Below are 60,948 nucleotides of genomic sequence, written 5' to 3' on the forward strand. Positions count from 1 at the left end.
GTAAACTCCAACACATGGCGGCAGAGCTGGGGAGCTATAAGCAAACCCACACCAGCCCGCCGCCTCTCACCATGGGCAACTCCAGAGTGTGAAGAGTCCATCCTCTCTCAAGGAGTGTGGTTCCAGAGCCCAAGCCGTGCGTAGAGGTGATCCGACTACCTCTAATCGGAACCTCTCAACCTCAACGCGCTAACTCAGGCTCCTTCCCCGCCAGCGAGGTGACATTCCACATCCCTAGAGCTCGTTTCCGTGTCCAGAGATCGGGTTGTCTAGGCCCCTGCCTTTGACTGCCGCCCGATCCTCTTCGCACCAGCCCCTTATGGTCCCTCCTGTGGGTGGTGAGCCCACGGGAGGGCGGCCCCACGTCGCCCGTTCGGGCTGAGCCCGGCCGGGCCCCATGGGGGAAGGCCCGGCCACCAGGCGCTCGCATACGAGCCCCAACCCCGGGCCTGGCTCCAGGGTGGGGCCCCGGCTGCGCCATACCGGGCGACGTCACGGTACTCATAATTTTATTCATCATTAAGGGGGGGTTTGAACCGCTCTTAGTCTGACCCGTCGCCTAAGACCTGTTTGCCTTGGGAGACCCTACCAGGGGCATATAGCCCCAGACAACATAGCTCCTAGGGTCACTCGGGTACTCAAACCCCTCCACCACGTTAAGGTGGCAGTTCTTGGAGGGGCTGACAATGCCTGACAATTAATGTCTTATTTAAGTTATTGTAGAAATGCTATTATGCCACGAAATTTATCTGTCATTGCATAATATCAGATAGCTTTCTATCCCTAGAAACATACACTCACCTAAAGGATTATTAGGAACACCATACTAATACTGTGTTTGACCCCCTTTCGCCTTCAGAAATGCTTTAATTCACTATGGGACAATTTAAGTAAACATTTGCTTAACTTACCCCCACTCTACACTACTAGTAAAATTCACAAAGTGAGATTGGCTGATTACATCATAAAACAAATTGTACAAGATCTACTAAGCCTGTGAATACTACAGACTTTATTTCCAGCATTTTTCAGAAAACCCAACACAAATCCCATTCATTTGCTCATAGGCTTTGGCCACGGATTAGCCTTCATTTCAAGCCAACACCATTACTAGTGTAACTACTTCTCTACAAATGAAACGATCCAAGTTGTTTACCAACTTACTATTGCCATCTAGTGGAGAAATCAAAACCCACTGTAGAAGATGGAACATTCCATTCCATACTGATGTAATCAATACATAATCATGACTCAGTGGATTTAATCTCCACCACACATCACTACAGTTTGGATTCAACAATGTAAAAACATAATTGAAATTAAATATGGAACTTGTATAAATATATTTACTTCAATCTACAAACATTCAAAACAAATACATAAATAGCACAAAAACATTTCAAGTTGAACAATTCACGTTCAGGTGACATTAAACAGTTTGAACAGTCTTTGTAAATGTGTCAGCACCAGTGCATCTGTACCATAGACGTATAACAGATTCTAGGATAAAGGCCCTGCATGATATTCCATTCACATGCTTTGTCTTATGGTCCTTGCTCCTGTCCAATGGTAATGAAGTCAACATAAGTTGAAATGAGCCCATTTATGGCCTTTAATTACACTACGCACTCATAACAATGTTTTTTGGTAGACACTTCAGCCAAGGTAGTGTCATCTCAATCACACTATCCATCATTGAATACAAATAATATGCATATGAAAAGCAGGAATTTAAATGGCACCAACTGTGCCCTCTCACAAGCATTGTCTCAAACAGCTTTCGGTATTGCTGATGCTTCCGTGCAACTGATGGAGTCATCTTTATGCACGACATCACCCTCATAGGGTGCTCTCCAGTGTGTTGTAGTTGTCCTTGAAGCTCTTAAGTTCCAGAAAGTGCTTTGGCCTCTTGCTACGCTGGCTGGTGGAGGGCAGGTAGGTGACCTGGATGGTAGAGGGGGTGCTGCGGGCTAGTGAGCCTGTCAGGTCCTTGGCTGCTGATTGGTGATGCTGGTCTAGACTGGTGGAGCTGGAGTATGCTTTCACACTGTGTGGAGAACAGAGTGGGAAAGCAAAGTATAAATAGAAAGATAATGTGATGGAAAAGATCCCCATAATCTTGAGGACCAAAGACATCAACAACCCCCTAACTTCAAATTGGTCCATCGTTTTCTTTCCCAGTAGGCAAACAAGGTAGCTACAACTTTCTAATAAACGCCAGAGAAGACTAATATGATGTCACTGAAAGAAATAGTAAGGCGTCCGATTGCTGGGGATGGTGGCCAATAATAGAGGGTTGTATTTTTTAGCTCCTTAACCAACCAGGTGAAAATACTATTTCCACTGAAATTTTTAAAATGTTATTCAATAACACACTAGCCAACATTTTAACATCACCAATAATCACAAAATATTGATGACTTAATGAAATTACAACACTGTAATATAATATAAAGATATATTTAACCAGAAAGGAAACAGGACAAGCATAGTTCAGCCAGCCCACGATTAGAAGGATGGATGCTGTTGTCCCTGGCTGGTTGAGAACCACGGTTTTCTATGTGGCAGACTGTGTCTTTAACCATTACGCCAGTGGTTCCCAACCAGGGGTACTAGGACCCCTGGGGGTACTTGGCCTTTCCACAGGGGGTACTTGAAAATACTCATGACACCATAGACTTACTAGTGAAATGAACATGAGGGGGTACTCCAAGCAGTGCAAATTATTTTTGGGGGTACAGTAACTGAAAAAGGTTGGGAGACACTGCATTACGCTATATAAACAGCGGTAATACAACCTTTACCTCAGCCATTACAGTTTTGGGTATTGTTTCCGCTTACGCGCTCCAGCAAAAACTGCCATTGGATATGCAGATAACAGCGGATTTTACGCTAACATTTTCGTGAGGCAAACTCATTTATCCTTTAATACTTACACTTCGGCTAGTTCATTCAGAGCCTCCTGATATTTCATATATTCAGCTTCCCCAAATACCTAAAACAAAAAGTAAAAAGTATCACTTCCATGGACAAACACTTGACAACAGAACAGTAGCATAGAAACAGTGAACACACACCCCTGTTCCATGGCGTGCACTTTCGTATCCCTCTAACAGATTGTCAATGAGAGTGCTGCGGCTGCTCTTGATCAGGGAGTGGGAGTTCCGCAGGTCAAGCAGCCAGTTGCGGAAACTGCGTCCAGTGATGGCATTTGGGTTGCGGCCTATCTCGTGCAGTGGGATCCCTGAGGATGGATGGAGGGTCATTATAAGAAAAACAAGAACATATTCCAGGGTTGGTCTGAGTGTGTGGACAGGTGTCTTATACAGGTAACGAGTTCAAACAGGTGCAGTTAATACAGGTAATGAGTGGAGAACAGGAGGGCTTCTTAAAGAAAAACAAACAGGTCTGTGAGAGCCGGAATTCTTACTGGTTGGTAGGTGATCAAATACTTATGTCATGCAATAAAATGCAAATTAATTACTTAAAAATTATATAATGTGATTATCTGGATTTTTGTTTTAGATTCCGTCACTCACAGTTGAAGAGTACCAATGATAAAAATTACAGATTTCTACATGCTTTGTAAGTGGGAAAAGCTGCAAAATTGGCAGCGAATCAAATAATTTTCTCCCCACTGTAGGTATGCTGCTTGTGATGATCCAGTGTCTTCATGTTCATGTATTTATATTATTAGTGACTTAAATATGTAATTGTAAATTTTTAGTGTGTGTTGCATATATAATGTATTTTCAGACAGTAGATACCTCTAATCGCCTTTTCACTAGTCATCTTCGTTTGTCTCTTGCAAACTCTATTGAAAATAACATGTTATTCTACTAAACCATCTGAAATATAAAAAAGTTTACGTAGTTTAGGCGTTATTAAGTGTTACTGAAATATTTTGACATGCTTTGGTGTAACATAAAACTACAATCCACTTGTTTCTCCAACTTTACTCATCTCTATGTTGTCAGGACGAGTCTGGTCCAGTATGCAAGGTTACCAGGTCACAGACAGCAAAACAATAAACCCGCGTACCCCTAAAAAAAAACGCCCAAATGCTATTTTTTTTTCTCCACAAATCGAAATCAACATGCCCAAGCCCATTAAAAATAGCAAAATTATGGGGGAACCCTACCCATCTGGCAATACTGCTAATCTGAAAAACCTTTCCTCTTATTGTCACAATCGCTGTAGTATTTCGCTGGTATTTTACATATGAACACAAAATTATGTTTTATCATAACACAGAGGCAGTGTGAGAATTTGAGGGTGTCGCCTTTGAGTTTTATAAGCAGGAAAATCACTTTATGCCAATTGGATTGTACAGCCATGCTTAAAACAATGAATTTGATTATGAAAACACTTCAGCTCTTACCGGAGTCCCGGATGGCGTCTAGGGCCTTCATTCTGTACAGGTAGTTGAAGCAACCTAAAAAAACAGTTGATACAAAATAATTAACTGGATGTCTAGAGCTTTTCTAGATGCCGAAAGCATCATCAACTAGTACCAGTGTGTAGCACCTACGTGGGTGTTGCACGGCGACAAATTTAAAAACTCCATGAGGCAGAGAGGTGACGAGTGATGTATGCCAATTAGGAATAAGAATGATTTGGTGGGCGTGATGGGAAAAGGGCCTGGTTGTGAAATAAACCAAGACCAACTGGATTAATTTGGGATTTTGTTCTTTAGACCAAAAGGGAAGAGTCCCCTCAATTGGCCCTCCAAAAACACATCCAGCAGAATCAGTTCTCCGCCCGGGTCCAACACTGCTTAGCTTTAGAAGCAAGCCAGCAGTCTCATGCCCAGTGCTGGTTATAACACTATTTATTATTTGGCAATTGCAAAATACCAGCAGTAAGCGGTTGCCCTTGGTTCTGCTTTTAGAATTAGGACAGATTTTTTGGGATCGTAAAGACTTGGAGAAGGTGGTGCAAGGTTTCACCCAACTGGGAAATAAGGGGTTGCTTTTTTACCCCATCTGTAGTAGGTATTTAAAGCATGGGCTGTGGCCGTTCTAGAACCTAAACACCTCTCTAGATTTTGCATTAATTGAACATTTTCCCCCTGCTTATTTCTGTCATTTTACTGCATTGGAGAAGTCGGGAAATCAGCATTTCACCGCACCTGCCATCATGTCTACTACACTGTATATGCAACCAATATAGAGTGGGGAGAACAAGTATTTGATACACTGCTGAATTTGCAGGTTTTCCCACTTACAAAGCATGTACAAGTCTGTAATTTTTATCATAGGTACTCTTCAACTGTGAGTGATGGAATCTAAAACAAAAATCCTGAAAATCACATTGTATGATTTTTAAGTAATTGATTTGCATTTTAATTGCATGACATAAGTATTTGATCACCTACCAAGTATTTGATGCATCAGAAAAGCAGAACTTAATATTTGGTACAGAAACCTTTGTTTGCAATTAGAGATCATACGTTTCCTGTAGTTCTTGACCAGGTTTGCACACATTGCAGCAGGGATTTTGGCCCACTCCTCCATACAGACCTTCTCCAGAGCCTTCAGGTTTTGCGGCTGTCGCTGGGCAATACGGATTCTCAGCTCCCTCCAAAGATTTTCTATTGGGTTCAGGTCTGGAGACTGGCTAGGCCACTCCAGGACCTTGAGATGCTTCTTACAGAGCTACTCCTTAGTTGCCCTGGCTGTGTGTTTTGGGTCATTGTCTTGCTGGAAGACCCAGCCACGACCCATCTTCAATGCTCTTACTGAGGGAAGGAGGTTGTTGGCCAAGATCTCACGACACATGGCCCCATCCATCCTCCCCTCAATATGATGCAGTCGTCCTGTCCCCTTTGCAGAAAAGCATCCCCAAAGAATGATGTTTCCACTTCCATGCTTCACGGTTGGTATGGTGTTCTTGGGGTTGTACTCATCCTTCTTCTTCCTCCAAACACGGTGAGTGGAGTTTAGACCAAAAAGCTCTGGACATGCGCTGGCTTGAGCAGGGTTACGTTGCGTGCCCTGCAGGATTTTAATCCATGACGGCATAGTGTGTTACCAAGGGTTTTCTTTGAGACAGTGGTCCCAGCTCTCTTCAGGTCATTGACCAGGTCCTGCCGTGTAGTTCTGGGCTGATCCCTCACCTTCCTCATGATCATTGATGCCCCACGAGGTGAGATCTTGCATGGAGCCCCAGACCGAGGGAGATTGACCGTCATCTTGAACTTCTTCCATTTTCTAATAATTGCGCCAACAGTTGTTGCCTTCTCACCAAGCTGCTTGCCTATTGTCCTGTAGCCCATCCCAGCCTTGTACAGGTCTACAATTATAGCCCTGATGTCCTTAAACAGCTCTCTGGTCTTGGCCATTGTGGAGAGGTTGGAGTCTGTTTGATTGAGTGTGTGGACAGGTGTCTTTTATACAGGTAACGAGTTCAAACAGGTGCAGTTAATACAGGTAATGAGTGGAGAACAAGAGGGCTTCTTAAAGAAACTAACATGTCTGTGAGAGCCGGAATTCTTACTGGTTGGTAGGTGATCAAATACTTATGTCATGCAATAAAATGCTAATTAATTATAAAAAAAAAAAAATCCAGACCTCTACATAGGAAAACCTGCAAAATCGGCAGTGTATCAAATACTTGTTCTCCCCGCTGTATTTGTGAGCCGGAGAGATGCTGATGGTTAGTCAGCCTTCAGAAAAATGTCAGGCTAGTCAGTGGAAGCATTTCAATGGTAACTTACTGAACTGTGTTCCATGCGTTAACCTATCGTCATCCTCCGAGAGAAGTCGTGGCTCAAAGCAAATTTCTTGGACTTTGGAAAGACGGGCATCTATCTCTTCCCGCAGACCCTGGTAAAATACCAAGGTCAAACCGTCAACATACAAAGAACAAACACCAAGGTATTAATCACCGTCTGACGGATGACAGTACAGAATGGGTTGGTTGATTTTAGCTGAATGATTAAGATTGGAGAAATCAATGTCCATTGATAGCTGGGCTTCTTGCCTTGGGTGCATTGTGTCCAATTGGGGCATGGGGTCCTCTGCGGGATCTCATAGCAAAACGCATTATCTGCCTCTTAACAAAGATAAACAGCAGTACAAAGACCTGTCCAAATAAATAAAAAGTTAGAATGTAAAAAATATTAGCAACACAAAAAAGGTGCAATCCACACGAGCTAGTGTTATAATTTCAACCAGAATTTTGATGAGGAGGACACAATCCTTCCCTGTCCAAATACAGGTTCAGTTCAAATTTAATTGAAATACTAAAATATGGTCCTTTCTAAAGCATGTCACACAACAATATTATCAAAGATGTGACTAGGCTGTGTGGGCAGAGTAAAATCTGTAGTTCGCTAGCTCAGACTAGAGGTTTTCAAAGTGGGGTCTTGGTACCAGTTTCTTCATGCTTTAGCCTTCAGCAACTGGCCATCTATCCAACAAGGTAATATAAATCTTACTGAGATGGCTAGAAGAATTGGCATGGTGGCCAAGGGTTGTGTGTTAGCCAAAGTTTCAGGGATCCGGTAAAAAATGCAGGAAGTATGAATGTTGATAATTTTTTTATTAATTGATCATACTAAGAGACATAGCGTAGGGTAAACGCATGTAATCACTTTTTACCCACATTTTTATTTATGAAATAGCATTTACTCACCCTTACATTTACAACCACATTTACAAAAAAGTTAGGACGCTGTGTAAATGTAAATAAAAATAAATTGAAGAATGCAATGACATGCAAATCATTTAATATGTGGTCTTTGAACCATTTTCTATTGAATATAGGGTTTAAATGTTGAAACTGAGACATTCTATTGTTTCTCGAAAACTGGGACAGAGGCAAAAAAAAAAAATGAAAATGTGTGTAAAGGTCCCTGCACACGGGCCGTGGTGGTGGTGGTGAAGGTCTCATACACTTTCAATTGGAGTAGGGTGGATTTCTCTCACGGTTTAGTTGACAACTGAACCACAGGAAGAATCTGCGTACCGTGTGTACACCCATGCGGGGGTGTACACACGACAGCCACAGTGGTTGTCGTGTGTAACCAGGGGCGACTGGTCATAAGATTACTTCCTATTGTTATTTTTTTTTTTCACAAAGATTACTTCCTATAATTTTTATCTATGAATATAGCATCTTCCTGAATTGCATATCATTTGTGTTAGGATTTTATTTCATGTTCATTGGTCCCTGCCTGGCTGATTCAGACTGCATTCTGCCGATTCGAGTTTGCAGTAGTAGGCCATAGGCTAAGCGTGAATATGGGGCTAGTACGTGTGAAAATATTGATGCGCATGCTCAGAATGTTAGTGTGATCAATGTAGATCACACGGATTTGATGCCAAGTGGGGCTGACGGCCGGGTAGCCCCACTACAGCGTCATTTTGTATTTCAGACCCGACTGGCTGTCTGTCTGGCACCAACATTAGTCGGCAAGAAAAGCGAAGAGGGTAGATTATCTTAACTAGCTTGTTAGCTTCACAAACGGCAGACTTGAGAAAATGAATAAAGTGGATTTCATACTCGAGCACCGGTTTGAAACCCTTGAACTTGAAACTTGAAGTAAAGCGGCTTGGTGGCCATCAGCCACAGGATATTGTCATCACTCAAACTGCTGGTAAAAGTAACCGTGGGTTTAACGTGGAGTGGTTTTTGAAGAAAAAGTGGCTAACGGTTTGCATACAAAAGAAGGCACTATTCTGTGTTCCATGTCTGCTATTTGGTGGAGATGGTACTTGGTCGAGGACGGGTTAAAAGATTTGAAACATCTTTCTGGGAGAATTGCAAAACATGAGAGCAGCGGGAGTCATCTGGACAATGCTGTGAAATTGGGCTTACTTGGAAGGGTAAATGTCACAGCCTAAGTTGACAGTGCATACAGGCGCTCCATTGAGCAGCATAACAAACAGGTGGAGGAAAACAGGTACATTCTCAGTCACATGTATTAAACTGTGTGGAAAATGTGAAACCGCACTGCGGGGGCACAACAAGTCAGTGGACTCCCTGAATCCTGGAATATTCAGATGCATTTTCGAGACTGTGTGAGGGAGATTCAAGACTTCAGAGTCACTATGACGCTCAGCCCATCTTCAAAGGGACATCTAGCACTGTACAAAAAATAACTGTTAGACTGTATGAAGTGTACAGGGAGGAGATAGCCAAGCAAGTGGACGAGACATCATTTGTTGCCATACAGGCAGATTAGACAACTGATGTCTCCTGTAAATCACAAATGGTGGTTGTGTTGCGATATATGTTGCCTGACAATACAGTGACAGAGAGGTTTTTGGAGTTTGTGGAAGTCAAAGATAAAACTGGACTCGGCCTCTCTAATATCATCACTCGGCCTCTCTAATAGCATCAAGGGTGTGCTGGAACCACTGAAGCTGGGAGAAAAGCTTAGAATGATGATGGTGCGGCTATAATGAGTGGAAACCTCCGAAGGGTACAGACGCTAATGAAAGAGACATACCCACATGCCCTGTTTGTTCACTGTTATGCTCACCAGCTGAACCTGACCTTGCAGCAACTTTGTGTTTTTTGCAGATTTAAATGCTTTTGCCACCTTTTTCTCTGGCGCTCCAAAACATGTTGCAGCACTTGCTGAGGCAACACAGAGATGCATTCCAAGGCCACCCCCTGTCCTAAAAGTAGAACTGTTAATGCAGTTTGGGAAATCCACGCTGCGTTGCTCCTGTGTATGAAGGACATACGCACACAACCAGGATGGGATGAGGCCACCATAAGTGAGGCATACGGCCTGTCAAAAAAAAAAATTGTGCAGCTGCTGGATTTTTTTTTTCTTCCTTATTCCAGAAGTTTATGATTTATACACCACACTGCAAAAATGGAGCATCGATGCATCTGGGATTAGCAGTGCGCTCACCCGTTTCAAGGAGAATGTCCAGAATATGCAGAAGCAAACTGATGAATGGGGCCAACGAGTAACCAACACAGCGCCGGTGATGAAGGACGCACGCGACAGTCATCTCCCAGGTGGAGCAGACGTTTTCACAAAGTGACCACCTGATCGCTGCCAAGCTGGTTGACAGCTCGCTCTTCCCACAATATGTCCTGTCATTCCCTACATCTGAGCTTGACTGTGCGGTGAAACTACGGCCTCTGGGAAACAAGAAAAAGTTGAAGTCTGAGCTGACCACTCTGTACCGCCATACTGAGCTTCACACTGGTAAGACGGCCCTGTCTCTGTTAAGATCCATCCAAGAGAACAACCTAGAGGAGGCTTTTGCTGAGACCGTCACTCTGCTGAAAATTATCATAACACTTACGACGACATCCAAGTCAGAGAGGAACTTTTCCACCTTGAGGAAGGTAAAAACCTTCACTCGCAATACCATGGGACAACATGACTTCATTCCCAAAGTCATCAAAACATTTGCCCAGAGGAAGAACCGCCATGCCACCTTTCTCTTCAAGTGATCCCTCAGCCTTGGTGAATGAAAGCATATTTTATCATCCTGCCTTTGTGGTGCTGGTCTGTGCATTGGTTATATTTTTGTTGTTAAGTGTTTTGTGGAGCCACGCTGTTTGATGATGTGTTAAATAAACACATCAGTAGCAAGTGGTAGTTTTGTAGCTTTACTGGTATGTATCCTATATTTTTAAATGGTTTGTGCCCAACCAATTTTTTTACATATAAAAACACCACTGCTAGAAACAACAACAATGCTCTGGCGAAGTTAGGTTTTGGTTTTGTTGTCTAGAAGTTCACCTACAGATGTTGTACATTTTTGTAAATAAAATTAAAATGAAAGCCAAGAAAATTGTATTTTTTTCTGTGCTCATTGTAAATAGGTAATGTAATGGTCTAGGTAAGCAGATTATTTTGGAATTCTCATCTGTGTGCAATATTATAATTATAATTATTAGGCAATATTGTTATAATATAAAAACAAAATTACACATGACGATTGACATTCAATTAACAACTTCACTAGTTTTGCACGTGAGAATAGCCAGTCAAACGAGTATATACTAAGATAAAATAAATCCACTCTCCTCCTTTTGCATCCATAATATATATACAGTGGATATAAAAAGTCTACACATCCTCCTAAGTTAAAATGCCAGGTTTTTGTGATGTAAAAGAATGAGACAGATAAATCATGTCAGAACTTTATCCACTTTTAATGTGACCTATAATGTAAACAATTCAACTGAAAAACAAACTAAAAAAAAAAAAAAATCACAATAACCTGATTGCATCAATCAATCAAATTAATTTATAAAGCCCTTTTTACAACAGCATTTATCACAAAGTGCTTTTACAGAAACACCTGGCCTTAAACCCCAAGGAGCAAACAACAGTAGTGTTGAATTTCAGTGGCTAGGAATAACTACCTAAGAAGGCCGAAATTTAGGAAGAAACCTAGAGAGGATCCAGGCTCAGAGGGGTGACCAGTCCTCTTCCGGCTGTGCCGGGTGAGATATTAAAAGTCCAATTGGAATAATTAATAAATGCATGTGGGCTAAATCCAGAGTCTATTTAAATTTAGACTACGTCAGAAGTATGATCAGATGGACAAGGACAAGGTCTGGCGACACTGTGGTCCAATCCGGAGGAGGCCCCGGACAGGGCCCAACAGGCAGGAAATCAATCCACCCACATCGCCAGGCATCAACCAAAGGGACACCCACCAACTGCAACCACCCTGAATGAGGGCCGAGTATTGCCGAGTACAGTCCAATTGCACAAGTGCGCAACAGAGAGTCAACAACAAGCCAGTGACTCTTCCCCCGAAAGGCATTGGAGGGAGGGCATTCCAGTGGCAATGAGAGCCCACCTGGCAAGATAGCAAGGGTGGACAGTATCAAGCCTTCTGGTCACCTTCACGCCCCCGGGCCAGGCTACACCTAATCATAAACCGTGCTAGTTTTTAGTAGACACTTGAAAGTTTGCACTGAGTTTGCATTTCTAACCTTAATTGGCAGATCATTCCACAGTAGTGGAGCTCTATGAGAAAAGGCTCTGCCTCCGGCTGTTTGTTTAGAAATTCTAGGACAAACGGCAGTTGCATAAGTGTACACACCCTTAGACTAAGTGCTTTTATTACAGCACTCAGTCTTTTTGGGTAGGATTCTATATATCTTGACGTGGCAATATTTGCCCACTCTTCTTTGCAAAAGCACTCCAAATCTGTCAGATTGCAAGGACATCTCCTGTGCACAGCCCTCGTCAGATCACCCCACAGATGTTCAACTGGATTCAGGTCTGGGCTCTGGCTGGGCCATTACAAAACGTTAATCTTCTTCTGGTGAAGCCATGCTTTTGCGGATTTGGATGTGTGCATTGGGTCGTTGTCGCGCTGAAAGGTGAACCCTAACCCTAACCTCTTCATCTTCAGCTTTCTAATGGACGCCTGAAGGTTTTGTGCCAAAACTGCCTGGTATTAGGAACTGTTCATAATTCCCTCCACCCTGACTAAGGCCCTGGTTCCAGCTGAAGAAAAACAGCCCCAAAGCATGTTGCTGCCACCACCATGCTTCACTGTGGGTATGGTGTTCTTTGGTTGATGTGATTTTGCACCAAACATACCTTATGGAATTATGGCCAAAATGTTTCATTAGACCATAACAAATCTTCCCACGTGCTTTTGGGGGACTTGATGTTTGATTTTGCAAACTTCAGCCAGGCTTGGATGTTTTTCTTTGTAAGAAAATGCTTCCATCTTGCCACCCTACCCCATAGCCCATTCATATGATGAATACGGGAGATTGTTGTCACATGTAGCACACAGCCAGTACTTGCCAGAAATTCCTGCAGTTCCTTTAATGTTGCTGTAGGCTTCTTGGAAGCCTCCCTGACCAGTTCTCTTCTTGTCTTTTCATCAATTTGAGGGATGTCCAGGTCTTGGTAATGTCTCTGTTGTGCCATATTTTCTCCAACTTGATGATGACTGTATTCACTGTGTATTCACCATGGTATATCTAGTGCTTTGGAAATTATTTTGTTCCTTTCTCCTGACTGATATCTTTCAACAATGAGATCTCTCTGATGCCTTGGAAGCTCTCTGTGTTCCATGGCTTTTGCTCAGAGATGCAACTAAGAAAATGTCAGGGAAATCCTACTAGAACAGCTGAACTTTATTTCTGATTAATCAGAGTCACTTTAAACGATGGCAGGTGTGTAATGACTTCTATTTAACATGAGTTTGAATGCGATTGGTTAATTCTGAACACAGCCACATCCCCAGTTATAAGAGTGTGTGCACACTTATGCTACCAGTTTTTTTTTCCATTTTCCCCCCTCGAAGATTTCAGTTTGTTTTTCAATTGTTCACATTAAAAGTGGAAAGAGTTCTGACATGATTTATCTTTGACATCACAAAAACTTGGCATTTTCATATCCACTTTAGGCTAACACCCACCTGAAAAGTACAGAACTGCACCAACGTTCCTTCAGGCTGCATTTTTTGTTTATGTCACTGTAGGTCTGCAGAGAGCAAAGTGAAATTGTATAATTACAGGGAATCCGAGAGTAATATATTTATCCTCTTTTTCCTCTCATATAGCCTATTGGTGTTGTCAATGAATGAGCGTTTGATTGGTTGACAAGATGAACACTGTTCATCGGTTCAAATGAGAGGCGGGCACTCAAAAATTTGAACTTTGGGCGCCTCCACCCGCGAGCAAGCGTGTACAGAAAGTCGCACCGCTCACGGTATCGAGCACCACACCGCTTGCAAAACTGCTTGCGGTTTGTCTCTCCCTCTCCAATTGAAAGTCTATGAGACCTTCACCACCACCGCCGCAGCCCGTGTGCAGGTACCTTAATGCTAAAAAATTTAAACTGGTAGAATATCACAATGAATTAAAGGAAAAATTGTCAACAGGTCAGTAACCTGACCGGGTATTAAATATCATTCCAGAAAGGATGGGTCTGTCAGAAGTGAGGATGGGGAATGGTTTACCACACAGTGAATGACTGCACAGGCAAAAAGTGCAACAATTTAAGAATAATATAATTAAAAGATTCAGAGAATCTGGAGAAATCTCTGTATGCAAGGAACAAAGACGAAAAACAATATTGGATGGCTGTGATCTTCGGGCCCTCAGACGGCACTGCATTAAAAACAGACACGATTCTGTAACAGAAATCACTACATGGGCTCAGGAACACATCCAAAAAACATTGTCTGTGAACACAGTATGTCGCAGCATCCACAAATGCAAGTTAAGACTCTACCACGCAAAAAAGAAACCATATATAAACAAGATCCAAAACCAACACGCCCAAGCTCATTTAAGATGGACTGAACCAAAATGGAAAACTGTCCTGTGGTCTGACGAATGAACATTTGGAATCATAGATGCCGCATTCTCCAGACAAAAGAGCACAGGGACCACCAGGTTTGTTATCAGCGCAGAGTTCAATAGCCAGCATCCATGATGGTATGGGGGTGCAGTGGTGCACATGGCATGTGTGACTTGCACATCTTTGAAGGCACCATTAATGTGGAACAATATATACAGGTTTATCCAGACTATGTCTTTTTCAGGGAAGGCTTTGCTTATTTGAGCAAGATAATGCCAAACCACATTGTGCATGTATTACAACAGCATTGCTTTCTAGTAAAAGAGTCAGGTTGCTTAACTGACCTGCCTGCAGTCCAGATCTCTCACCCACTGAAAACTTTTGGCGCATTATGAAATGAAAAATAAGACAAAGGACACCCCAAACTGTTGAGCAGCTGAAATCCTATATCAAGCAGGAATGGGTATTGTTAAAAGAAGCGATGCAACACAGTAAAAAACATGCACCTGTCCCAAATTTTTTTAAATGTGTTGGCATCAAATTCAAAATGGTCACATATTTTCCAAAAACAATAGAAACCTCCAGCTACACTGGTGCACCCCCCAGACTGCGGTTCAAACTAGCGTAAACAGCAAGACCAGCGCTGTTAACTAATGCAAGATGCCGCAGAGATACAAAACTTGTAAGTGCTTTGGCACTGGCACAATGGTTGCGGTCTTCAAGCACGTCGTGACAACTGCCTGGGCCAGTAACAGGTTGATGGGGACGCCATCAGGACCAGCAGCCTGGCGTGCATCCACGCTTCTCAGTACAGACAACACATCGGCAATGGATAATCTGAGTGAAGCTCAGCTTTAATGGCTGGATCTTTGTTGTATCTGTCAAAGCGAGCATAGAACCTGATTGGTGATGGAGATATCGCTGGCTGTGGGGGTATGGTTCTTTGTGCTCCTCAACACAGTTTGTGGTAATGTTTAGCCATCTTGATGCCCCTTTTCAGGTTGGCCCGGTATGAGCTGTAGGCTTCTGCATCGCTGCATCTGCCTTTAGCAGTTGTCGAACTTCTCTGTTCATCCAAGGTTTTCTGGTTGGGGAAGGTCTTTATTAGTTTATGGATGGTCACATTGTTGGTGCAGATGTTGATGTAATCCAGAATGGAAGAAACATACAGCTCCGGAAAAAATTGAGAGACCACGGCACCTTTTTCTTTCCTTTCCAAAAAAGTTGAAAAGGAAAGTTGAGTGAGGAACAATTTTCAGTGGTCTCAGAATTTTAACCCTTCTGTTCCTCACTCAAAACCTTCCTTTTCAACATTTTTGGAAAGGAAAGAAAAAGGTGCAGTGGTCTCGTATTTTTTTCCAGAGCTGTATGTTTCAAAGTCCATATGAGAGTCAAGGGTGGCCTGAGTGGCAAACAATTTCTAGTCTGTGTGTTGAAACTGGTGCTTTAGTTGTGAGTCTGCCCCCTCTGGCCACACTGACTGTCCTCAATGATGGTTTCCCACATTTAATGAGGGGTAAGTACTTGGGGAGTAGGAACAGTGAAAGGTGATCAGACTACCCCAGGTGGGGGAGTGGAATGGCTTTGTATACATGTGGTCTAGTGCATTGTCTCCTCTGGTGGGGCAGGAGAAATTTGTGAGGAATTTTGGAAAAACTGTTTTCAGATGAGTGGTTTAAATCCCCTGCAACAATAAAAGAACCATCCTGACGTGCAGTTTGTTGTTTTCTAATAGCAGCTTGCAGATCTTTCATTGCTAGTTTAGCATTAGCACCTGCAGTTATGTAGGCTGTAGTTACAAAAATGGATGTGAACTCCTGAAGTAAAAAAGCCTGCACTTAATCATCAGGTACTTCAGATTGGTTGAGCAGTGACTCCCCGATAAAGCACTGCAAGTGTCTGTACACCACACTTTATTTACATAAATGCACAGGGCACCTCCTCTGGTCTTACTGGAGTCATCTGCCTTTCGGACTGCCCTGAAGACGACGCGCCCCTCTAGGCCAATTGCGTTATCGGGCATGTTGTTGTGTAGTTACGTTTCTGTGAAAATTATGAATCTGCAATCCATAATATTTTTTGTGAGATGATACTTAGTATTTTGTCTATTTTGTTTGCCAGTGACCGTACGTTAGCGAGGAAAAGGCTAGGTAGTGAAAGCTGATGGAGGATTAGCTTAAGCTTAGCCCAGAAGCCTCCCAGCGTCCACCCCTGAGTTTTTACGATCTCAACGCCACTTACGGGCACTTTCTGTTGGCGATGTAAATTGTGTCTCCAGGGGCATCTTCACAATCTCCAATGGAAGTTGGAAGTTGTCAAAAACTTTCTGTGCATTGTGCTCCAATATCCAGGAGTTCTTGTCGGCTACATAGAGTGTATGCCAGGCTGTACTATGTGAATAAACTACGAACTATTAAGTAAATAACTGCTAATTTACAAAAACTGGGTCGACGCTGAGCCTTGCGTAGTACACATGTCGCCATCTTGGTTTAGGGAGGTATGATAGAGTGGATACGTGCATAAGGCTGGATCTGCATTACCAATTACAAACTACATTTGAACTGTGTACTACATTTTTTATCTGTGTGCTAAATAACTTACTTGAAGTATTTGTAAACATCTGTGACTGCACAAATAGTAATGATGTCTTTACTCATATGAAAAAACAGTACCTTCTTTAAATATTATTTGTATATGCTTGCATCCTATGTTGCATCATTGAACTCTTTCTCTACATACCAATTTTTCCATTCCACTCAAGTGTCCAATTACATACATTCAAAAACATGATTGTAATCCCATGCTTTTATACATATGCAAGACAGTGAATTAGTGTGCACTTCATGAAAAAGGTAGAACATGGGATATGGAATTGTTATATCCATTGATTGTTTTTTCCACCTTTTAGGCTATTCTCAAATGACCTGAAGCACCAAGAGGGAATTCCAGAAATCCGCCATTTGTGACATTGTGAACGGTAACACAGAATACATTAAAACTATCATGTGCTCATTATCTAACACTCACTTCATTATTTATGAGAAGTTTGTTTTAGAACATTTTGAATTAAGACATTTCATAAAGAAAGGATCTCCACACTCAGGCTCAATCCATTATCAATGCAGCATCATGATGCATGGATGAAGGTCGAATGATCAAAATATTTTCATATAAAATTGCTATTGCATTTATCCTGAATGTGCGGAAATCCAATTTTATGACATTCTCCTATTCTCCATATGTGAAAAGGGCAGTATACTTTATTATTGTAGTACCATTATGTTGTACTTTAATACACTGAATACTACTTAAATACTATTTTAAAGGTAACAATTATACTTAAGTATGTTTAATGGAACTAATTTCATATTTTAGTTTACTATAATAAAGGTTTGTAAATTGCATTTTAGCACACTTGGAATATACTCAAGTTATTTCACTTATATACTATTTTTTGAAATACATCAGCAGTATCTTTTAAATGTACTGTAATTGTGTTTCCAATCATTTATTAAAAGTATACTAAAGTAAGAAATGTGTGGGCCCATTTTAGCACTTAAACTTATGTAATTAAGTATATTTATTATACATTAATACAATTTTGAAAGTATTTAGTTTACTAAATTACCTTGTTAAAAATAATAAACTTTTTAATTGGGTTGGCTCCTGCACCTCAGTTAAAGTCGAGTATGACAGAGATTTTTTAATTAAGTCCCAAAGGTATGAATTCTCCATGGATTTTTAGTCTAGGATTAATGTTAATTTGACACCCAAACTGCCCAAATTTTCAATTGGAATTGAAATGATTCCAATTGTTATTCCGATAAAAAATGGAAAATAACTTTAATTGTGAAATGCAGTGTGAGTTTGACATTTACAAATAGAAGAGCAAATTTTGATGTTCATTCATAATGTTGATTTCACAATAAAAGTTGACAAGACGTTCTTTCGTTAAAACAACGACCGTGAACTGTCGTCGTGTCAATGACCTCAAAATTACCTCTATACAACGACCTCAAATTACATCCTGAAATTAACGTGGAATCAACGTCCCACCTAGACGTCTTTTCAACGTCAAATTGTTTACTGGGTGTATTGAAGGATAATTTTCTTCTCATAATGCTAGCTGTTTTTCGTCTTCATTCGAAATTTGTATTAAAAAATATAAGATCACATCGTAATATTCTATTTCCATTTCCCTCATGATAATGTTGAAGGCGGAATAACGATGCCCTGAGTTAACTGAATAATATACCATTGCAGCTGGCTGGGGGCGCGAAAAATTACTACACTACACTGGCCTGGCCTGGCCTGGGTTTGCATCACAGACAAGTGGGGAATGAGGTGACAAATGTAAATATGTTTTTTTTAATCAAGTTTGGAAACCCTTAAGACTGAGCTAGCTAACTATTACTGTTAGCATATCAGGAGCTATTTGCATTATTTCTCACGAATTCAAATTAGCTAGTTACGCATTTAAAGATATGCTACTTACCAGACTGCCATATGCCATAACAAGCACTACGTTGACACCCGACAAAGGTGACTCGGCCATAGAGAACTGTACTTTAAAAGGGTTCTTCAGAGGTTTCTTGGTAAGTAGCTAACGTTAGCTGGCAATCAAAAGTAACAGTAGGTGTCTTGCTAAAAATCACAGAAGAAAACCTATCGTATCAAACTTTGGGCCTGTGTATAAGCAGCATCCCAACGAAACAGCTGTATTGTTTTGGCTATTCTAGATAGCATTCTAGCCTAGTATTGAATCAATTGACGAATTCGTGGACAACACATACAGTAATGTACATAGGTTAACTAGAGACGGTTATATTGTTGTGGTTTACGACACCGCGGAGTCTGCAAGTACCATAAACTACCGTAATAACGGTAATTTTCATTTAAGCGGTATATATACCAGTCAAATAACCCTGTAGCGCACATTATACCGTAAAAGCGACATCCTCTGTGTTCATTTCCTTGCTACTGTCTCTTTAACAAAACATTCTAGTTTTTTTGGGGAAAGAGAAGAGCTTAGTTTAGCCAATGATGCTTTGGCCAATGATGCTTTGGCGTGATGTAATGTTGATTAGTTGTATGTTATGGGCTGCCCTGGCATTTTATTATGAATTGAATATCATTTAAATGGACAGTTGATGGAAGCAGTGATGAAGACAGTTCAGTGAGCTTAGAGGCAGACAAGACCGGTAGCCTGTAGTCTAGTAAATAGTGTTCCATAATTATGAGGCATTTGGATAAGTTAGAGATTTGTTATTCATTGATTATAAAATGTATTGGACGTAATGTAATTTATCTATCAACACAAACAGTGCATTGTTTTGAATACTTTGTAATCCTTTCAGCAAAGATGAAGAGCTGCAGTTTGAGGCTGAAGAGGGAGTCGTGCCAGCAACAGAAGAGATACAGAAATCTACCAATATCTATTGGTATAGAGAAATTGTGTGTGTGTGTGTGTGTGTGTGTGTGTGTGTGTGTGTGTGTGTGTGTGTGTGTGTGTGTGTGTGTGTGTGTGTGTGTGTGTGTGTGTGTGTGTGTGTGTGTGTACTAGTGCATGAAATGAAGTAGAGCGAGGAGGGGTATAAGAGACAGAGTTATGGGCCAGGTAAAAGATGAGGTCTAGAAATCGAATATTTCATAGCTTCCTACATGTTTTCTACATTACATTAATGTATGTTTGCTTATGTTTCATTAGATCAAGAAGAGGTTGGATTATGGAGGGCTCATATTGTTTCACATAAAATTGCGTAGTTGAATTATTGAACTGCTGTGTTTTTGGTTTTATGTCAGTTTTTTTATGATACTTGAACAGTTTATTATTTAACTATAAGTTTGCAATTTAAATTATATTTCTTAAAAAAAAAATTATGAAATACTATAAAGCATTATTCAGCAATTTCTTTGGGGGAAAGTATGTATAAGGTGTAGTGTGTAAGTACAGTGTAAATGCTTATAATAGCACCAATTGAATCAACACAAAATCAGAGGAAACATGCTAACTATAATTAAACTTACACTTATTCTAAGTTATATCCATTACTTTATGTTGTTACCGTATGGCAACATATAAAGTACTTTAAAATTAAAGGGTCATCTAAATGCGTGCGGTAGAGGGTTAAAGGTGCATGCAGTTACATTCCAAATATTCAATCAACCATAGCTTGCAGACTAAAACACCAAATTAGAAAACAACATTTTAAGGGGTATTTGGTACCATTACTGTACTCAGAGATCTTCCTACGGGGCAGCAGCCTCCAAGAACATAAAACAATTCAGTAACACCTACTCCATTTCAAGAACCATACACTCTGCACACAGTACATTATTATACTTATCTACTAATTGCAACAATATACATTGCTCAAAGAAATTAAGGGAACACGTAATCATTACAGAATAACACCAAGTCAATTAAACTTCTGGGATATCTGTCCAGTTAAGTAGCGTAAGCAAATTAATGTCACCTGTTGTGGTGCAAATGAAAGTGACAACAGGTGCACTGGAGTGGCAACTGCAAGACAACCCCCAAAAAGGGAATGTTTTTGCAGGTGGTGGCCACAGAGGATTGCTCTCTCCTTATCCTTCCTGAATGATTTTCCTCTAGTTTTGCATTTTGCTAGTGTCATTGTCAATACTGGTTACATGAGGCGGTACCTGCAGCCCATTCAGGTTGCACAGGTAGTCCAGCTCCTCCAGGATGGCACATCCATACATGCCGTCGCAAGAAGGTTTGCTTTGGCTCCCAGTACAGTCTGAAGAGATACCCAGAGATGGGCCGTTACACAAGGAGAGCTGGTGAAGGGTGTAGAAGCATCAACCCAGCAGCAGGACTATATATCTGCTTCTTGGTGTGTGTAGGAATAGGTGGAGCACTGCCAGAGCCCTACAAAATGACCTCCAGTGGGCTATTGGTGTGCATGTTTCTGACCAAACTGTCAGAAACGGACTCCATGAGGGTGGCATGGAGGGCCTGACTTCCTCTATTGGGACCTGTGCTCACAGCCTAGCACCATGCAGCTCAATTGGCATTGGCCAGTGAACACCAGAACAAATGAGAGCAGGTTTACATTGAGTACATGTGACAGACATGAAAGTGGCCGGAGACGCCTTGGTGAACATTATGCTGCCTGCAACATCATTCAGCATGACCAGTTTGGCAGTGGGTCAGTTATGGTCTGGGGAGGCATATCCTTGGAGGGTTGCACAGACCTCCACGTGCTAGCCAACGGTACCCTGACTGCTGTCAGGTACCTGGATAAAATCCTCACCAGACCTTAAGCTGGTGCAGTGTGCCCTGGGTTCCTCCTGGTGCAGGACAATGTCCATGGCCAGAGTGTGTAGACAGTTCCTAGATGACGAAGGCATTGATGCTAATGACTGGTTTTCACATTGCCCAGACCTGAATGTTATATTTCAGTGCACCAGATTTTCATTTTTTTAAGCAGTGTTCCATGCACAATCAGGCAAGCACTTCCGCTTCTACCCCATTCCATACTTTACATCTAAACCATCTACCTTTCTCATTGTGTACAACTTGTGACCCTTGATTCCCATCTAAAAGATTTATCAGATAGTGAAATATAAAGCACTGGGATATAATTTTTTTTTTTGTAAAAGTCTATCAGGTCTCACACCATCTACTCACTGTCAGGCAATGTCTCAGACAGATTTGTGTAACAAATTCAGGGACATAAATCCCCATTTCGGTGAGGCTAATATTTCGGTCTTTAGATCATCTGTAAACATGGCCAAAATAACATAATGTATATGTTTATCATAATGTTTATCAATATAGCTGTCAATCAAACAACCCACACTACTGACCAACCCTTTCTCACTCCCAACAAGTTTAAACCCACATTGAGGGCTGGGAGTAACCATGTGACCAGTGACATCCCTTACAATTTTCAGACATAATTAAAACACTATCACGACGAAGTGGACTCTTCAACTCCAGTCGTGGAGGTCCGAAACTGTTCTGTTTCTTCTGGAGCATGCAGAGATGACTGCCAGATAAATTTAAATAGTGAAAAAAATTATATCTTTGCTTCAAAAGATCTTACAGGAATGCCAGCAAATCTGCAACCGAGATATAGACCGCATGACCGCCCATGCCCGAGCACCAAGTGTCAAAAGCCTACCACTTATACTCATAGAGGGACCTCGTAGAGGGAGCCCAATTGGCCTAAATCATTGTAATGATGTTCAGTGGGAGGCCTCTGTCCAAGAGAGCCATGAACAAACCAGGGCCTGGTGTCACCTTAAAGTAACGTAATGAGGTAGTGGATACCAAGTCACACTGAGAAAGGTAAGAAAATACTTTCTATTTACTAGGAAAGCGTTTTCCATTGGAGTTCAGGTGGTGCCTCCCTGCTCATTATGAGTGAAGAAGTCAGGAACGGTTTCCAAGCTTGATCCACTATTTTACTAGTGTTCTCGCTTGTGTGGATTCACATTAAGTGATCCCCACAAGGTGTGCCTGGAGTGTATCAGTTTATAAAATGAAACTGCAACTATGAACTGTTCAAGCCACCTATGGGTTTAGCTCCGGTGACCTAAACCCATCACGCCACCTTTATTAGTTGCTCCATGTGTCCTTCTCATGCATCATGACACTGGCCCCTTTGAGAGATCCCCATTTCTACTGGACAAAGTCTTGCATCGCAAAGTTGTAACCACAGTCGCTTCCCTTAAGGAAGCTGTATCCTTCTTCATTTTGGGTGTTATTTTGGTTAAGAGCATGTCAAAACAAAAGTGTTGTTCACATACCACTCAAACAGTGTTTAAAAACTAATACAAAGTGCAAAAGCACAAATTTTACTGTGGGGTGAGCTGGCAATAGCCATACATGGTTTTACCTAGAAGAAAGAAACTCACTTCATTGCTGAATTTTACAAATCACGATACAAGGGCTAGGACATCAATTACTAGACTTTGAGTTGCCTCAAGGAAAAATGTTGAGCATACAAATACACAAAAGGAAGATTAAAACAACACAACTCACCACAGAATATCATCAAAATACATGCACACATGTATTTGTGACTGGATAACATGCTATAAAATGGCAAACGCATACTGAAACCTATACAGGGCAGGGTCTCTGTGACACCAGCTCAGTCAGGGGTATTTGGTTGGTGATGCAAACTGCACACCACTTCGGTTACCTACAGCTTTTGGTTAATTTGTCTAGCCCTTCAGTGGTTCCAATGCTCCCATTAAGGCCAGCATGTTCTGGTCAGTGTCCCATCTTGTTTGTCGACATGTCAAACAGGACAGCGACGTGTCGACAGACAAGATGAGGCACTACTATTTGACTGGCGCACTTGTTGTGGGGTTGGCAATCGCCAACATCTCTCACTGCATCACTCCAAGTTTTCTCAACCTAGTTGCAGAACTCATCTTACAGGGGGACCGTCTTCTTTGGAATTGAGGCTTCACACCTTAGTAATAGAGCGGAACATGAAGAGGTTCATCAGGGCCCATGTCGTTCTTTTTCACCTCATGTTGCACCTTGTTCCCTTCCTCAAGGAACAATAGTTACATACATTTGCAAAAGCCAAAATTGTGTCAAACATGTACTCTTCTAACAGTAATGATCCAATCAACATGGCAACTTCGATACATGAAATGTTGTCTTTGTAAGAAAACTTTTCTTAATCAAATTAAACAAGTGTCCAAACCCATATCATGTGCTCACAAACTATAAAATAAAATTTAGGCCCTAGATTGTAGAATCCATCTGTCACATTTATTTGTTTGTACTGTATTTGTTAGTAAAGTTGGTGGGCAAAATTAATACCCTGTAATGACTGGTTTAAATTAGACCAATTTATAATAGAATCTAGCTGATGCTTCAGAACAAAGATGGTATAGTGAAACTGCAGAAACTTGCAGTTCACTGCTGCAGAAAGGAAGAGGCAAATTAAGACGATTAAGTCTTCCAAAAATCTGTCCACACAAGATAAGTGGGCCATTTGGGAATTATTTGGAGGCATATTGAGGCAAGTGTTGAGCGTTTTTTTTTTTTAATACTTAGATTGGTATAATTTTACTGATGTACTGTGAGTAATTTGTCTTTTAGGCATCTTTGAGAAAAATGCAATTGACATTGCAACTGGATAGTTTTGCCTATTGTTTATCTGCCCTATCCTTGGCTAGAATTTTATTGTATTTAGATTTTCAAGCAAATTTTAACAATATCATGTTACTTTTTAACTTTCTAATTTTGTTAGTAACCGATTTATAATAGAAATAGGCATGCTTGGGATTTGTGGTATATTGCCAAAGTGATGTATCCAGGCACTCAGCAATGTGTCATGTCTGAAAATAGCTCTTAGCCTGGTGTAACAGCCATATTCCAGAATTAAATTAAGTTAATCAAATGTATTTTATATAGCCTTTTTTTAGCAGTTGTCACAGTGCTAAAACAGATACTCAGCTGAAAAAAACCCCAAAGAACAATCAACAACCAAAATGCACAGTGGCTAATAAAAAATGCCTACATGTTGGAACATCGGAAGAAACTTACAGAGGAGCTGGATTCTGAGGGGGTTAGGGTCTAGACTCAATCTATCACTCCACACCATGACTGTAACTGCAGTGCACCATATAGTTCAGAAAAACACCTATTCACAAATCATGAGATGTAGGATATTTAGTCACTATAAATCAAAATAATTGATAAAATATACTATATATGTTACTATATCTATATACTAAATATACTATATTATAAATATGCTATATATATTTATTTTACATACTATGTGATAAAAAATATTCAATGTATATTTGTTTATTGGATAACTATTGACATTTTTATTTTAGAGAGGTGGGTGATCACGTGTCGTGGGTATAGTTTCCTTGAAGCGGCCGATCAACCACGTGACGGTGTTATCCGTGGTATCAGAGAGTGGAAAAGAAACAGGTAAATTCCGAGTCTCTCGCTTATTGTCTGCGCGAGTCGGTTCGGCATATTTCTTCAGCTAGGTGTATTATTCTAGGGTTTGGGGGTTTCATTTCGTCGAATTCCGATTAGGAGGTCGACAGAGAGATCGCTTGGTCGGTTGTGTAGCAGGATATCAGACATTCAACTGGGTTTCTGGTCAGTAGTTAATGTTATATCGCCTGTTATTTATTTTCATTAATTTGGGCCTACGGGCCTACCTAGAGCCTCGGTGTCGTGTGTATACAATAACCCATCTCATCTGTATTTTTTCTAAGGGGTGCGTTTGAGAATGGTTCTGGAGATTTTAGTGTGAGTTAGTGTACAGTAGTACCACTTATGTGTGGCCTGTATGCGTTTGTCGTTACTTATAACATGCGGGACAAATAACCATGTTTACCATTTAACTACATAGGTGGTTAAGAGAGCCACCATCTTGCTAGCTAGCTGCAATGGCTGCTAAAAGGCAGTCTAATCTTCGCCATGAGGTTGTGGTGGTGAAGAACAGAAACCCATCGACTACATCGATGTTCACAAAAAAATACGATTAACGTATTTGCTGAGAATATAAGCATCTATGTTTTCGAATAGCATTTCATATTTATTGAAAGGCCCTTAACATTATGGCCTGAGCTAAACATATTCATTGAATTTATGTAACGTTAGCTAACATGGACATACACAAATAGCTAGCTAAATAAATTAAACCATGTTATTTCAAATTCAGAAATGTTTTGCATCGTTCTCTAGTTAGTTACGTAGAATTAAAGTACGTCGACACCATTAAACCTGATAATAGGTACAGTACTAGCAAGACGGCTATTACCATTTAGCCTGAGCACTCCAGGCTGTGTCAAGTCAGTAGCCAGAATTTGCCGTATGTATAATTAATTGAATTCGACCCTGAATAAGTTGTATTTATTGTAGCCATTAACAAGCTACCAATTTTACTACCGGTAGTTTTCTAGATAGTTGTGTAAAACGAAATGTAAATAATAGTTTTTTGGATGGGGAACTTGTAAGCAGCAGTGGATGTGTCCCACATCGAAGTGTCAGTTCTGACAGTATATGGCCTTCGACATTTTCAGGTCCCACTATATTATATTCACTATCCCGAATTCCCAGATGACTGGTTTAAGAACCGGTCCACTCACATTTGTAGGTTAATTAGGGCCGCCCAATAATATAATAAAACCCCACAGTACTTCAACAAGCATTATTACCTTAAAATATGAATTATGTAATAATTAGCGTGTCAGTTACAATCTTGTTGATAATCCCAACTCTATTAATTTGTGTCACAGTACCACCAAAATTAATGAATGTCATTTGGATTTTCAAAATGTTAATTTCACACGGAACCTCTCTTCTTTTTCTCAGGTGTTATTCCTTTGTAAATACTGTTATTTGTATATACTGTAAATGATGACGTCGGTGGGCGGAAACCGAGCCCGCGGCAGCTGGGAGCAGCAGACACAGACAGGCCAGACACAGAGCCAGACACAGCACAAGCAGAGGCCTCAGGTTGGTACTCTGCCCTCGACCCTGCTGCCCAAACAGGATGTTATGCACATTGTCAACATGCCCCCAAACCCCACCGGCTGATTCTTCAGTTTTCATAGTGCACCCCCCTTTGAAAGTAGTTCCGGAAGAGTTAACGTATTGTGTCCCACATGGCGCCCTATTTCCTTTTACATTGCGCTAGTTTTGACCAGAGCCCTATGTGCACTGTTTAAGGACTAGGGAGCCTTTTAGTTTTAGTAGCGCTGGGAAAGTGGTACCTAGCCAGTGTTTTATGAATGGATAAAAGACAAGTTTAAATCTGTGTCCCAACTCTTCTTCTCACAGGCCACTGCTGAGCAGATCCGACTCGCGCAGATGATTTCGGACCACAATGATGCTGACTTTGAAGAGAAGGTTAAGCAGGTGAGAACATGGCTTGGCCGTTAACTTGTTGCATTCCAGCAGCCTTGATCAACCCCTATTGTTTGTATTTGGTCATGATGCCTCAAACATTCTTTAACCTCCCTTTGCTTGTTTATTAAGCCTAGCTTCACTTCAATGCTGGAAGTATAAATAAGCTTTTCTGAAAGTTGCAATAGTCTCACTGAAGACTGTCACCTGTTTCCCCTTTTCAGCTGATTGACATCACAGGCAAGGACCAGGATGAGTCCATGATTGCGCTGCACGACTGCAACGGGGATGTCAACAGAGCCATCAATGTTTTGCTGGAGGGAAGCCCAGATACCGTGAGTGTGGCCTTTGTCAGGGCTTAGTGAGAGAGGGAGTAACCAACATTAGCCATCCAGCTTTCTACACGGGTGAATTCTAACTTCCACTTCAGATGATCTGTGACTTAGTCATGCATTCAAGGGAAACTTAGACCCACAGTACAAGAATGGATTGCTGCTCCAGCATCCAGAATGAAACAGAGGTACTCATCAAAACAGTGTGTAATTTTGTCACCTGTATTGATAGTAATATTGTCACCTACAGTACAGGCCAAAAGTTTGGACACACCTTCTCATTCAATGCGTTTCCTTTATTTTCATGACTATTTACATTAATTCTCACTGAAGACATCAAAACTATGAATGAACACGTGGAATTATGTACTTAACAAAAAAGTGTGAAATAACTGAAAACATGTCTTATATTCTAGTTTCTTCCAAGTAGCCACCCTTTGCTCTGATTACTGCTTTGCACACTCTTGGCATTCTCTTGATGAGCTTCAAGAGGTAGTCACCTGAAATGGTTTTCCAACAGTCTTGAAGGAGTTCCCAGAGATGCTTAGCACTTGTTGGCCCTTTTGTCTTCACTCTGCAGTCCAGCTCACCCCAAACCATCTCGATTGGGTTCAGGTCCGGTGACTGTGGAGGCCAGGTCATCTGGCGCAGCACTCTATCACTCTCCTTCTTGGTCAAATAGCCCTTACACAGCCTGGAGGTGTGTTTGGTGTCATTGTCCTGTTGAAAAATAAATGATGGTCCAACTAAACGCAAACCGGATGGGATGGCATGTCGCTGCAGGATGCTGTGGTAGCCATGCTGGTTCAGTATGCCTTCAATTTTGAAGGCAGCAAAGCACCCCCACACCATCACACCTCCTCCTCCATGCTTCACGGAGGGAACCAGGCATGTAGAATCCATCCATTCACCTTTTCTGCGTCGCACAAAGACAGGGCGGTTGGATCCAAAGATCTCAAATATGCACTCGTCAGACCAAAGCACAGATTTCCACTAGTCTAGTGTCCATTTCTTGTGTTTCTTGGCCCAAACAAATCTCTTTTGCTTGATGCCTCTCCTTAGCAGTGGTTTCCTAGCAGCTACTTGACCATGAAGGCCTGATTCATGCAGTCTCCTCTTAACAGTTGTTCTAGAGATGTCTGCTGCTAGAACTGTGTGGCATTCAGCTGGTCTCTAATCTGAGCTGCTGTTAACCTGCAATTTCTGAGGCTGGTGACTCGGATGAACTTATCCTCAGCAGCAGAGGTGACTCTTGGTCTTCCTTTCCTGGGGCGGTCCTCATGTGAGCCAGTTTAGTTGTAGCGCTTGATGGTTTTTGCAACTGCACTTGGGGACACATTCAAAGTTTTCTCAATTTTCCGGACTGACTGGCCTTCATTTGTTAAAGTAATGAGGTCCACTCATTTCTCTTTACTTAGCTGATATGAATTCTAACAGTTTTCCAATAGGGCTGTCGGCTGTGTATCAACCTGACTTCTGCACAACATAACTGATGGTCCAAACCCCATTAATAAGGGAAAATATTCCACTAATTAACCCTGACACGGCACACCTGTGAAGTGAAAACCATTTCAGGTGACTACCTCATGAAGCTCATTGAGAGAACACCAAGGGTTTGCAGCACTACTAAAAAAGCAAAGGGTGGCTACTTTGAGGAATCTAGAATATAAGACATGTTTTCAGTTCATTTCACACTTTTTTTTTAAGTACATAATTCCATATGTGTTCATTCATAGTTTTGATGCCTTCAGTGAGAATCTACAATGTAAATAGTAATGAAAATAAAGAAAACGCATTGAATGAGGTGTCCAAACTTTTGGCCTGTACTGTATATTGATAGTAATTGTATCAATGTCATTCACAAATGAAAGAAAAACATGCGTTGTTGTGCCATGAAATGAAATAGCTTTGTCAGTGTGAAGTTCGTCTTCAGTCTCACTAGCAATTTCTCAATTCTTATGACTTTTCCTTGTAGTAAAAAACGAGTAGGCCTATTTCAAGCTAATAAGCTATTCAAATGGTCAATGGTAAAAGCCATACAGTTCATTAATGCGGTTCAACACAATGCTTAGTGGTGTCTAGCTAAACATTCAAACTTGGCGTGATGTTAATGCATGACAAAATGATCTAATGTTGAGAAGCAATTTTATGGCTGGCATACAATGTCCGAAATTTACTTTTTGGCTCACCTGCCAAGGGGACTGGATTAAAAAAATCACCTAACCAAAATACATTTACTGGACAAAATAATTTCCTTTTCGTGTCATGTATATATTAATTTCAGTACATTTCATTGAAGTTTTTATTTCCAATGACAAATTAGTTGTTTCTGCTTTTATCTTTAGCATACAGGCCACACAGAACAACTCGTCACCACAGCCTCAGCATAACATTTTAACCAGCCTCTTGAAACTCTAACTCCAAAACTCTCACAGAAAGTTATTTTTCTATGTCATGCTACAAACGTTTTTTTTGTGTAGCAATAACGTAATCTCTTTACATCTCTCTCTTCCATGTCAACTTAACATTATTTGACTGTACTTATTTTACATAATTCCCTAATAACCTAATTACTCCCCCTCAATCATTCTTTGAAACTGTTCACAAATTGCCTCCCCGATTTATAACAATCCCTCTCCAAACCTAATGAGCAAAAGGAAATTAACAACGATAACATAAAAAAAATCAGCTTTTCTTTATATTAGAAAAGTTAACGTAGAGAACTAAGCGCTAACCTTTTCTAAATGTGCGCCACATTATAATATTATTTACGTTATATATGCTTGTGTTAAATTAGTGTTTTTCTTTTCCTCCTCTTGACAATTTAGCAGATAAGAGCTTGCACTCTACTTGTTTAATTGCTGACATAGCCGTTATCCCACTCTACCAATCAGAGTGCTATATTCTCAACGTATGCATCCAGAGGCAACACAAACATCAAGTTTCACTTCCAGTTTCCATGATGTGGTACTGGCGCGTTGTATCAGCATATTTCTATGAGTACGAGTACATGAGCCATGTATCAGCCTGATACTAGTATTGGTGCATCCTTATTCAATAGTTAGGATTTGGGCCTTATGCAATTTTATTGAGCCTATGTCTCACCTCTCTCCTCAGGACTCCTGGGAGATGGTGGGGAAGAAGAAAGGCATGTCGGGTCAAAAGGAGCCTGGGCAGGGTGAGACCGGAGAGGAAGGGAAGGAGAACCGGGAGAGAGGAGCCGAGAGGGATGTGGCACGTCGTAGGGGCGGGGCCCCGCGCAGGGGCCGAGGAGCCAGCAGAGGGCGTGAGTGTGAGTGGACTTTGCCTTTAGGGTCATGGGACGTCATAACAGCACATCAGTTGTAGCCCCTGAACTGAAGTTGGGTGGGACAGGTTTATAGACCGACAACAGGTGTCACAGAAATGCAGTTTACAGATATATTTTTCTATTACACTGACTATTGACAGGTCTAACTTGGAACCTCCTATCTGACTCCACCCTTTTGACTCTAATGCTCCCTTCCTCTGCTCCCAGTTCGTGGACAGGAGAATGGTCTGGATGGGGGGAAGGCTGGTGGAATACCAGGCAGGGGAACAGAACGAGGCCGTAGGGGGAGAGGCAGAGGCCGAGGTAAATCCCATCCATTCTGTATGATTTGGCCCAATGAAACAATGGCATTTGAATGGTTCAGTGTTCTGACATTATTATTTTTTTTGGTCTTCAAGAAGATGAATTTTCCTGTACTTCTGTCTTGGTGTACTGTTACCATAGGTACTTGTTCCGGGCAATGTATTAGCCATTCCATATGATATCACAGCATTCCTTATGATTTTAACTATACCTTCCATACATGCTGCCCATGGAATGGTAGAAGTAGTTGTTAACTTTTTGCGCTATAATGCCAGAACATTTAGAAGATCATATTGCCAGCAGCTTGAGTGCTGTTTGTGGCCTTCTGACAATGCCTGTTGGCATAACTGCGTATGTATTTCTTGTGTTTTTGTATGTGACGAGTACAATTTTAATTGTTGTAGTTAAACAGACATTTAATGTACAGGTCCTCATGAATGAAGAGTGCAGGAAAATTGGCCTATAGGTCCGAGTGCTGTATGAATAATTTCATTGTATTTACATTGTTAATTGAAACCAATATTTCAAATTTGTTTCTCTGCTTCTAATGTTAGCAAACAAAGTAGCTCAAACTACCACACAACACAGTTTTTTCTCTCTGGGCTCAAATCTGATCAATTCTTTTAGAATTTTTTTTGTCAGTATTCAGTTCTTTCAGCAGCAAACAGAATAACCATTAGGTTGTTGTAATCACTATGTTATCCATTTACCTGTGGTAAATGTCACATCCTAAAAATAAGCTTTTAAGATCTTGAGTGTATATCTGTCACAAAGACTACCCTTTCACTGTCACAGACAGGTGTCGTTTTGAGTTTAAGTTAGCTGTTTTAAACAATCGCAGCAAATGGTTTTATATACAAATTGATCGCCATAAAGAACGTTGTTTAGCATCAATGTAGCAAATGGTAGGTTTGCTTATTCCGGATTGTTTGAGTTGAAGCTGTTTTTTGGTTTTCACTGGACTTTATTTTGCCTTGTCCATGGGATCTGGTTATTTCCTGTTTGCTTTTCATTGGCTCTGTTAGTACAGCTGAGACTAGAATCAATGTTTTGGCATTCTGACCTCTTCTGCCATGGTCTAGACCTATAAAAGCTTTTGTTCAAATCTAAAATGTTACGAAAAGTTGTTCCAAGCATATGGTATGACCCAGTACCAACTGTAAATTCAAGTCATTAACTTTTTTTTATGCGCTTGTGGCAGATACCTATTTTGCGTGTCCTGTATCTCAACCCTATACAAGAGCTTAATTCAGTCAGTATTGGGTTATGTAATAACTTGACCAACTATTGGTTTTAGCCGCCCAAAAAGGTTTTGGAGTGAGCTAACCAGCTAGAATGTGCATGTAGCACTGATTTGACCATTTAAATTGATCTTGCACAACCATGTAGGAGGTGCAAATATACAAAATGGTCGCAACCTGGAGCTGTAAAATGGTGGCCAATCTGAGACCTGCATTCATCTCAATTTTCATCCTGGGACAATGCAATACCAGTAGTGTTAGGTTTTTATCTCTTCATCACTTGTCTGTCCCTCTAGGAGGAGAGCGGGAACGAGGCAGGCGGGGGGGCAGGTTTTCGGCGCAGGGCATGGGGTAAGTGGACACCTGTGCTGCTCTCGGAGGGAAATTATGCTTCCCTCTTACCTGTTGCCATGGTCACCAGAGAGCGGGACCCAAGCCTATTGTTTAGCCTTAATCCAATAGAGCAAGACTATACCTTGGCCAGATCAGGTGGGAACTTATAGGCTATACTTAAACCTGTATGTTCATTAATTGGTGCGCTTTTGTCTCTATCAGTTTTGCATTAACGTCAAATTGATTCTACGCCATACAGGTGGGGATTATTTTCAATTGAACAAAATCTGCTCTCTGTGACCCTGGGATCCGGTGTGTTCTAGCTCCCTGTCATTTCCTTTCGGTTAAATAGGGCACTGGTTTGTGTGAGAGGTTGTCTGTCAGTATGCAGTGTCCCCTACACTGGTCATTGAGTGCCCTAGGTGTCCTCCAGAAGTGTTCAGGCCTATGCACATTTTAATGCTTTGCCAAGGTTTTCTGTGGCTAGATTAACTGCCAGCAAAACCGGCTTCGCTAACGAGCAATCATTTGCATTACATAAGAAATGCATGTATGTTTTCTATCTCATTATGCGCGGGTAGTTTAGTGGTTATTCGGGCCAGTAACCGAAAAGCCTCTAGTTACGATTCCTCAGCAGACATGGTGAAGAATCTGTCAATTCGCACTTAAGCAATGCACCACACCTTAATGGCTTTAGGGCCTCTGTTAACAACTGACCTTGGCTGTGAGGGTTTCTCGTCTGGTGGGGGGTGAAGTGCAAAAAGAAAACGATACATCCAGTTCACTTGTTTAATACCCAATTGTAGGGCAAGTACCCACTGATTTGTTATTGTAATATATATCGTAACCCGTAGTTGGCTCTACAGTTACTCCTTTCGGACCATCCTCAGGCCGCAGTGAGAGCGCCTAGGGTTGTCAAAGACCAGGCTCTGTGGGGGTGGGCACTGCTGGTGTGGGCACTGCTGGTGTGGGCTCCTCGCCAGGGGATGCAGCAGGTTAACGCTTCCTCAAAGACAAGCCTGCATGTTTATCTCCTCCCTTTGGAAAGAAATAACGGTCATCAATGTCTGAAGCACCTGGTTTTGTGTGTGATGTCTGCGAACAGGGCTTGACTGTGAGATACATCAAGGTCCAGTGAGCTGATCGTAAGCCTCTTGAAAAGCAAAAACCAACAACTCTTACGTGTTTTAAATGGCTACCAATATGCCAGTACCTAATTTTAACCAAGTTGAAAGCGTTTTTCTGAAGGATAATCTGTGGTTCCAGTATGGACATGGAAGTGTAAGAGGAGTGAGCTGACATTTTCGCTGTTGCAGAACGGCAACAGTAAGGGCGACGTTTGTGTGTGAGTTTGGCCTGGTCCCGCGGCGACTAACCCGGAGCTCGCCGTAGGTTCGCGTCAGTGGTCAGCCAGGCAGTTTGTGTGGCGATGTCTAACGCGTCCGTCTCTGGGCGCGTCGCTTCCGCTGCTTCTGTTGCGCGGCCTTTACTGGAGCCTGTGTTTGCATGAGTGTGTTCTGTTGGTTCTAACCGTTGCCTCTCCTCCTGTATGGTAATACCATTACTATTACTTACGGAAAACACGGTGTTCCGTCTTGTTTGTTCGGCCTGTTTCCCTTTTTGATTCTAGTCTACCAGCTACACCCATAGAAAGTGACGCTGCCCCAACAGTGCGGCGCTCACAGATAACGTGTGTTGCAGAAGTGCGTGTGGAGTGTAATGACTTATGTCCATGCATGTGATTTCCCCCCCCCCCCCCTTACATTCTTCTGTTCCAGTGATAAAGAAATATAGTCTCAAAACCACACACATTGCATCCCCCACTGTCCCTGTTGTGCTGCTTGTAATCGTTGCTGTTGTTTTTCCTCTAAAGCCAGATTGATAAGGGGCCCAGATATGATTTTTCAGGAGACGAGAGGTGAGTGCACCGCCACTGGTGTGTCAAGTGTGTCAATCTTGCTTTCTGTTCGGGGTGGGGATGGGATTCTTTTTGTGCTGAATCTAATTAGGGAAAGATGGAGATAGTGTGGCTTAAGGCAGAAAACGGGGTAAGCAAAAAAACTGACTGGGCTTCCCCAATTTCACAATAAGGGGTTAAACGGCAGCAGTCTTCTGCATGTCAAGGGATGAACCTGTACACACAAGCCCCAAAAGTCTCCCTCCCTGATAATCTACAGTGCCCTATTTTTGGTCTTTAATGGAAGCTAGTTTAAACACACATAGTCAAGAGTTCCACTAAGATCTTGGAAACTTCCGGGAACCTACTGAATTGCATTAGGTTCAACTGCCCTATGCTTATATGGCTTCACCGTTTCGACATGCCTGAGTCTGAACCAAGCGAGAGAACAGTTATTTTTAGGAGCGCGTGTGCTTTTCCCCTTTTTGCCTTCTGTGACGCAACTTGTCAAAAGACCTATGAGAGATGTTAATCAAGACAGTGCCAGAGAAAGTTAAAGCGCTGCCTGGATTATTCTCCCCCCTGTTCTTTGGTTGTCCTCCAGTCTTTATCGAACGTGTCCTTTTTGACATTGCTTAGATGAACGCTGTTTAACAGACATCTCCCCAGTCACTTCCTCTCCTATCTCGCCGCTCGCTCACTTCCTGTTCAACAGTATTACGCCCCCCACCCCCAGTGAAATGCTCCAGTTGGTAGGTGCACAGGAAACGGTGACTCTCAAAACCACGGCTCCTCTCTTTCAGGACATTCAACCCGGCAGACTATGCCGAGCCGGCCCAGACAGAGGAGAGTTACGGCAGTGGAACAACCTGGAACAACAGGGGCAACCTGGAGCCAGAGGAAGGAGCCAGTAAGGAACTCAGCCTTGTGTTCTAGCCTCAGTCCAAAAGCACTTAACCTAGGCCAATCCACCTTCTTCAGATTTGGATGCTGCCTTAATGGGGCTCCCCGGAACTAATAAACTGACATTTCTGAGTTTCATAGTTCCAACTTGAATGTGAACTTGGCTTTGGCCCTTAGTTTTGAAGGATGGTGTTGTCAGCATTATGGTCCATCTAGCTTTCTGTTTGATGTCTTCTAGCAAACCTGGTAGAGCATTTCAACCCGAATAGTGGGTTTGACACAGACCACCCATGTTTGAAATGTATGCTTGCTTTACCGCTGCTTTAAGTGTCTGCTCAAAGACAGTTTGTTATTCGTTGACCTTTTGGACAGTGACCTGTTCTGTAGTGTTGCCACAGGTGTAATGTTTCCTTTTATCTTCTAGGGATTGAGTACTCGGCAGGAGTAGAGGGAACCAGTTACCAACCCAAGTTTGAATCTGCCCCTGGTAAGGTTAAACTTTAAATTTTTGTGGCCAGTCACATCCAACCTCCCATTTGTTTTGACAAATGATAAGCAGGTTTATTATGGGAGCCTGTTCACTTTAACCTCTGTTTATTTGTCAGGAAAAAAATCTTACCATGGACCCATAACATTTTATTCATAGGACTAAGACAGTCCCCTTGTAGAGAACTGTTAAAAAGACTGGCATTGTGAGTCAGTAGTGGACCAAAATCCAACCCATGTTGTCTCGTACACATGTGCCAAGGGCAGCGGTTTAGACTGGTTGATTACCCTAGGCCACAAATGTCCATTGTCATAAGAGCAAACTTTAAAAAGTGAAATTCGCAGGTCTCGTGTTTAATGTTATTATTAAAATTGGAAACAATGAATCATTCCTGGAATTACAGGTTGCTATACTGTTAAGCCATAGTCGACAACGACGTGATCTCTGTTTTGATTACTTCCTGTTCTGTTAAGGGTCTTTGGCTCTGCTGAAGGTAGAAACATTTGAAATGAAGGGTCTAACTGCTAGTGGCCTAACACTTTTGTTGCTGCATTATGGTATGCCCCACTGGTTGGTTTCAAACAAGATTTCTTTCTAAGCTGTTTACTTCTTTGCTTACCTCTAGGTGCATGGAGGTCTGCTACAGAAGAGTGGGGTACTGAGGATTGGAATGAGGATGTGAGTACTTATTTTTGCCGGACTGCGTAAGCGGAGCCGGCCTAGAAGAGTGAATCCGTCCCTGACTGACTGAGTGACTGACTTCCCATAACAGTCTAAAAGCAGTATGCCTGAGCTTCAGGACAGAAAAAACGCTGGCTACAACTTTACGTAGCTATGTTATAGGAAGCCTAAAATAAAACGGTTCTGGTGGATATTAGGATTTGTTCAGGATAGACACACTTCGCAGGCTTCACGATTCTCTCATCTTTTCACTTGACAAAAAGTAAGTTAACTTTAGAGATGGCCATTCGAGATTTCGTTACCGTTCTTCTAGCAGCAGGATATTATGTTAGCAGTGCTAACTCAGATTTTCTTTTTCAAAATAAAAGCCATCATTGAACTATATAAGTTAATATGGATAACAATTTTGTCTGTACATTTTGTTAAATGTTCCAATGTTATTCTTGTCTGTTATTTTTCAGACTACATTAACTATATTGCGTTATTTCAATTGTCTTTTATTGTGATAAAGAAAATCTGAGTGATTCCAGCATAATATCCTGCTGCAAAATAACGCTAATGAAGCCTCTAATGGCCATCCCTATCGTCACCTATGTCATTCCCAAATGGCTAATTAGCTGTTAAAACGGCCAGTGGCAAAAGAGGATTTGTTCAGGATAGACAAACCTCGCTGGCTACAACCTTGAGTATATATGTTATGTGAAGCTTAAAATGTAACTGTTACTATATTGCGACTATTTCCGGGTGGATTTTTTAATTTTGTTTTAGGATTTGTTCAGGATAGAACACTTTGCTGGCTACACGATTCTCTTCTTTTCACTTGACGAAAAGTCAGTTATCGTCACCTATATTGATACAGTAGTTATTGTATCAATGTCATTCATCAAAGCCATAAACTTCATAGATGCTATTTGTGGTGGAGGTAGAATTAATAAGAAACCTTACTCAGTTTAACACAATATAATGGCATCTGGAGACATTACTTGCTAATAAGCTTTTAAAATGTCCAGTGGCAAAAGTTATACAGTTCATAGCTGCTATTTGTGGTGGAGGTAAACTTAATAAGAAATGTTACTCAGTTTAACGCTAGTTAATGGTGTCTAACTAAATATTCAAACTTGGCGTGATGTTAATAAGTGAAAATAATATAGTATAAGAGGCTATACTAATGCCTGGCATGTGTGCAGTTTGGTGGCATAGTGGTAAACGACAATGCCTTTCACTTGAGGGACCCAGGTATGATTCTAGAGAGGGCAGCCACGATTAACACATTATTGTGGTCCAGCTGAACTAGGCTTGCCTGGTTTCTTGTTTTTTTATAGTACTTTTATTGAAAAAAATTTACGTTGTTTATTAAGTGGTGTCAGTATTTGTGCTAGACATTTTTAATCCACGCTATCTGTCTATTTATTTTATATTTTAACACCAAATATTGCCACTCTAACACATTCTTGTCTGGCAAAATACTGGTTCTCTATGTGGACCATTCAGTTTTCTTGTAGCTGTAAAGTAACTCTCCATATTGATGTAGGACTATCAAGGGCTTGATTTGTTGTCAGGTGAATTCAGTTTTTAGTTCTGGAATGTTTCAAGTACAGATTGGCTAGTGGTCCTCTGATGAAAGTGTTTGAGAACAGCTTAAATGCTCTGTGGTGATTTCATTTCTCTCTATCCGTCTTTCTCTTCATCACTAGCTGTCTGAGACCAAGATTTTCACGTCCTCGAATGTGGCCTCTATGCCCCTCCCCATGGAGAATGTCCCTACCATCACTGCAGGACAGAGGTGGGCTGTATTGGCTATCACACACATCCACTATCTGATCATTTTTTTTGGGTGCTGCTATCTAACTCTGACCTCTGCTCCCTGCAGGATTGATCTGGCGGTGTTGCTGGGGAAGACTCCCCCATCCTCCTCCTCTGAGGCCACAGGCCCAATGGAGGCCAGTCAGCCCCCATCCCTCCCCCAGTCACTGGTCTTCAGCAATTCCAAGCAGGGTGTGCCGCTGTCCAAACCTCCGTCCAGCAGCACCCCCTACACCCAGCACAGCATGGTGAGCTGTTTTCTTTTGTAAAAGTCTCTTTGAAGGGGTACTATGAATCCTGCTTCAGACGGAATTTAAACAATACCTCCTCTTCCCTTGCCGAACTAGACCGGGATAGTATTAGTTATTGTAGATGGGGTGGGGGGAATAGTACTGCAGGCATCTAAAGTGAGTATGAGGAGACTGCATGCCAAACAGTGATAAATGGATTGGTGAGAAACTTAAATTAACTGCAGATGTTTTGTGGTGCTTTATGATGGATTTATGCTAGTAGTATGTGTTACATATGGCCCCTTTGTGTTTTGGCAATATACCAGCAGAGCTGTACCATTGTTTCACATCTCCCAACTTTGTTCTGTTGCAGGTGAACATGCTCAGCAAGGGCTTTGGGGAGGTTGGGGACCCTAAAGGAGGCAGCACAGGAACAACTAGCGGCTCCCAGTTTTTGGAGCAGTTCAAGACGGCCCAAGCCTTAGCGCAGCTGGCCGCCCAGCACTCCCAAGCAGTACAGCCTAGCACCAGTCCTTCTTCCTGGGACACCGGCCCCGCAGCGCTGAGCCAGTATGGTGAGAAAACATGCAGAGATTAGACTTTTGTAGATTTCCACTTTAACGGCACTGCGTTGACCGTTGAAATATATATTTTATGGAGCTTGTGCTGCATACTTTGAAATATATTTAGGTGTGCACAGTGAAAAATACTGTAGCTATTAAAATGCTAGAAACCTTAATTCTCCCAGGTGGACTGGTTAATAGACATTCTAGGTCACTTAATCTGTCCACTGGTTAAAAAGAAAGGGTTCAATTGGCAGTGGAATTGGCATCAGGGTAGACAATTGAATATGAAGGATGTGAACAAAGTTGGTCTTGGAGAGTTTAATTTGCTTGTGTGACTGGTACCAGTTATGAACAAACCCAAATTTAATGTCCTGTTGCTGGGCTTACGATCATAATTTTCTTTTTTTACTATTTCCGTTCCTTAATCCTTCGTTCTCCCCTGCAGACATGAAGGCACAACCAGAGCCTACGGTCCACAGCCCCTTCACTAAGCGCCAGCCCTACCAACCCACCTCCTCAGCCTCCATGTTGGAGGCTTTTCTCCCCACCTCTTCCGTCTCCTCTTCCTCCTTGACCCCACAGAGTGCCGCCTCATCCCAAACAGCGCCCTCAGTCCATCCCAAGATGGCAGCGCCCAACCTGGGGCAGCAAGTTTCGTCTAGCTCGTCAGACGCCCAGGGCTCCAGCCCCCTGCCACTACAGCAGCACAAACTCAAGCAGCAGAAGAAGAAGACCTCAATCACAACAAAGGTAATGCTACATACACTCATGCAAGGACAATAAAACCTTCATGGTTTGCTGTGCCCACACTTTCTCACAGCAAATGGCTGCTGTGCCCACACTTTCTCACAGCAAATGGCTGCTGTGCCCACACTTTATCGCAGCAAATGGCTGCTGTGCCCACACTTTCTCGCAGCAACTTGTTGCAGTGACCACACTTGCTCACAACAAACATATCTGATCAGTGCTTTACTTTTTTAAGATTATCACCATAAGACCACCATTTGTCCCTTGATCTTGTTTCTACTTAAAACCTGGTCAACTAACATGTTCGTTTATCACTGCGCTGATCAGCCGGTCCCAGTTTACCAGAAAGGTACATTCCATCTTTCCACCCTTACTCAAGAAACCCATCCTTCATCTGTAACCTTCCTGTCTTTTCAAATGTACTACAGAAAGTACTTGTTGAAGAAATCTTCAGTCTGTCCAGAGTGTCTTTTGAATAGGATTCTTCATTATCGAGCAATCTCATAACGTGAATAAAAAACCCATTAAGACTTGATGTTCCTACTGTGGTTTTCAAGGACATGTCCACTATTTCTAGATATAATATCTTTGTCAGTCTATCTAGTGGGCTACATTCAACTATACCTCAGAACTCTTGCAATTAAATAATCAAGCTCTCCACTCCACATTGTAAATCAGCTTCTTTCACATTTGTCTTTGAGTGACAAAAAGTCTTCCAGTCTGGCTTCTGATCCTTGTTCAAAACTGATTGAAGTTACAAAGACAGATGGCTGCTGATTTTGTTTCATTTTTTTTAGCTGATACACCTGCAATCAACAGTCAGGCCATCCACCTGCCCTTTGGTGTCAGGTTTGAGCCTGCCTTTTTTCAATTGTAGAAATATGACCCATTGTCATACCTTCACTCTGCCATCTACACTTTCATCTTCCCTAAGGCAGTGCGCTGTCTAGGGCCTCTACGCCAAATTACTTCAGCGACATTACCTCATTCAGCGGGCTACCTTGCACTCTCTTCTTCAGCCTGTCCCTACTGCCTGAAGTCACCAAGACTCTTAGGACTATATGGGACTGCAATTATGTCTGCAATTCCCGCTCTCCACTCTGGTTAGAGCGGCACCATAACTAGGAGCTGTTATAACAAACCTGAAAAGCCACTTCTCTATATAGTTTGAGATTCGTAGTAGTCCCAATCCGGCATGTATTTAGCTTGTCGCCTACTAGTGATGTATGTTGAGTTTGTTAAGGAGTTTCCTCACCTCACTCCCCCTCACATGACTTGTGTTTATTTCAGATCCCAGCGACGGCGGTGGAGATGCCAGGCTCTGCAGACATCTCCGGGCTTAACCTGCAGTTTGGGGCTCTGCAATTTGGCTCTGAACCTGTGCTCTCGGAGTATGACAGCGTTGCAGCCGCCACCACCACTAGCAGCCAGGTTCAAAACAGCCTTTACACAAGCTCAAGCAGGTTAGTACCCCAAAAGTAGTAAAATAATGTTAGAACAGTGTCTTTTTTGATCGTTGAGGAAATATTCAGATTATTGAGGCATTTCAGTATGGCTACAGACACTACTAGTTGTTATTCCAAATGTGCGGACTTCTCTAACTCTTGTAACGGCTTAGCCATTTACTGTAATTCCTACTTTATATGCCGACTACACTCTGGCAGTAGTCTTTAGGTGTTTATTTGACTCAATTTCAGCTTTGCTGCAGTCAAGCCCAATCTTCTCTACAAGGTTTTCTCTCTAGTGGTTATGCTGATGAGACCGCTGGTATATAACGCACTTTGTAGACTTTTCATTATAATGCAATGTGTTACAAGGTTTTTATCAGACTGTGCCAGTCCCACTTAAAGTTTGAGACCGAACTAGCCCATTACTGGGTTTAATGCCCCTACTTCTCTTTCTCAAGCGAGGCAACGCCCTCCCTCTCTAACCCCAGTCAGATGGACTTGTACGAGCAGAGAGGTCCACAGGTGCGACGCTATCCCACCTCCGTCTCCTCCTCCCCACAGAAAGACATGCAGAACAAGGTAAGCTTCCATTCTTGTATTCGGTCCTGTTTTTACTGAATGGGCTGTTTCTTTGGTATGGTGTTTGTGTGATGCTAAGTGTTTGTGTGATGTTAAGATGCTTATTGAATCTGTCTTGTTTGTTTTTTCAGAATGGCTTCAATTCTGTACAGACAACACAATCTGTGGAAGGTGAGTTATTTCAGTAGCAATGCGGTTGTGTAATCAAGTGAGAATGTGGGGGTTCTGGCCAACAAGGCTAGTGTTAAGTGCTTCTATACTAATGGATTTCATGTAGGTTAAGTACACAGGAACTATGTCATTGTTTTGTATTTTAAGGTTCCAGTTAGCAATAGGAAGGCCAGCTGAGTAGTTCTGATTTAAATATTACTGCCATAATTCATCTGCTGACATCTACAGCATTTCCTAAAAAAGTCTACTAAACACTTATTTTGTTGATTTTCAGTTGATGGAATGTTCTTTAGCAGTTTTATTGTGAAATGGTTGAAGCTAATACAACTCTAACTGTCCATCTATGGACCAGGTCTCCAATCAGACAGTATGTGTATTGTAGTGCTATTGCCCATCTGGGTTGGCACTAATCCCAGAATCTTTCTCTCATTCTCCTTTCCAGCTGCAGCAGGCTCTGCAGTGTCTGTAAAGTCGGCCTCTGATTCGGCTACGCCCGCGTCAGTCTCCATGGCTACTTTGACTGAGAGTGCCTCAGGCCCTTCCTCCAATCAGTCATCACTCAGTGCTCTGGGGCACAATGAGGAGCTCCCCTCTAATACCATGCCCCCAACTCAGCACAGCAAGTAAGATGGCACCCTGAGTGGTTTATCTAAAGTGCCTGAGTGCGATAGGTAAACATTAGTGCCGGTTGGAAATTGTTCTTTTGTTTTACGAAATGTATGATGTTTATTTTTATTTTTTTTGCGCCTCCAGTTCACCTTCTACACAACAGAACAGCCTTGCTTTGTCTCAAACCCGCACATCCAACGCCAGTCTAATGGTAAGTTTGCGCAAGAGAAGAAAACGTCAAATGATAGAGAATGCGTCAAATATTTGACTTGGTGGGTTAATCTTTATCTTAACGATCCTTGTGCATATATCCATCTGTCCTTACACCACCAGACTGACGACTCCAGCTTGCTCTCCTCCTTCCCCCCCTCAAACACGACGGTGGCCTCTTCCTCCGTCCCCTCGTCCTCCGTCCCCTCCCCTGCGCAGCAGGTCACCATGGGGGCACCTCAGGCTTCATCGGTAAACACAGCGTCCCAGTCGGCTCCCTCAGCCATGGGCCCGGTTAACAGCCTAGCGGCCATGGGTCTCAACACGGTGGCCTCCATGGGGCCGCCCCCCGTCATCTCAGCAGCCATGTCCACAGCGGCCCAGGCCATCGCTTCCTCCACCTCACGCAGCTCTGCAGTCTCCTCAGGTTAGACATATGTTGTTGGTTAAAGGGTTGTTGTGTCCCATGGTAGATGTACAAAATGGATATAGTTGACAAATTATTTCATATGTTATGTTGTTTGTGTGTGTGGGTCTCTTTACAGGGAAAGCGCCTCCTAACCTTCCCCCTGGAGTGCCGCCTCTGCTGCCCAACCCGTACATCATGGCCCCTGGACTGCTGCATGCCTACGCTGTAAGTGCACCTCTCTGTTTCAGGTCATTCCAATAACTAGGTGTGTCTTTATGGGACGCCCCATTTGTATCTGGTTTTATCTTCCGAAATATGTCACAAGGAGTTGCTAGAACATGACAAGACAACCATATTCGATTACTAAACCCCCAAGCTCTGACCCGGCTGGCCTGTTGCATTGCCATCCGCAGGATCCCTGGGCTGATCAGCATGTAGGATCTGAACCAGGGCCTTGGAATAACACAGCTAACTGCAAATAATTTACTTTACCACTGAGCAGGGCTGTTACCAGGAATCCTGGGCCCCCTTAAAAGAGAGATGCCTGGGCCCCCTCACTTATGGATGACATTGATATTATGATCAGGTACCCACAAGCCATGGGCCCTGTGAATCCGTTCCACTTTTCCCCACCTCTGCTAACTAGCATTAGTTTAATGCCTGTAATCCCTGGCCACAGCTGTTGGAACTGTATGTCATCTGTATGGTCGAACTGTATGTCGTCATCCGCTTATCCGGGGCCGGGTCAGCAGTCTAAGCGAAGATGCCCAGACTTCCCTCTCCCTAGACACTTCCTCCAGCTCTTCCGGGGGGACACCGAGGCGTTCCCAGGCCAGCCGGGAGACATAGTCCCTCCAGCGAAACACCTTCCCAGGAAGGCGTTCCGGAGGCATCCGAAACAGATGCCCAAGCCACCTCAGCTGACCCCTCTCAATGTGGAGGAGCAGCGGCTCTACTCTGAGCTCCTCCCGGGTGACCGAGCTTCTCACCCTATCTCTAAGGGATCGCCCAGCTACCCTGCGGAGAAAGCTCATTTCGGCCGCCTGTATCCGGGATCTTGTCTTTCGGTCATGACCCAAAGCTCATGACTATAGGTGAGAATAGGAACGAAGATTGACTGGTAAATCGAGAGCTTCGCCTTGCAGCTGAGCTCTTTCTTCACCACGACAGACCGATACATCGACCGCATTACTGCAGAAGCTGCACCGATCCGTCTGTCAATCTCCCGTTCTATCCTTCCCTCACTCGTGAACAAGACCCCTAGCTACTTAAACTCCTCCACTTGAGGCAGGCACTCTCCACCATCCTGAAGTTGGCAAGCCACCCTTTTCCGATTGAGGACCCTGGCCTCGGATTTGGAGGTACTGATTCTCATCCCCACCGCTTCACACTCGGCTGCAAACCGTCCCAGTGCATGCTGAAGTTCCTGGTTTGAAGAGGCCAACACGACAACATCATCCACAAAGAGCAGAGACGACATTGTGTGGTCCCCAAACCTGACAGCCTCTGGCTGCGCCTAGAAATTCTGTCAATAAAAATTACTAACAGAACCAGCGACAAAGGGCAGCCCTGCCGGAGTCCAACATGGACTGGGAACAAGTCTGACTCTTACTGCCGGCAATGTGGACCAAGCTCCTGCTTAGCAAAGGACCCAGGACCCCCTATTCCCGAAGCACTCTCCACAGGATGTTGCGAGGGACACAGTTGAATGCCTTCTCCAAATCCACAAAACACGTGGATTGGTTGGGCAAACTCCCATGAACCTTCCAACACCCCGTTGAGGGTGTAGAGCTGATCCAGTTTTCCACGGCCTGGACGAAAACCACACTGTTCCTCCTGAAACCGAGGTTCTACTATCGGCTGTATTCTCCTCTCCAGAACCCTGGCATAGACTTTCCCGGGGAGGCTGAGAAGTGTGATCCTCCTATAGTTGGAACACACCCTCCGGTCCCCCTTCTTAAAAAGAGGGACCACCTCCGGGCCTGGCTCCAGGGTGGGGCCCCGGCTGCGCCATACCGGGCGACGTCACGGACCTTAATTTTTCTCATCATTAAGGCGGTTTTGAACCGCTCTTAGTCTGACCCGTCGCCTAGGACATGTTTGCCTTGGGAGACCCTACCAGGGGCATAAAGCCCCAGACAACATAGCTCCTAGGGTCACTCGGGTACTCAAACCCCTCCACCACGTTAAGGTGGCAGTTCATGGAGGGGGAACTGTATGTAAAAACATAAAAATAAATACAAAACAAAATAAACTATGTAAAAACGTTCAAATGGAATCAAGTTTCTGACTCCTCATTATCCTAGAATATTTTGAAAATGGTGTATCATACAATTGCCAGGAAGGTGTTGGTCTTGTCTCACTGCCTTTTGTCTTAGCCTCAGGTGTACGGCTATGATGACCTACAGATGCTGCAGACAAGAATACCACTGGTGAGTCCAAGCTATCTTACCCGTCCATGGCAAAATATTACTCCTTCTATTGACTACCAACAGCTGGTAACTGTTAGTAATTACTCTTTTTAAAGCTCTTATTAATGTTGCGGTTTATAGAAACGTGTTTCTTGCAGCCCTCTTTTTAAACAGCTGTCTCATTGGTGAAGGATGAATTTGTCTGCTTGTTCTCAGGACTATTACAGCATCCCATTTGCGACTCCCAACACGGCACTGACAGGCAGAGATGGCAGCCTGAGCAACAACCCGTACTCTGGTAAGTAAACCCAATCTTGAATTGTAAACTTAGACCATCCCGCCAACCAGCGACCAATCGCTGGTCGTCATTTGACTGTACTGCATCATTTGACCATACCGCGTCTTCATGGCTGTGCTGGCAGACATCATTGTGGCGGAATAATATCTGTCCACCAGACAATTATTGTCACTAACTGGAACTGATACTGTTGCAACTAGGGATGTGAAATTTTGTAAAACTTGAACTGGCTTTTTTTTAAATCAACTATAAGTAAAGAAACAAATTAAATGTCCCTTGACTTCGCATGTAAGCTGTCACAATGTTTTCCAACCTGCGTATTCATGCTATAGCCTAATTAGTTATTAGGATATATTTTTGGGCCAATAGAAGTAGGAATAAAAAGAGTGTTAAATGCTTCCATGAAAAGATAAGAATACAGTACTGAACAAATAGGCTATTTATGACTTGGGAGGTTAGACAATGCCCAGTTAGCTGCAAGTTTTGTATAGACCCTTTTTGTGTTAGTAAACATTGTATTATGTGTGTGGAGTCGAACTGGTGGCAGAAAGTAACAGTAACCTCTTAACAACATATATCATCCGGACAACTTTTCCAAATATTTTGTTAAGAAAATGTTATATCACAGATTATATTACCGTATATCCTATTAATTCATTAAATGCTTGAATAAATACTGAGTGATGTAAGCTAAACTATCTAAGTATAAGCAATTTAGTTTGTTTGCATGCTAATTCTGCTTTCACGCTAGTTAATGTTGCTAATGTTGGTCCATGGTGTTTACCATTGTGAAATAGCCTACTGAGAATGCCAGCTTTGTGGTTGCTGCTGTTACTTATTTATCGTTATTATTATAACTACATAATTAGCCTGTGTGTGATAAACAGTGGGCAATACTTTGCCTGATATGAAATGAGCACTCCGCATGATTTTATCAGTCCAGTCTGTCGGTTTAATGGATTGCAACCATAAACATTTGCATTTAGCTTAAAATGGTGACTTCGACTACGTTATTCTATAAAAATGAAGGCCATCTTTTTTTGCATTCCTATTCTGACATCCAACGGCACAAGAAGACATTGTTTTCCCTTTAGTCCGAGGATCTTGCCTGTATCCCTACACTTGTTCCTGCAGTTTTCTGCCAAAACCAAACTTCAGTGACGTAACTGTGACGTCCACTCCAAATTAGTGTTCCATGGTATACCGTTACTGGTACCATACCGAGGTACTGGCTTTTTAGGAACGGTACTGTACTGGCATTAAGAAAAACATTTACTTGGATGCGCGAAAACAGGCAGTTGAACCTCAGAGGTAACAGCTGTACTGTGTCTTTTAGAAAAGTGGACCTGTGTGTGACATCACACCCATGCTCTGCTACGTGCGGCCGGTGTGTTTGAGCCGGAGCCAATGGGCAAAGGGAGGATAGTCGTGGTTTAGCGATGGCTACAGGTGGAGAACTTGCGGCTGCAAAACCAAAACTTGTTGATAAACAGGGAGCTTGGACTGAGATATGGTGCTACTTTTGTTTCCTAGCCAATGAAAAAGGCGCCCCCTAAGGCAACACTAGGAAGGCAACACTAGAAACATCGCTAAGCATTTAAATGACAGTCACCCAAACCTCTATAAGAGGATTTTAAAGAGCGTCAGGTGTTGTGTGATACAAATCCTGTTGCAAATAGTAATAAATGTATGGATAATAAAATAAATTCAAATGGATTGCACTGTATGTTCACATTTGACTGCATGCATCTGTTATAGGTCCAGCTGAATAGCTACGGTGCTGTACTTACTAACAGATTTCTCTCCTTACATTGCAAAATTGTTGCGTTAGTAGTTTATGATCATCAGGACAATAGTTGGTAATAACTACGTACGATTCAATTTTGTAGTTTTTTTGGTTAGATATTTTTGTTAACGTTTAAGATGTACAAGTCATTTCAAGTTACAGTTGCAATGCTATTGTCCATTAAACTATACTAACTGATTTGTCCTTCGCCTAGTGGTTGAACCCAATGGAAATTCTCCCTCTTGTCCCATATCTAATTTCTCCCCAGTTCTCTCTCTAACAAAATTTTCTCAAACGTCACGTTTCCCTTTTTTTTTTTATTTAGGTGACTTGTCTAAGTTTGGCCGAGGTGATGCATCATCCCCAGCGCCAGCCACAACGCTGGCCCAGCAGACACAGCAAAACCAGAGTCAGACACATCACACCACCCAGCAACCCTTCCTCAATCCTGCGCTACCCCCAGGCTACAGTTACACAAGCCTGCCCTACTACACTGGTGTTCCGGGCTTGCCCAACACCTTCCAGTATGGCCCTGCCATGTTCCCGGTGAGCCTTCACCTGAGAAGTCTATTGTGGTTTTGCATGTTTTTGAATATATGTTAATGTTTTTGTTAGACAATTCAGGATTTTTAGTAAAGATGCAATTCATAATTTGTATGTAACTGTGTCCAGTATAAGGGAAGTTGGATGTAGTTTCGCGACCCCAAACTATATTAGCTAGTGCAATTACAGCTTTATTTGGGACAAAGAGTGTGTTAGGTGCCTATGACTATGTTGAGTCAAATCAAGCAAAAGCACTGGATTTTATATTGCCATTTTCAGCTAACTAGTGTTGAAGTGTATGTTATGTTTAGTTTACAACAGAACATCTGTTCATCTGTACACAGGAAGTCACGTTCATTCAAAGCACAACAGTAATTAGCCAATGGGCTTACAGTACTGTGATGTGTATTCCAGGTTGGGATGTCTATAAGTAGAGGACAATTGGATGTTTCTTAGAAATTGAGTGAGATGAGACCGAGTCTGTAACATCATGAACAATAGACTATCAAATGCTGCAATAAATAATTGAATTACCCTCTCCCTTGACGACCGGGTATGCAAGCATTATTTCAACCAGTATACAAAACGATTTCTAACACTAGCTTTGAGGCAATGACTGGTAAATTACAGGAACATAAAGCATGCTAGCTGAAACTTCCTGTCACTGTGGTTGAGAATGTCCTTTTAAAATGCACACCGTAAAGAGTGGTATCCTATTGAGTAGCCTGTATCACATAGAACCTGGGATGGGAGAAAGGTGGGATGATGGGAAATAATCTGTCCTGTCCCTGTTACGAAGGAATTTACTGTAATTTAATACAGTAAACCTTCTAGCTACTTAGGTGGATCTTGTCACATTTCGAGCCACAAATACAATAAATTATAGCTGTGAGTTGACAGGGAATATTTATCAACTCAGGTCTATGGGTTCTCTGGAAAGTACTGCGACCCTTTGTAAGGTGTATCCCATTTGATAGGCAAGTTACACCTCTAACATGTTCATGTGTATGCGTGTCTGTTCTGTCCAGGTGGCTCCTACCTCATCAAAACAGCATGGTGTGAATGTTGGAGTCAACGCCACAGCCACTCCCTTCCAACAGGCCAGCGGCTACGGTTCCCATGGTTACAACACTGGTGAGACACCAAACGCCTTCAGACACACTTGTGGGATGGCATTCGTCAACCATGTTTTTATTATTGTTTGAAGAAATTAACCACATACCAAACTAACTATCATTTTAGTACAAAAGAATGTAGCATATATGTAGCCTGGAGCTAGGTTTTATGAACATGTCATGATAAATTGACCCATTATGCTCCCAGTGCCCTGAAAGTAATGAGGGAATTAGTGGTTTGTCATATGTTCAGGGAATGCTCAATGATCCAGTTTGATTTGCAGCATTTCAAAAAACTAAATGGTAAAAATTCTTCCTGCTCAAGATGCATTATCTTTTGTGCATTAGGCTGTAATTCATCACCTGGATGGAAATGCCAGCTCAAAACCAATCAGCTAGATTGATAAACCTAAACATTATATTTTTGCTAAAAAATCAACACACAGAAATTTGACACTATAAAAGTATTTCATAAATGTTTTAATGTTGATGTAATTGTTATCCTTAAAATGCTGAGGCCCCCCTCTAACAGCAATACCAGGTGTTTTACTAATTTTCCCGCAGTTCAATTTTAATATCTTGATCAATAGTTATATACAGCAATGAAAGAAATTAAGAGACCACTTAATTGTGTTTAATATGCTGTGGTCTCTTAATTTTAACCCTTAAGTTCCTTCCTCACTTTTCAACTTTTTTGAAAGGAAGGATAAGGTTGCAGTAGTCTCTTCATTTCCAGAGCTGTACATATTCCCATTAACTCAGTAAGAAGGAATGAGAGCTTTTAAAAAGCACATAGCAGACAGGTTGTAGGATGTGGCAATTAAGTTAATTTGTGTTAATATTGGCTAAATGATTAATTAGGCTTCATGATATGACTTGAATAGGATAGACTTGCTTTGAAAGGAAATAACTATCTGCTGCTGAAATGGCTTGCTCTGAGAGCAATGGGCTCTCAACATTTCTTCATCATATGAACCCTGTTTGTGTTTGATGTCAATTCTCGACCTGCATTTCAAACTATAAGAACGGCTGTCAACACTGTACGCAAGTGAATCTCAGGTCAAACACTGCCTGCGTTAACTTTCATGTTGTGTAGGCCTCTCACATTCAAGTTGATTGGGGTTGAATGCAAAACTACTTGCCTGTACCTGCTAAGTGAACACAACTATCTCTCTGGTCAGAAATGACTATTGACATTGCTTATTATTAGGTATTGTTAACATGTTAACTGCTCTTCTACAGTTTGTTGATAAAACAGTGTCGACTCCTTTCCTAATCAGGCTTGCATTGCCACAAACCGCAGTTGTTTCGGACCAGCTGGTTTGGGAGCCTGCTGCTGCCGTTAACAACAAATCATTCTAACCAACTCCCTCCTTGCCCAGTCTGTTCTGAGCCAGTTATTGACCCGTGAACAAAAGATGATTATTGTATCTGAGGCTCCTGGTGTTTTTTTTTGTTTTTTTTCCATTTGGTTGGGTTTTGCGTTTATGTGAAGCATAAAACCCTGAACACTTTTCTGAAGTGGAAATGTAAACTTTTTTTACTATAGCAATTCGTTGTATACATTTTTTGGGGCGGGGGTGGAAAGGTGGACTATTTCGCTGTCCATACTACGTGGGGGAGTAGGGTGGCGGGTGTTCTATTGCAGCTGTCTCATTGCTTGCTTATGCTTATTCAACCAGTGGAGTTGGGCTTCCCTCTACACCTTTTAACCTGCACAGAGGTTAAAAACTTAATCCTCCCCTTCCATCTTTCTACCTATATCCTCTAGCTTGTTTACTTCATCTTGCTCTCCATTCATCTCAGTGTCAGTTCTCCATCGCTCACAAAGTCTTCTTTCAGCACCTACGCTTCATAAAAATAAAAGAAAATCCTCCCTTCTGAGCACATCCTTCACCTCTGCTTGGTCTGTCTCTCCGTCCTCCCCGTTCGCCTCTCCCTTACCCCACAGTGTCTTTCCCCGGCTCTCTGTCCCTTTCTTCCATTTGCAGTCGCACAGCACATCTCTGCAACACCTGCTGCTTTCTTCCCCCTCGCCACTGGCTGACCCCCACCCCCGCCTGGTGTGTCTAACGCTGTGAGCTGCGGCTGTTTGTCTGACTGTTGCAGGCTATGAGGATATGGGCCAGGCTTCGGGGAGTGGGGATTTCTGTAAGGGTGGATACGGCACTGCCGTGGCTGCCTCCGCTTCCGCGCAAAACAAGCCAGCCAGCTCTGTCAGCGGGCCTGGAGTCGGTGAGTGCTGTTCACACGCCAACTCTCCTCCCCTTTCCTCCACCCCCGCTCCGTCGTCACCTGCCTCTCGCTATCCTTCATCGCTGCTTCAACGTCGGCACCCCCAAGAAGTTCCTGTGCGGTCCTGGTTAAGTAGTCAACCGCTGTTGCCTGCCTCCATTCTCTGGTTGTCGCTTCTCTGCGTCCCCCCAGGACCACTCATTAGCAGGCAAGATGCTGTCGGAAGAGTCTGATGTCCTCTGACTGTATTTCCCAAACTCGGTTCCCAGGGACCCTGAGGCATGCGTTTTGGGTTTTTGCAGTTGCTTTCACTGCCCTACTGAAATAACTGAACTTTATTTCAATCAGCCAAGTTAAAATACCAAATGTGCATCCCTTGGGTCCTCATGGACAAGTTTGGGGTTGCAAACAAACTTTCGGTTCCATTCTTAAATATTGAGGGCAAGCTAAATGGTAGGCTAGCTATGTTGTGTCTAACCACATAACAGTTGCTTAGTTGCCCTGGTGCATGCTCCACTCAATCTGTTACCAGCTTTCGATCCACTCTGTGCTGCCTTGTTTGTCAGAAGTACATCTGCCCGCTGGCTAGTGTTTGACAGAGGATACACACCCAAAAGATGGTGAACATGTGCCAAAATGAAGGCCTTGTTCACAAAGTCAACTGGTGAACAAATGCCAAAATGTTCTCCTTCACAAACCTAATATATCTTCCCTCAACTACCGCACAGAATGTTTCTTTATTAAAAAGAACAAACTTCAGAGTGAGTTTTATGCTAGGGAACAGTGAGTAGGAGTCGTTGCACGTGTCTCCACTGGACTTCAGTGTCTACGGGGTGGAAGTGGTTCTATGGTTTCCCTGTACTGCACATCAGTTGACCATTAGAATATGGCTGGTGCCAACAGCTGTCACCATACACATTCTTCATCGTTTTGGTCAACTGGAGCTATTAGGCTGCCGAGTCATCTTTCTATCTTCATGTATCTTTTTGTTTGTTTTCTATCTCAATTTCATCCAGTCACACTGAATGCTCTTTTTGCTCTACTTCCCCATGTTGATGCTTGGAACACTTTAGATTAGCATCTAGTTAGCATTATTTTGGCTATAAATGCTATATTGCTCCTATACTGCTTTGTGCTGAGAATGTTTCAATCCGATGTGTAAATAACTTAGGTTTTATGCCATGTAGTTCTTTACTGGGGCTCAGTATGTTTTAAATGAAGTGTGGGGGATAGGACCGTTATAAAATCATTTTTATATAAGGCAGATTTTTAAAAATAATTTCAGTGATGTCTTTCATTTTCTGTGATTGAGTTTTTAATATCACACCTTCATATATACACCCAAGACCGTAAGGGTGTGCTGGTTAGCTGTGTGTATATTTTCACTCCCACAGGCATGTTATTGAAAATCTATAATCCACAACCACCAGCCGGATATGGATAAATATTCAGAAAAGGCTGCTGTAACATCGTGTAGCGTTGTCTGGATCAAGGCCTTCACCTTGTTTGAGTGACAGTGAGGCTCAGGCTGGCAGGTGAAATGTAGCTTGCTTTGATGGGCATATTGCCCAAAAAAGATTTGTAGGCATAGCGATTTAATTCAACCTTCAAACCACCCAGCGTTTATCCAAACAATATTTTATGACCCTAACCTGCCTTCACCGTGGATATAACTCCAGGGATTGGGCAGATTACTAGGCAGGCAGACCACTTGGTTTTTCACCGCGCTCCTGTGCATCCAGTGCATGAGCGATCTTTTGTGTGGAATATCAGTCTCTGCGCACACCTCAGAAATCATAAGCTTAAATATAATCTTGTAGATTCATTGGAAAGATGCCTCGTAATTTTTCAATATTATTCCAGATTTGTAGAACATAACTAGATTAGGCAAAATGCAGTTATAGTTAATTATATTTACTGTTGCAGGACTATTGCAATAAAACATTTCTATGAAAAATACCTGACTCTATTTTGTTGATTTCCGTGTTGGTCTGGATTCTGTGATTGTCTGCGATCGCCGCAACGTGGAAATGATAGCACCCTTAGAACTTGCATATTCCATTAGTGTATATCACTCACTTGGCACTACCCATTTTTAACAGTGCTTTGCTATAAACGTATCCCAGAATTAAGTGTTCTAACAGATCCATCCTAGCTTGAAACATAAATTGATATAGGAGCAATAATGTGCAAAGCATTATTTCTATACGATCAATAATGGCATATGAATAATCTTGTGGAAGCCGTAATTGGTATGCGAATGTTAGAAACACAACTCATGTGCCCATTTTTGTATGTTTTTGCAGTATTTATCGCCCAGCACCTAATTTAGAAAGAATGTGGTCTATACATTTGACACAATTACCTTCCACCTGGAAAATGCTGCCAACTTCCTTGATGTTTTTTTGGAGCCTGCTCCTCAAGGTTGTTTCTGCCGCTCCTGGAGTGGTTTTGACCCTTAAGTAAACCTTGTCTAACCCCTTCTTTGTTTTCTCTGCAGGAGTCTCTGTGACGTCAAGCAACACCGGGGTCCCAGACATTTCAGGCTCGGTTTACACAAAGACGCAGCAGGTGAGAATGAAAGCGGCATTGGCACAAACCATGCACTAAACTGGTCCCTGATGTAATGATTGGACGACCAGTGCTTTAACGCCCGCCGTCTTCATCCCTATCAGCAGCAGTCGTTTGAGAAGCAGGCTTTCCACGCTGGCACACCGGCAGCTTCCTTCAGCCTACCCTCGGCCCTGGGCAGCGGTGGGCCCATTAACCCGCCGGCCGCCGCCGGCTACGCTCCGGCACCCTTCATGCACATCCTGGCACCACACCAGCAGCCCCACTCTCAGATCCTGCATCACCACCTTCAGCAGGACGGACAGGTGTGTGTGTGCATATGTGCCCTGGAGTGACATTGTCTGCTGTTATGTTATTTTTTACTCCTAGTCTTTGAAAGAAACAGATTACTCAGGACGCCCCGCCCACTGTCTTTTCTCTGTCTTATTTTTGTACAGAGCGGCACTGGACAACGCAGCCAGAACGCTTCCCTTCAACAAAAGACCCAGATCAACAAGTCTGCTGCGTACAACAGCTATAACTGGGGGGCCAACTAACACCCACGCATTATCTGGCCTCCCCTTCCCCACAAATGGTCTCCATGATGTGTGTGTCTCTCTTGCGTGTCTCTCTTGCGTGTCTCTCTTGCGTGTCTCTCTTGCGTGTCTCTCTTGCGTGTCTCTTTTGCGTGTCTCTCTCGCTCTGAGATCTCTCGCTCTGAGAGCTCTCGCTCTCTCGCTCTCGCTCTGAGAGCTCTCGCTCTCTCGCTCTCGCTCTGAGAGCTCTCGCTCTCTCGCTCTCTCTCTGAGATCTCTCGCTCTCTCGCTCTCTCTCTGAGATCTCTCGCTCTCTCGCTCTCTCTCTGAGATCTCTCGCTCTCTCGCTCTCTCTCTGAGATCTCTCGCTCTCTCTCTGAGATCTCGCTCTATCGCTCTCTCGCTGAGATCTCGCTCTATCGCTGAGATCTCGCTCTATCGCTGAGATCTCGCTCTCTCGCTGAGATCTCGCTCTCTCGCTGAGATCTCGCTCTCTCGCTGAGATCTCGCTCTCTCGCTGAGATCTCGCTCTCTCGCTGAGATCTCGCTCTCTCGCTGAGATCTCGCTCTCTCGCTGAGATCTCGCTCTCTCGCTGAGATCTCGCTCTCTCGCTGAGATCTCGCTCTCTCGCTGAGATCTCGCTCTCTCGCTGAGATCTCGCTCTCTCGCTGAGATCTCGCTCTCTCGCTGAGATCTCTCGCTCTAGCGCTCGCTCGCTCTCTCTCTCTCTCACACAGATCTATCCCTGCTCTCGGCTCAGTGAAATCTGCCGTACTCCCCCCTCTGCCAAAGGTGGCGCAGTCCCGAGAGAGGGCAAGCGCTGATCTCTATGGTCGTGCAGAGGGCAGTGGTGGTTTGGAGGAGGAACGGCAGCCGTCTTAAAAAGAGAGGAAGAGTGAAGTTGTATGGTTATTGTAACAGACTGTTCAGAGCGGATTACTGAGTGTTTGGAATTTGTATTGTGTTCAACATCCCACCCTACTTCTCTGTTGTATGTAACATAGTTTTTTTTTTTCTAAAAGAACGAATTACTTTGTTTGGCTTTTGTTTAGTTTTTTTTTACCAATGGGAGTTGCACCGGAAGGTGGGGGTACAGGCTGTTTCCTCACCCCTGTAAGTAGTGAACATGTACTCTTACCCTGCCCCCACTCTATACCCAAACACAAATTACCTTTCTCCTTTGGCTCCCGTTGAGTTTTTACAACATTTTTAGTTTCAAGAATGGATTCTCTTAATTGGCAGAGGAATTGTGAAGTTTATTTTTTACCAAATATAGATATATATAAAGATGTATAAGCGAGCGCAACCGGGGTTGTGTGTGTGTGTGTGTGTGTGTGTGTGTGTGTGTGTGTGTGTGTGTGTGTGTGTGTGTGTGTGTGTGTGTGTGTGTGTGTGTGTGTGTGTGTGTGTGTGTAACACTGCGGGGCTTTGGTGTGTTTTGGTCCTCTCGTTACTTCCACAGTGAGGTACAGACCTATCACACTCATGCAACATAAACTTTGTTCCCAATATCCGTTGTTATAAAATGTCTTTACCCCTATTAAAAGTTTGTTACATCGGTAGGTTGTTGCTTATTCCACTAGAGAATCTGGAGTAGAAAATGGCGTTGTACCAGAGGCCAGTGCGAGAGGTCAGGACACGCCATTACCTTAGCTCTGTGTTTCCTGTTCAGTTTTTTTTCTAAGCCCCCAACATGCTCCCCCCTCCTGCTGTTCCCCCAATATATTGTTATTCAGAAACCTGCAGCAATGATTACTGATGGACAGAATTGTACTTATAATTTTCTTTTTCTTTTTGTCAGTGATTTATTTTTCTTTTTTTGTACTGTGCGTTTTAAAAGAATTTAAATGGATAAACTTGTCTTGTACATATATATATATATATATATATTTACATATATATATAAAAACACAAGTACTGTAGTCCTTGTTTGTTCAATGGCTTTCCCCCTTCTCAAATCCTCACAAACCTGTTAGCTTTTTTGTTTCTTATTTTGTAAAAAAATATATAAATATTAAGTAAATAAACAGGAAAAAGACATTATCATCATTTTGGATGTTAATGTCTTTTTTTTAAGAAACTTTATTTTTGTATCTCATGTGGCTTGTAAATACAGCAGTGTCTTTTTCAAGTTAGTTTTAGTTAGCTAAACCGTGGTGCCCAGTCTTTGTTTTGGGGTTATCTTTTGAGAAGGTTCACTTTAGCTTCTTTTTGTATAGAAAAACTTGGATGGACTGAATGGCTTGAATACAGTCCTTCATTCAATACATGGATAGAAAGGAACCCTCAATTAGGTCAACTTTCTGTAAACGAGACTGGTCATCACTGTTCTGTAGTCTTCAAATGGAGTGGGTGCAGGTTGAGCAGGGCTGTGTTCTTAGTTGATTTGGAAGATCAGCAGTATCAAATAAAACAACTGTGATTCTTTACATGGAACTCTACATGATGCATACTTGTTTTTTTTGTAGATGTATAAAAAGACATTAATTAATAGTTGAAACTACTTAGTCAAGTGTGTTCACTTATCCACTGACTGATTATCCTTGATAATACTTGCTTCTCACTTAATTCAATGCACATCAAGTGTTGGATTTCATCAATTGTGTAAAACAAAATAGATTTTGCTCATACAAATTACTGAAAGGTAAACTAAGAAAAGATACAAAAATGTAAACAATGTAGTGGGTATGTTTCCCAAAAGAATAATAATAGGTGTGAACTACATGATTTTGGCAATGATTTAGCTGTAGCATTCACATTTTTAAGATGGGAGGCAATCTTAAAAATGTGATGTGAACAATCAAATGTGTTTGTAAAGCCCTTTTTACATCAACAGTTGTTACAAAGTGCTCTTACAAAACACCTGGCCTTAAACCCCAAGGAGCAAACAACAGTAGTGTGTCTCAATTTGCATAAGCTGTTTACTCAGCATAAGGACTGCTGCTGGCTTCTGGTAATGTGTCTAGGGAGAGGGAAGTCTGGGCATCTCTGCTTAGACTGCTGCCCCCGCGACCCGGCCCCGGATAAGCGGAAGAAAATGAATGGATGAAAGATGAATGAAGAATTAAACATTGTAGGCTCCCCCTCAGATAAGTATCTATAATTTATATACAGTAATGTCTTGACTTGATCATTGGCGTCTTATCTTTCATTCAGTGCAAACTTTCATTCAGTGCAAACTGTTGCTTAACATTTACAAGTGTTGACTTACATTTACAACTCTTAAGTTTTCTTACGGATCTGCATTTTGTATTTACACATTTTTGACACATTTTCCTCCGATCGACCTGTTCTCGTGTGGGTGATTTCAGTGAGGGGGCTCGCTTGGTGTGACATAAGGAATATCCGGACTGGAGCCTGGTAGATTAGAGTCTATAGGTAGATAGGACATGTTATCCCTGAAATGTGAGTATAACGTCCATCCATCCATCTTCTTCCGCTTATCCGGGGCCGGGTCGCGGGGGCAGCAGTCTAAGCAGGGATGCCCAGACCTCCCTCTCCCCAGACACTTCCTCTAGCTCTTCCGGGGGGGACACCGAGGCGTTCCCAGGCCAGCCGGGAGACATAGTCCCTCCAGCGTGTCCTGGAGGGACTATGTAACGTTTATAACGTTTATTTGTATAACAATATTTGACTGCATCACCAATGGGTAATACAACGCTGAGCATGTTTTTACGGTGGCCCTGAAGTGCAAAACACAACAACAAATAGGAAAACACAACGGCAAATACGAAAACACAACGGCAAATAGGAAAACACAACGGCAAATACGAAAACACTTCAACAAATCATGAAACACAACGACATTAACTTCTAACGGAAAAGGTAGGGCCTATCTAGCAGAGGACGGAACCTCCTGATTGGACAGAAGGACCGCCTGTCTTTTAACAGGAAGGAGGGGTGAAAAATACGGAAAAGCGCCTATTTTCAAAACATGAGTACTCCCGAAGATACTTTCGCTATTATAATGAATTATTTTGATGCAGGGCATACATAAGACGTGGTAGTTGATATGTTGTCAACCAATCACAACATCAGGATGAGTATACGCACTTTGAAGTCACGTTTGAGAGAAGCACGGTTGTACAGAAGGGACAACTATTCACAACTGGATGAGGTGAGACGTGACATCCTTACAGAGCTGCATGGACCAGGGCAACTATTCCGCTATCTGGCAAGTACAGCAAAAACACAATCTACGTATTAAACGACACACAGTGATGAGACTGCTGAAGCAACTAAATCCACAACGGATGCGAGAACAAGCCGGAGGTTTGTGAGGCATACATATCACTCCATGGGTCCAAACTACATTTGGCATGTAGATGGATACGATAAGCTGAAACCCTTTGGCTTGACCCTCTCAGGATGTATAATTTAGTTGTTAGATGATAAAGATACTAAAACAATGTTGACTTTTCCTTTTCAGAAAAAGCGACTGCTGTGTCCCTAGAGGATGTCCTGCTGTTTGCTACAGGGCTCGCATCACTTCCACCTGCTGGAATAACACCACTACCATGCATCGAGTTCTTACCAAATTCGCCATTCCCTATGTCAAACACCTGTGGAAATGCCCTAAAGCTCCTTTTCCTTGAGACCTACAGTGTCTTTTAGACAAACATGGAGTTTTGCTTGCAGAATTCTCCAGGCTTTGGGTGCATTTAATGCTGTGCCAAGTCTGAATTTTGCCCAGTCTTAAATCTGTAGTTTATAAAGCATAAGAGTGCATGCTCAGTTCAAAGTATTTTAATGTGTATTATTTCTGTTCATTACTTTGTTCAATGAAAAATCACAGAAAAAATGTTAAGTACAGGTCACATTACAAGTAACAGTAAAATTGTACTAAGCTAAAATGTATGTAGTTTCACATTTGAAACAGTGTATAACATGTTGTGCTTGCAAACAAGCTTGTTAACAATACCTCTTGAAAAGAACCACGTTTCTTTGGTTGTTCAGACCTACAATTGACACACAGTTAACTCGATGGTGAATCCGAAAATAAACAAATATAGTTTGGGAGTTACATTTGAGTTTAATGTATGTCTCCACTCTGATATGACACTGCATATACTGAACTTCACTTGCCAAACATGATACTCAAACAGCTAAGCCACATTTGAGAATGTTTTCCTTTAACATCTGGCCTTTAAGAGTAGGCTGCAGTAGACCATATTTATAGGCCAGCTATTTCTTTCAAGGTGACATAAAGTTCTGAGGCTGACTCCCAATTATGTGGCTGCTGTAATCCATTTCGCTCAACAGTCTGTTGAAGATAATCCTGGATGTCTGGATCACTGCATGAATGAAAAGTTTGCCTTGACTCTGGAAACGTATCCAGTCCTTTGAACCAAACCTGCATAGTGACACAATAATTTATCATAAAGGGAAAACATGACTTCAAATCCAAATGTATTTCCAATAATATGTGTGGTGCAATTTATGCTTTAATACACATTACATATTTTTGTGAGAATGGATATAGTCAAGTCATTGTCAGTTGATATGAGAGGTAAGAGATAGAGTTCGTCTGTAGTTCCCCCAGGACATGATGCATGTCTGGAGAGTGTAATCCTGTGCTTATTCCAGAGGTCTGTGCTCTCATCCAGGTCTTTTTGCAGAACATTACTGAAGCAGAATCTCAATAAGTCCTTAAGTTCATGGCTGCCATTAAAGTGTCCAGAGTCTCTCAGGTCTCCAAACAGGTCCATCCAAAATTGAGCCCTAGGAATACAATTGAAAGTTAGGCTACTTATTTTACACAAGAGCACAAGATTATAACTATTGAATAACTATATAAAGTAAAGTAGGCTACAACAAAACACATTAATGTTGCTGCTGCCAATATCAGCATAATAAATCTGATAGTGTGAATGCATAGATGGAAAGGCACTGCATGACCCCTCAATAATGCATGAGTGGATATGACTGTAGCAGAGGGCAGCACCTGTCAATTAGGCTACCTGAGATATCAGAAACACAAGGAGAGTGAGCGCTGTCAGACAAAAAGATTAACACATAACAGGAAGATATTTTTATGCAGTCTGTTGTGCTATAAAGTGATTTCAGTCCACGGGCACAAC

The 60,948-nt window shown here is 42.3% G+C and overlaps 2 protein-coding genes and 2 long non-coding RNA genes across 16 annotated transcripts; 3 read left to right on the forward strand and 1 right to left on the reverse strand.

Moving 5' to 3' along the window:
- Window positions 1-1,332: 1,332 nt before the first annotated feature.
- On the reverse strand, window positions 1,333-19,307 carry LOC105028980 (protein C1orf43). 2 transcript variants are annotated; one of them, XM_013135694.3, is made up of 8 exons: window positions 18,756-18,830; window positions 15,160-15,344; window positions 6,985-7,086; window positions 6,719-6,827; window positions 4,382-4,435; window positions 3,078-3,244; window positions 2,937-2,995; window positions 1,333-2,047 (listed from the first exon to the last, which is right to left on the reverse strand). In XM_013135694.3, the coding sequence occupies exons 3-8, from the start codon at window positions 7,045-7,047 to the stop codon at window positions 1,840-1,842; spliced, it is 660 nt and encodes a 219-aa protein (XP_012991148.1). In that variant the 5' UTR covers window positions 7,048-7,086; window positions 15,160-15,344; window positions 18,756-18,830; the 3' UTR covers window positions 1,333-1,839. The 2 variants fall into 2 exon arrangements, with proteins under 2 accessions (XP_012991148.1, XP_010900366.1); XM_010902064.4 differs by lacking the exon at window positions 15,160-15,344 and having other exon boundaries at window positions 18,756-19,307.
- Window positions 18,356-20,036, forward strand: LOC109616208. Its single transcript, XR_004576253.1, has 2 exons — window positions 18,356-18,613; window positions 19,618-20,036. It is a non-coding gene; the product is annotated as an uncharacterized LOC109616208 (long non-coding RNA).
- Window positions 20,037-25,106: 5,070 nt separating this feature from the next.
- ubap2l (ubiquitin associated protein 2-like) lies at window positions 25,107-55,008 on the forward strand. 12 transcript variants are annotated; one of them, XM_013135689.3, is made up of 30 exons: window positions 25,107-25,202; window positions 26,601-26,744; window positions 27,069-27,146; window positions 27,359-27,469; window positions 30,584-30,758; window positions 30,984-31,079; window positions 32,617-32,671; window positions 34,527-34,571; window positions 35,354-35,460; window positions 35,878-35,940; window positions 36,566-36,618; window positions 38,316-38,404; window positions 38,492-38,672; window positions 39,028-39,229; window positions 39,666-39,970; window positions 41,258-41,430; window positions 41,874-41,994; window positions 42,126-42,165; window positions 42,608-42,788; window positions 42,919-42,985; window positions 43,108-43,411; window positions 43,518-43,618; window positions 45,772-45,825; window positions 46,021-46,102; window positions 48,214-48,434; window positions 49,460-49,565; window positions 51,656-51,781; window positions 54,282-54,352; window positions 54,457-54,657; window positions 54,790-55,008. In XM_013135689.3, exons 2-30 carry the CDS (start codon window positions 26,643-26,645, stop codon window positions 54,886-54,888), a joined length of 3,609 nt encoding a protein of 1,202 aa, XP_012991143.2. In that variant the 5' UTR covers window positions 25,107-25,202; window positions 26,601-26,642; the 3' UTR covers window positions 54,889-55,008. The 12 variants fall into 12 exon arrangements, with proteins under 12 accessions (XP_012991143.2, XP_012991142.2, XP_019905845.2 ...); XM_013135688.3 differs by lacking the exon at window positions 25,107-25,202 and adding an exon at window positions 25,209-25,379; XM_020050286.2 differs by lacking the exon at window positions 25,107-25,202 and adding an exon at window positions 25,209-25,379 and having other exon boundaries at window positions 54,460-54,657.
- A 3,416-nt stretch (window positions 55,009-58,424) lies between these two features.
- LOC114839974 lies at window positions 58,425-59,891 on the forward strand. Its single transcript, XR_003782320.2, has 2 exons — window positions 58,425-59,140; window positions 59,298-59,891. It is a non-coding gene; the product is annotated as an uncharacterized LOC114839974 (long non-coding RNA).
- The last annotated feature ends 1,057 nt before the right edge of the window (window positions 59,892-60,948 follow it).

Source organism: Esox lucius, chromosome 10 (genome assembly GCF_011004845.1).
Source record: "Esox lucius isolate fEsoLuc1 chromosome 10, fEsoLuc1.pri, whole genome shotgun sequence".
In the NCBI taxonomy this organism is placed as follows: Eukaryota; Metazoa; Chordata; class Actinopteri; order Esociformes; family Esocidae; genus Esox; species Esox lucius.

What these genes read in the sequence shown, in the direction of transcription:
- LOC105028980 (XM_010902064.4), bottom strand. Translation starts at nt 18,815, where the DNA reads ATGGCCGAGTCACCTTTGTCGGGTGTCAACGTAGTGCTTGTTATGGCA. An exon ending in TTATGGCATATGGCAGTCTG is followed by an intron (nt 7,087 to 18,755) that starts GTAAGTAGCATA and finishes TTATTTGGACAG; the next exon opens with GTCTTTGTACTGCTGTTTAT. An exon ending in CTGAATGAACTAGCCGAAGT is followed by an intron (nt 2,048 to 2,936) that starts GTAAGTATTAAA and finishes TTCTCCACACAG; the next exon opens with TGTGAAAGCATACTCCAGCT.
- ubap2l (XM_013135689.3), top strand. Translation starts at nt 26,643, where the DNA reads ATGATGACGTCGGTGGGCGGAAACCGAGCCCGCGGCAGCTGGGAGCAG. An exon ending in TTGAAGAGAAGGTTAAGCAG is followed by an intron (nt 27,147 to 27,358) that starts GTGAGAACATGG and finishes TCCCCTTTTCAG; the next exon opens with CTGATTGACATCACAGGCAA. An exon ending in AGACCTCAATCACAACAAAG is followed by an intron (nt 39,971 to 41,257) that starts GTAATGCTACAT and finishes TGTTTATTTCAG; the next exon opens with ATCCCAGCGACGGCGGTGGA.